Source organism: Rutidosis leptorrhynchoides, chromosome 10, assembly GCF_046630445.1.
Source record: "Rutidosis leptorrhynchoides isolate AG116_Rl617_1_P2 chromosome 10, CSIRO_AGI_Rlap_v1, whole genome shotgun sequence".
Lineage (NCBI taxonomy): Eukaryota > Viridiplantae > Streptophyta > Magnoliopsida > Asterales > Asteraceae > Rutidosis > Rutidosis leptorrhynchoides.
Window position 1 is genome coordinate 322,468,564 of NC_092342.1, and position 72,089 is coordinate 322,540,652.

Sequence of the window (72,089 nt, forward strand, 5' to 3'; positions counted from 1 at the left end):
ATTTATAAACAGTCACATGTATTCTCAGCCCAAAAATATATTGAGTAAAAGGGATCATATGAAACTCACTGTTTAATATTGATATACAATATTGTAGAAAAGCACGTAGACGCATCGGAGATGATAAATACGAGGTTTGATTCACAAAAATACCCTCGAACATTACCCATAATTTCCTTGGCAATAACCCATATTTTCCTTAGCTCTAGCTCGCTCGGAAACTTGTTTTGAAAATTACTTGGACAGCACTCCGTCGTAATATTTTATGTACATTATTATTTTTGTATCGCAAAAATAATAATACTAATAATAAAAATAATAAGATTAATAATAATCTTATTATTATTAATAATAATAATAATAATAATAATAATAATAATAATAAATAAATAAAATAAATACGGAGTAATGTGTATATTTGTGTATGTGTGTGTGATTAACTGGCCAAAACTCGAGAATTTATAGCACCTGACCCATTTTTACACCCCATGCGATCGCATGGGGTTTGTACTGGATAGCCATGCGATCGCATGGCTAAGATTTCCAGCTCAGAACCTTTTGTCAATTAGCTTGTCGACATGATTTTATATTAATATAATATATATAATATATTTAATTTAAATAATTAATTATATATTATATTAAATTCACATGCATAGTTGACTTGTAATTTTCGTTCCGATAAGTCGTACGTCGTCACTTGACTTATGTCCCGGTTCTGGTTTTTCGAATGTCCTTTCGTACATTTAGAAAACTTGCATTTTACGTTTCGTGTCACGTACCTTTGTCAAAATATAGCCTTAAATTATCCATAACTATACCACTCATAGTATATCTTAAACTTTTGAATGTTTTGGCCATTTACTTCTATAAATCATCGTCTCGTTATTTGTTAAAATACATTTTAAAATAGTGTTTACTGTAGCAAGTCAATTTCACTGTAGCAAATAGTGATTTTCGAAAACATTGTAGCATTTTGGGTACTGTAGCAATTTGAAAATACTGTAGCAAATTAGTGTTTTACTGGTTCATCTTAAACGCTTTAGTTAACTTATCTGAATATCAATTGAATCAATAAACGAATGTTACTATCGTTTACTAAATAACTTTAAATCATATATATTCAATTAGATATATAAACCAATAAGTTTAATGTACGGTATCATGCAATTAAAACATTGTTACCTTTTCAAGTTATAGTATATATGTATCTATTTACATATAATTGTTCGCGAATAGTCGAAAACAATCGAAGGGTTTTTAAATATATAAAAGTAGTTCAAAAATTTTGAGATTCAGTTTTACAGACTTTGCTTATCGTGTCTGAAATGTTAATCTTACAAAGATTAAGTTTAAATTTGGTCAGAAATTTTCGGGTCATCACATCGAGACTAATATTCAAAAGTCAACAAAAGTCAATTTGACTCAAAATAATTCCCAAAATTTATTCATGATTATTATATAGTTTAAATATCGTCGTTTTATATTTTTAAATATTTTTAAAAGATTTATTAGAGTAAATAATATTATTCATTTATTAATAAATAAAACTTTATATAAAAATATATTTTTATATATTTTAAGTAATAAAGTTCATTAATATCATAAAAAATATTATGATAGGTTTTATTAAGGTAAGTATATTATTTATATTACATATTTATTTGATAAAATAACATTGATAATAATAATAAGTAAAAGTTGTATTATTTTGTAATAATAATTATTATTATTCTATTAATAAAAATATCAATATTTATATTCACTAAAAAAATGATATTATGATAAAATGATAATTCTAATTATAATAACTTTAATATTTACGATACTTTTTAATATTAACTTTAAAATAATAATTTTATTTAAAATGATAATAATAATGATATTTTATAATAACAATGACATTTCATTTAACTTAGTCATAAAACGTCCCAATTTAAAATAATATATTTAATATATATATATATATATATATATATATATATATATATATATATATATATATATATATATATATATATATATATATATATTATTTAGAATTGTAAATTTGTACATAATATATATGTTTGAAATATTTATCTAATGATATAATATTTAGTCTTTCAAAACCAATTACATTTCAAAGTTCGTTTTATATAATTTAACTCGTTTTAAATAATAGTAGTTATTTTACCAAATAATGGTTTTAATATGAAAACTAAATAGTTGATTTATCAAGGGACACGAGTTTATCAAAGTAAAGTACACCTTTGAAATTTAAACGAAAATGATTACTAACTTTTGACTAACTCTTGTTAATGACACTATTGCAAATCACTTTTACCAAATATTTCGGATACCGTTAAAAGGAAAGATTTTCTAAATCAAAGTGGACCTCTCAATAGAGACTCGTAGCCATAATTCAATGTATCTGATAAATCAATCATTTGATATATCTTTTAATTCCATCGATAACTATTTGAATATATTATGAAACAAATACGTTTATGTAAAGTATTATACGTCTAATACTTTGTTAATGTTTTCAAGTTATAATATATACACATATACATATATAATCATATTCGTTCATATAATGGTTCGTGAATCATTGGAATTTGGTCGAGGTTAAATGAGTGTATGAACATAGTTTAAAATTCTTGAGATTCAACTTACAAACTTTACTTATCGTGTCGGGAATATATAAAGATTAAAGTTTCAATTTGGTCGAAAATTTACGGGTTGTCATAGTACCTACCCGTTAAAGAAATTTCGTCCCGAAATTTGATTGGGATGGTCATGGCTGACAATAAGTATGTTTTCATGACGCATATAAGCTGAAGATTAGGGTTTTATCATCATTGAGTAATATGGATAAAACCATTTGATTTTGTGAAGAGTGCGAGTGAAGCTATCACCAAAAGAGTTAAATGAGTAGGTACAGATTCGTCATATCTTTTGACGTAAATAGGATTGATTTCAAGTTCAAGAGATTTGGAGAAAATCTTCGTAATAAGATTTGGTTCTTCAAAAATCCAGGGCATTGGGATCCGCTTTAAATGCGATCATCTGTTTTGATTTCTCTGTCGGATATTTCATTATAAATTAACTTCTTCCGTTCCGTTACTTTTACCATTCCTATACCCAATTCCCATATTCAAAAGATTATGAAAATGCTTAATCCAGTTATGATCCTTGTCCTTACCCTTACTATCGCAACAATCATTCTCCTTTTTCATCTTCCACCAGAGGAATTTGCTTACTTCTACTTTGCCCTTGGGGTTATAGTACTTTTAATTCTCCCGTGTCTTTATGTTGCGATCAGCATTGATATACACGGTTTGTAATTTGTGTTGTTATCGGGTTTTATATTTTTCCTTATATTTCGATGTCCCTATTTCTGTCTTCTGTAATCATTGTCATCCATAGTTAATGCTCTCTCCTATTTGCTGTGATTTATACCCCAATTTCTATTTCGGAGTTTTGTCCTTTCGTTTCTTCTTCTTGCAATTAAGCACCGCTTGTAATGGTCCAGAATTTGCAGATATAAATTTCGGAATGAACACTGTTAATGTTCTAAGAAGGAAATGGTAATGGCACAATCTTGTTTTGTCAAATTATCAGAATACCCTGAAAAAGACCGAATCATCAAGAAAATATTTGTTGTTTGATATTTTAGAGGTTAAATAGAATACAAGAGTCGTGTAGCATGGCACATGATGACGTTATGATCTGTGAATCATCACGTTCCATTTAGAAACTCAGCATGAATTACTGTAATATAATCACGTTGATCAAGTGTCATTATATTATACTAACTCATGCTTCAGTTCCCAACACTACTTCAAAACATTCATAATTTAAACTCGATGGTTTCAGAATTTAGAAACTAAAATAATTTCTTTTATGATGTAATACAGATAGTGCGAAGAGGTAAATGATTTCAGATAAGAATAATTATGGAAATATCTTCAGAAATATGGAGGATATTTATAATGAAAGATATAATGATATCTTAGAATTTCTAATATCAGAGGATGATGAAGGGTATTGTTTGTAGGGGTTTAGAGTCAGGAGCAAGGTATTCGTTAATAACTTCAGCAGGCACTGAATCATTTGGATCCTTTGAAGTCAGGTTCAGTCTATGTGATTTGTCCACAGCCTCCTTCATACTTTGCTAAATCCGTTTTCCAATTCCAAAACTTCTCTTTTTCTGAGCTTTGCCAATACACTAATCTTTATCATCAAACTTTTTACTGCTAAGGTCGTTTACAGTTTTTGTTGCTTCATCAACATTTCGAGAACTAGTTCGTGGTTCAGAGTGTTTTTCAGAAACTTCACATTCGAAGTATGTAAGCCTTGGAAATAGACGTTATATGTATGACTGTTGGTGTCAACATGCTGTGAGATTTCAAAATACTGATTTCTAATTCCCAATGATTCATATGGCAATTCTCGTTACAAGAGGCAGATGAGTAAATGATGAGGTTTTGATAAATATAATGACTTTTCGGAAAATCTCAGATCATTACGGTTGCTGATAAGTTTACTGCTAATGTGGCGAGATATGAAAGGTTTCCCGGTAACAATGGCGAAAGGGCAACATATATATCAAGATTATGATAAGGCTACTCCGAATGAAAAATCGAAGCTGTCTTGCTGGAGCTGTGATAGAATTTGCTACTTTGAAAAGGAATTGCAAAGTTATTTTTGCTAATAAATGCCAAAGAATCTGACACAGATATGTGTGGAATTATGACTTTAGTTTCGAGTGCTTTTTAAGTACATAACTGTGGGTAATATGTGGTTGAATTATCATCTCGATTGCTCATTATTTGAAGTGTCTTCAAAAATTTTCGAAGGGTTTGAACACAGATTGTAATCGTTAATATACAGAGCTAAACCATTTACCCTAGTCTCTTAAAAATAATTTTTGAGGTTAAATCCAATCTATGTTTTATAATTATAAACTACTAAAAAGTTTTCAAGATACAGAGCTAAACTATTTTTTACAATAACGCGCGAGCTTTTATTGCTCGTTTAAACTATGTTCAAATTCGTGCTCAAACGCTTAATTTCGACTCAAATGAAACTGTTAAAGAGTCGAATTCGAATAATTTCTAAGTAGCTAAACTCGTTTACAATCAGGTTGTGCCCTCTCATTAGGGTCCCTATAAGATGTTTATTTGATTAAAAACATTTTTTTTTTTTTTTTACAATTATTACTAAGTTTTTAAATACTTTTAATATTCGATAAACTCAAAATAAGGCAATCAGCTACATTTTTTTGCATTGTAAAAAAAGTTACAATTAACCGGCGGCAGTAATCACTCAGGTCTACCAACTTCAACCTGACCGGCGCGACTTCATTTTCACGGTACGGTGGCGCTCTCTACAACTATTATATACTGTTTTGTTTAAAATCAACTTGATTATATACAATCTGTTAGAAAACTTTAATCAATTACACTAAACTTGTTTCATTGTATTTCACTAAACAGACCTAAAAAAATTTTAGTATCAACGCCTCATTTGCTTCATATTTTCATTTAAACCTAATTTCGTTACTTGAATCTACCTTATTTGTTACTCTTGCTTGTATCTGTGCGTGTTCCTGTTTTGGTAAAAGTAGCAAAAAGTATAGATATTATGTTGATCCTTATTGGTTTAAGAAATGGTGAGGCGTTTATTGTATGTTTGATCGTTCTAATGAGAATCAGTTTGTTCAACTGGTGTATACAGTGAATTCATCGGATTTAAAGCAACATGATAAAGGAACATACACACTAATTGTAGATGGAGAGGATAATCAGCTATGATATCTTGACAAACCCCTCCCGTGTTTTGGCTTTGGAATTGGGTGGTTTTGGTGAGTTCATTTCTGATCATGTTATTTGTCTGATATATTTGTGTGTCGACGTGCTATGCTAGCTTATGCGTGCAAAACATTAGAAATTGGAGCTTCGACCCTTTGATTGATGCATGGGTCGATATCTGGTTGCATTGTGAATTGAATGGGTCAAAGAAAGAAGCTACAAAGAAGGGGATGGGTGAACGGGTCAAGGAGGTTGAAAACTGCTGAAAGTGTACACCACCTCATAAATCACTTTATTCACAGATTTATGCTATTAAGGTGATAATATTGGTTTGGTTACATAATTAAACTATGGAAACTATTTGCAACAATTATTAATAAAAGAAGATAAAGAAAGTGTTTGCATGTCAACCAATCCTGCTATCTTTTGACCCATTTTGCACACGTACTGCCACCTCCTTAAAACATAAACATCTTATTGTGGGTATGTATGTTTTGCAGTTTGTTGTTTGGCTTCGTATTCCCTTTGTTATGATATTCTGCAACAATTTTGTACTTCAGAAATTACTATCAAAAGGATCCAAGGGAGCGAACAGGACTGGCTGCCAGTGCAATCGCTGTACGTATTTAAATTTCGGAAAACCAATCTGTGTAGGCCCGTTTTAAATGACTAACTCAAATAACAATATTCTTTAGCAGTATAAATCCCATCTTATTTTATTCTTTATTTAAATTTAAACTAGTGCTTGTCATAAGAAGTATATATAACTCTTATGATATGGTCAACGCTTATTGGTCACGATCCTGTTGATATGGTAGTTGGATATGTGGTTCAACTGTTTTATGCCACAAATCAAAACGAAAAGTTGATCAACAGGTTAAGGATGGATGATCTAATGGTGTGCATATATTTATTAACAAATGAATTTGTGATGTTTAATTTATATTATTTGGACCGAGCCTTACTAAGTTACGGCGGCAGTGGGCATGTGTTCTATTGTATATAGAGCAAATTAGTATGCATGAATTAATAGTCAACAATGTTCAGATCTTAGTTAACCTTATATTGAAATCCTCTTTTACGTACATTAGTCTGTTACCATGCTAAACAATTTGCTTTAGTTGTCAACTTTTCATATTCCAACTTCCATTTTTGTAATTGATCGGGTAGTATTATGTTCATGTCGAGCATAATTAAAATTCAATGCTGTAGCTGTGTATTCTTTTATTTAAGCCAAAAGTATTATCCCGGATTCACATATATTTCTTACTACATATTTAGGGTATGGTTATGACTAGTCATCTAACCCAAGTTTGGTTGCATTGCAGGCTCTAATATTCACAATTGCAGTACTTGTTGCGATACTGATTATCACCATTTGATTATTCGATGAAGAAAAGCTTGTATGTGAACGTGAATATGGTGTTGTAACTTGTAAATTTTGAAGGTTAGTCTTAAATCCTTAATGATGTTCCCATATTACCTAGCTGTAGAAACTGTAACTGAATGTCAACTGGTCAACTATGCAACTGATTTGTACTCAAATCTTTTAGCATCAGCAGTTTAGTTAAACTTGTGAATTTGATACTTTACCCACACTAATATTGCATTAGCAATGTCTGAAATCTAACATGAACATGGTGAGTTACATTAGAGTGACCCATTTTGTTTAGTTGATTATTATATTGGTCAATGTCAGACCGGATGTATAATTTAGAGTATAACTAGTTGTTGAACCCTCGCTTCGCGCCGGGGGTTCGGTTTTCAATGTATTTTATTGCGTTTAGTTTGTAAAATTATTTCGTGGCTAAAGAATGATGTCGTTGAAGCGCAACTCGAGTCGAACTAAAAGGCATAACCCGTGAAAGATTTAAATGTTATTTTAAATTAACAATATATGTCCATCTCCGCGTTTAGCTATGTAATTATCGACTTTTTAAAAATTTAACGCAAAATCAACGTGTATGAAAAGTACCCCAATTTTTTAGCGTTTTTTAAAAAGAGTCCGTTTTGCGTATAGTTAGTGACATTGTGTTCCAAAAATTATTTCGAGTTTAACGATGGTGTCGAAAAAATTTAACTCGTTGCGAGCGAGAAGATACGACCCGTTGAATATTTGGGTGGAGTTTATTTAAGATTTTTTTATGAAAATGGTTATTTGACACTTTACCCCCATGTTTGGGGGGTCGATTTGAATATTTAAAAACGTGTGGTGTCTTTATTGGTGTAGTGAAATTTAATTAGAATTTTAAAAAAAAAGTGAAATGACGAAAATGCCCCTAGTTACTATTCACCATTTTTGTTTGTTAGATAGTATAGTAATTAGATTATTATTATATTATACTTAATTAGGTCTTGCTCTACGGCATATATGAGTTCGGGCTAGGGGTGTGCATGGTACGGGAAGAACCGAAGACCGTACCGGACCGAACCGATTTCGAACCGAGCCGAACTTTTTCGGTCCGGTCCTTGGTCCATAATTTTACGGATTTTCGGTTTTCGGTATGGACAGAACCGGACCAAAAACGAAAAAACACTAAAAATACCTGAACCATACCGTACTGAACCTAACCGATAATATTTGGTCCGGTCTTTGGTCCATGTTTTTGCTTCAAATTGGGATTCGGGACGGAACCGAACCGAACCGAACCAGTTTGGTCCGAAACCGTTCCACGCACACCCCTAGTTCGGGCCCGTCAGGGTTTTAGAGTTTTTTTAATGTATTTGTACAATGACTAATATGATACGTAATACATACGGGGTATTCATTATTATAAATGGTATCAGAACGAGTCTGCGGGTTTTGTGGGTCTGATCCCGAGTTGGTCGGTAGTTTTTCCAGTTTTCATAATCCTGGTTTTGAGAAATTGGCAGCTGTTATCCAATTTGTTGAAAATGACACATAAATGAAATAAAAAGTGGAAAATGGAAAAGATCATATTCTACACTACTACACATACAGCCTTTGTTATTTTGTGAGTTTGGCTGTATATAGTTGTTGGTAAATAAATCAATTTTTTTTTTTTTTTTTGTGTACACCTTTTTTCCATTCTTTTTTGAGTGTTGAGTTCAACTCCATTTGTTAATGTTCTTAGATATTGCATGCTCTATACAAGGAAATTAAAATTGCAATATGTTATCTTTATCTTTTTTGTTTTGTCATTATAAACCTTTGATGACGAGGTTAAGTAATCTACTAGTAGTTGGAGCTGCTAAGGAGGAATTGACTTTTTCTTGTCAACGTATTGAATTTACTTCGAGACCGTATAATTTCAATTATATTGAGCTTGAATTTACACAATTTTTCTATAGCTTATTGTGAGTATGAACATCGAAGATTTTCAGGTCGTTAGCTAGTCTAGTTGAACTTTAGCTCGTTTTTGTTCTTACATGGCACCGATCAACTTGGGTGTTAAATTGTGTGTACGAAGCTTCAACCAAGTTGAAAATACGTAACCCGATGTTATTTATATACTAGTCATAATATTCCCCCAAAAGATTTCGGATTCAAAATTCAATAGAAGCATATTTTGAGGCGGTCATAGAAGGGTCTGAAAGTTTACGGAATAAGTCAATTAGAATGCGTACATATGAGTAATTATACTCGACCTATTAAGTAGTTTGAACAAATTAAATTTGTATTAGATGATGTTAACATTATACATCAAATGTATCTTAAATACATAGTTTGTTGTTTAATGAACGGTTCAACTAATGAAGTTTATGTGTGTAGTTAAACAATGAGTGTATGTAATTTATGATTTGTTGGTTTGTATATAAAATAAGGAGAATTTGAAGGAAAAATGGAATGTTTTGTGTTGCGGATATAATGGAAACGAGTGGTGTGAAAGAAACGGGTTGTTTGTTTTAATATATATGACTTAGACATCACGATACGCGGATTCGATCTGTCAATTGCAACAAACAAACATACATAATATGGTCAACAATTTAACTCTACACAACATGCATAAATTCTATTATATATTCTAGTACTATAAATTAATGCGAGTAATAATGTATTTTAATTGAATTATGATCATTATTATTTATTATTTATATTTTTTCTGTTAAACCGGTCACTAACTTGGTCGAAACGCAAAAGTTTTTAGCTTATATAAAATAATATCTATATCTATAGTTTCATATGGAAATGATGTGCACATTTTGATAAAAGAAGGGATGGATGATTAATGGAACTTTTACTAACAACCTTTACAAAAAGGTAAAACGTACACATACATTATACAATGCATATTTACAATGACGTAATATATATAAACATTATTTACCTCGATGCTTGAACACGTAATAGGTTAGAAGAGTTTTTTAGTTACCACTAGACCAAAAATTCTCTTATTATAAAAAACTACAAAAAAGGGAATACAAGTCCAAACCAAATACAAATCTAAAAATTCTTTAAGTAACATGATTGTTAGGTTGAATTAATAGGTTGATAATTTATTACTCTCATATCAGGATCGGGATATGTTAAATGTTCTTTGGTCATTGAACAATCTTTTTAAGTGTGAATGTAATCGAATGTCAAATTGAACAACTTTTTTTTAACTATGGATGTAGTAAACAATGATATTTTCATCATTATTATATGATAGATGTATCATAATTGTGAAGTTACATATTTTAAAAGACCAAATTAATTTTTATTTTTTATTTTTTTTTGCTAAAAATTGTTGTTAATGCGTGTTATATTATTGTACAATTTAACAACTGACAATTAAAAATGATAAAGACTCGAAAGTCTAAAGCTATTATTTATACTTGCTCACCGATTTTAGGACCAAGAACCATAAAAGATATCTATGACGTACTTTGGAAGTTTTATAAAACGTGACACTACTAATGTTTGTAAAAAATCGTTTCTAGAAATCATCACATCTTTAATGAGCGTATATATATTTACCAAACCTTTTACTAATATTTGGTGTCAAGTACTCCATAATATAATATAGAGTAGAAAAACCAAACACTTTACATAATTTATTACTTCATCAAAAGCTTTAAAACCCAAAACAACACACAAAAGCTTCCTCAAAATACTTTGTTCCTTTTCTTTCTTCCACCCAAAAACAACACTCACCGGAACCCATGGAAGAAGATGGAGAACAAACACCAAGAACTCCATTTTGGATACAAAGCACCACCAATGTCCGTCGTGTTGACCTCTACCGCCGCCGTGCCTCCTCCCTATTTTTCAACTCCGGCGTCCTCATCATTATCTTACTCTCTCTTGCTATTCTTTGTTTGGTGTTTATAATAATCCCATCACTTATTTCAAATAAATCCCACATTTTTAAACCAAATTCAATTAAAAAAAGTTGGAATTCGATTAATTTAGTCTTGGTTTTATTTGCTTTAGCATTTGGTTATCTTAGTAGAAACATTAATAAAGATAATGATATTGATATTAATACACCAAGATTTGAAAATGGGTTTAACCGGACTATATCCGATTCATCAACCGGAGCTCCGGTTACAAGTCCAGTGATATCAACCACAAAACAATTGTATGATTTCCCTGAGCAACCTATTTTTGGGTTAAGAAAGCATAGAAGCACTAGCTCTTACCCTGATCTCCGGGAACTTTCACCGCCGTGGAACCACCGGAGATTCTCTGATGATACCCATTTAAACTATGATCGATATTATTTCCGGCAAGATCAAGTTGATACTACAATGGATCTTCCTAAAGCAGAATCACATGCTCCGCCGCCACAGCCACCGTCTCCGACGCCTATTCCGCCGGAGTCTCCGGCGACAAGTACAAAAGAGAAGCCAATCCGAGCATATCACAGTGTTGCTGCAGACCCAAAAGAAAAAGTCAACAGCTTGGAGGTCAATAAAGTAATGCTGCCGGAAAAAGAAACAAAACTGCCGGAAAATCATTATTCCAGTATACCGGAAGAAACTGCGGTTAGAAAAAGAGACAAAGTAAAGCGAAGAAGGGCAAGAAGCTCGGAACCCAGAAAAATGTTGTCACCGGTGAATGATCCGGTTCCGGATCCGTCATCGTCGGAGCTTTTGAACTTGCCGGGAATTCAAGAATTTGACCTGAAACAAGTAAACATGGAACTGAAAAAATCAGGCAATGCAACTAAAGACTTCTTTACATCTTTCGTTAACAAAAAGAAGAAAAACAGAAGAAGGCAAAGAAGTGTTGACAATTTGGATGCTTTACTACACCATTCTCAACCGCCGGAAACAATACATCACCGACCACCGCCGCCTCCACCACCACCACCGCCACCGTCACTACTCAACAACTTATTCACATCAAAAAAAGAAAGACGAAAGAAAACTTCATCAACACCACCGCCTCCTCCTCCGCCGCTACCGCCGCCGTACACTGCGGCGCGTGCACCAAGACCTACTACCACGCGCGTGTCACCTTTCGTAACGGAAAAACCTACAGTCCCAATAAAGAAGAGTTTTTTTAGCAGCATTGATGATAGTTCAAGTGGCGGTGAATCTCCGATGAATCGAATACCGCCGCCACCGCCAATGCCGCCGTTTAAGATGCCGGATTGGAAGTTTCCTGTAGAAGGTGATTATGTTAGGGTACAGAGTACTCTGAACTATGATAGTGGATCACCCGACGGAGATGAATCACAATCGCCGTCTTCCGCCGTGGCGTCGCCGTTATTTTGTCCGAGCCCGGATGTGGATACAAAAGCGGATACTTTCATAGCAAGATTTCGGGCCGGGTTAAAACTTGAAAAGATGAACTCATTTAACGCAAATCATAGCAATAGGATGTCTATTCTTGGCCCAGACCCAGGCCCAAGTCATAGTAATCGGTTTTGAATGCATTTCAGTTTATTATTTATATTCGTTTTTATATTTTATATTAAATAATATTATTGTTTCTTTTTTCTTTTTGTTGTGATGTGGTGATTAGTTGATTTGAGAGGATTTATAATAACTAGTAAAATGGGCCCGCGCGATGCCGCGGGGCCTTTCGGGTTACGTGTTCATAGTTAACGGAGCGTTATGTATCTACATAAGTAAAAACGTTTTGCTACGGGTGATTTTTGATATCCGAGGTATTTAGCGTTTTTTTAGAAGTGTCCGTTTCGCGTATAGTTAGTCCCGTTGTGTTTGCAAGATTTTTTTGAGTTGAACGGTGGGTGCGAAAAAATTTAACGCGAGGCGAGCGGAAAGATATGTCCCGTTAAAAGTACGGGTGAAGTTTGAGTAAGATTTTTAATTAAAATAATAAGTTTCATTTTGTACCCCTAATACGGGTGATTTTTGATATACGAGGTATTTAGCGTTTTTTTAGAAGTGTCCGTTTCGCGTATAGTTAGTCCCGTTGTGTTTGCAAGATTTTTTTGAGTTGAACGGTGGGTGCGAAAAAATTTAACGCGAGGCGAGCGGAAAGATATGTCCCGTTAAAAGTACGGGTGAAGTTTGAGTAAGATTTTTAATTAAAATAATAAGTTTCATTTTGTACCCCTAATATGGGGGTCTAAGTTAAAAAGTTTGAAATAGTGTGGGGGGTGTTTGTTTTTTCCCCCTCTCCTTTCGACTGTTGTCGTTTTTGACCAATTTTTGGGGGGAATGGGGGCCAAACGACCAAAAACTTGGTCTCTGTTTGTTTTTTCCCCCTCTCCTTTCGACTGTTGTCGTTTTTGACCAATTTTTGGGGGGAATGGGGGCCAAACGACCAAAAACTTGGTCTCCATTAGTATATATTGAAATGAAATTGAAATGAAATGAAATGATGTTGCAGACCACAGCTCCAAATTTCAATAACCGCATTACCAAAGTCAAAATAAATTGCAATGTCCAAATCATTGATGTACACTAATGATAACATTAAATAAAACTGTAGTTAAAAAAAATTCTATTCTAAAAATAATAATAAGAGTAACAAAAATTAAATATAATTGTATTAACATATCCATAAATCATTGTATTAAATATAACTGTCGTTAAAAAAATTGCTTTTGTTCTACCAAACCAGAGACTAATTTTGATGATGTACATTGATTGACAATCTGTCACAATAAAATTATAATCTCACCAGACAAAAGTCTAGCTTGAATTTGGACTTTTACTAAAATATATATATGTAAAAAACCCAATTACTCGTCGATTAATCCTCGATTAATCATTTTTAAGAGCAATCCGTTCAGATTTTTCAAAATCCGTTTAATTAATCGGTCAACGTCAATTGACGGGTCAAAATCGAATTTGGTAATCAAAATCGGTCAAAGTCAAATTTGGTAACATTTTAATATGAATTTACACTAGAACTTTATATTTTTTAAACAAAATGAACAATTTTAGACAATTATGTTGAAGTTTATGTTTATGTTTATATTTATGGTTTTCTTCTATATTTTTACACATATATTATAAATTTAATATTTAAATGTATAAAGTAAAATCCGATTAATCCCTGATTAATCCCCAAATTGTCGATTACTCCTTCAAAAGTCCCGGCCGATTAATCCCGAATAGCGAATTTTGCAACCTTGCATATATGTATAGACTTTTTGGGAGATAAAAAAAAAAAAAAAAAAAAAAAAAAAAAAAAAAAAAAAAAAAAAAAAAGTAGACTAGTTGAATTGACAAGATGCAAGCATTCAAACATAATGATAATACTACTTGTATCACAGGAACCAAGTTATACACCAACTGAGATCAAATTTGCATATGCATACAATAAACAGGATTAACAAAAAGTCACATAAGTTTAACAAACCGGCTAACAGTTAACATGATATTGATCCCATCGTCATCATGGTCAAGCTTTCTTGTTGCTGCAAAGCGGACACTTGTATTGCTTAATGTTTGCAGCTTTCGCGGGTGTGATCTTCACACATTTGCCATGAAACCATGTCTCACAAATATCACAACATATCCAGAACTCATTTGACGCGTAATTTTCACCGCAAAACCCGCATAAAGTGTCACCATGCTCATCTTCATCATCTCCTTCATCATCATCCAAGCCTTCTTCCTCTTGTGGTGGCGGTGGTGGCTACATAAAAATGTTTTAGAATTGGATTTAAGTCACAAGTAGCAAAATACTTTCCAAAAAGTACCATTATGACCAACCAAATTTAATAGCATCATTTACCCATTAAACTCTTAAATTGTTCATACTAGTATTTTCAAAGATATTAATTGGTTTAGTACCTTTGAGTTTGATTTGGATTTGGTGCTACTGTGATTTGAAACTGTGGATTTCACTTTCTGGTAGTTCTTTGCAGTACCATTCACAACTTCAAATATTGTTGGCAGATCATTTATCATATTGAAGAGCCGTTTCCTGTAGCATGGAAAAAAAAGGCAATCAACATGAAATATAACAAAATTGTATCTAGCAGATATATTAAAAAACAAAATGCATAGGGTTAAATTAGGAATGTGGTTTTAAGTTTAAAATTTACATTTTATATATATGAAGATAAAGATGGTTCATAATAGTATCGCTACCCTACAGAAGTTAATGAATTATTTTAATGAAAAAATCAGGCATAACATTAAATAGAAATTGTAGTATTAGAGGTTTGCAAACAAAAGAAATCACAGTATTAGATGATTATTAAAAGTGAAGATTTTCAATAACTCCCAATAATAAGATATAAAAAGATGATTTATACCATGATATACTAATAAATATGAGGTCGGTCACTGGGAAAAAGTTGTTTGTTACTATAAACATGATGAGGATTTACCTGTCTGATTTGTCGAAACCAAATCTGGAACCAAAATAAAAGGAAACAGCAAGTAACCAAGCATCACTATGAACAGAAACTAAAGATAACCAGTCTTTTTCTAGCATTCCGTCTCTTGCGAAATTGATTCCAAGTGCTGGTTCGGGAAGTTCGGGAGGTACCTCTTCAGCAGGCAAATTCACTTCCCATTGCTCATTAGGAAACCCATAAAGACACAAATTCTCCTTTTCTGTACACACACAAGGCACAACTTGAAAAAGAAATTTGAATTCACAACAAATGCGACTATGGCGGAAAGAAAAGAAAACAAGACTAAAAAATGCATATATCTAGAGCTGGCAAATTGGGCGGGTCCAGTGGGTTGCCAGGTAATTCTTGGTGATCAAACTGGGATGGCTTGGGTAATAAAGATATGATTCTATATCTTTTTTTCAAGTTAGTGCCTGTGTTTTGGAGTCAAATGCGATTAAATAAATTATATGGAGTATCATTTGATGATTACAGAGGTATTAAGCATTAAAATATACTTTGGGGAACTTTCATGTGTTTTCTTATCGTCTATTTTTAAGATGTTCAGTTTTTATAACTTCATTGACAGTCATCAAGCTTATAGAACTTTGTTGCGTCGGAGACATCTTTATCTGAGAAGGAGGCTTCGTCGTCTGGCTCCTCATAAATGATGTAAATATAAGGAATACGATGTAAATATAAGGAACACGAGAGAAAATAGGAGGAATTAGTGAAGAGAGTATACATTAATTAAAAAATATAAAAAGACAGATCTACGATTAGAGGTAGGTTGACAACTAAAAGATAACGAAAGGTAAAACTTAGATCTAAAGGAAGCCCAAGTGTAGCATAGAGATGTCGCAATAGTAGGAATCTACCATTACGTCACCCAGATAAGTAACTAACATAACATCACCCCATACTGCCTACCATACGCCACTGATATAGACCGTAATGCCCAACGCAAACATGCAAGAATGAACTACTTGAACAAATATTCGATTCGTCTGAAAACAAAATCTAATGAAACAAAGTAGAATCATATTTACCGAATCATATCATCCAAAAGAATATATCTTATACCTACGGAAACTGTTAAAAACTCGCCAACTCAGTTAAACGATTTTAACAAATGATACAAAAATAAGGTATTAAATAGTGCTGGCATCCATTTTCTTTCCATATATGAAGTCAAATTCTAAAGCATATGCAAATCAATTACAGTACTAAATTAGTATATTTTAAATAATAATTAATAACTAGTATAATATAACTAAAAAAAAAGTTGCCACTTATATACTTAACTAGGTTTTTAGCCCGCGGCCGTTGAAAGTCACTTAAGAATTAAATTTGATAAATCGCATTCATTATATTATAAGCTCGTGCGATGCACGACCAATAAAAATGGTTAAACAATTAGTTATGATTTATTTTAAAATAATAGTGTTATTTAAGTTAAAGAGTGATGTAAATAAACTGAATAAATAGCAAAACAAACACACTAAAAGTGCCACATAAGCAGAAAAAACCTTGTTTTATATAATGTATAAATAAATAGAATAGATATATATAGATAGATGAGTTATATCCTTCATATATATTAATATATAGCCAAAGCTAAAACATTATACATATCTCTTTAAAACACATGTCTCTAACTGCAACTAATAAATAACTACATATCTATACAGAACTATACTCCGTGATAACTAATCTACTAAATCTAACTTCAATTGAACTAGTAATTAGTAATTAGTAATTAGTAATAATAATTAATAAGTAATAATTATAATAATAACATAAATCAAAAGGAACCTTAGGAGAATAATAACATATATAATGCATTAAAAACGACATGCAGAATTAACAAGTAGATAAATAAAACGAATATATAAAAACAGAATCCCTAACCAGGATCGCACTGCCGGTAAAATTCTGCAACATCTGCGAACAAAATTAACACAAATTTCAATATATATATTAAACAAATCAAATCAAACATGAGCAAATCACGTATATCAATTTTATTTACAGCATACCGGTGGTAAGCGCTTTGATTAAACCGGCACGGCGGCCTTTGAAATCCCTAAAAACTTCTTCAACGGTTCGAGGATTATAATTAGCTCCACCGCCATCCATTTCTTGTTTTAATGATTTGATCGGCAATTTTAATTGGTGAGAAATTGAAAAATGCAGATATTGAGTAGTAGACTAGTAGCTAGTAGTGGTAGTAGCAGTGAATGAGTTTAGAGAAGAAAAGGACACGTAGACGATGAAGGGGCGGATTTGAAGTAATCATATTTCAGGGGTTTCACTATATTTAATTCATGCCTCACGAGTCCGAAACCGAAAAACCAATATTAACCTGATTTTTGTCATGTAGTCAAATTTATTGGCTAGTTTTACATCAAAACGACGTTGTATTGTAAAATATATCGAGAAATAAGCAGTTTGTCGGTATTTTTGATATATTGTTTGAAATCTGAGCTGATATAGATATGTATCCATAAATGTTTTGAGTATATTCTTACTAAAAATAAAATTTAGAATATTATTTATTTCTAACCAATATAAGAAATACTTTTTCTATCTCATAAAAGTGTTATATTTGATTTTTCATTAAAAATAAAATATAACCCAACCAAGTTTGACTTCAATGGTATTCCAACACCTTGTTGTTTGTTGTAGCGATGGTTAAGTTATGGGTTCGAGCTTCGCTCGGACCATCTTATTAATCAATATGTCTGAAATATGGAGGTCCAGGTTGACTTGAAGGGGGTTTTCTACCAGATTCATTCAGGTCTCAAACTCGGTATGTCTGCCCCTCGGGATGTTTTAAGAATCGAGTTCCTACAATGCGATTCGGGTTTTCTTTCGAAAGCGTGTGCGTGCGTGGTAAAAGAGAGTATTCGATCCCGACGGTTGCCTTTCAAAAAAATATTAAAAATAAAATATATTAATGAATTTTTCCTATTTAATATTTTCATAAAGAATAAGTAATAAAATAATGTGATGAATTTCTAATAATAAAATAGTAATATTGAAATTTTAATGATTTTTTATTATTATTTAAAGTAAGATAATATTTGTGAGAAATAAAAATAATAAGGATGATTTTTGACATGGAAGGAGTAGAACATATAAAATATACGGAATAAGTAATAAGTTGCACATGAAATAATAAATGGGTGATGATATGTACACAATCATTTTTTACATATACACAATCAAACATGCTTTGTAGTGTTGTACAGTACAAGACTGTAAAGCATAATTGGTTGTGTATGTGTAAAAAATTGTTGTGTACATATCACTTCCCATAATAAATTTGAAGTCCTTTGTAGATATAAAATTATAAATCGTTAACTAGTACATTCTCTTACGTTTTCAATTGCAAATATTTTTCGGTCTGGAAGTTCAATGGGATTGTTTGTAACATGGTCCCGAAAGATAATAAATTTAAATTCCTCTTTCGACTTTGAGGAGCGTTTATATTTGACTTTCAATTAAAACATGAAGACACTCACTTATGACAACGTTAAAGTAAGACTATATACGTTAATGGTAAATAATTTATCAAACACTTTGTTACACCAAACATCATTGAGTGACAAGTTAATGGATGAACAACATTCAAGAAGTAACGATGAAAATTTGACATTTTACGAGGTTGATAATGATTCTTTCGAAGTCAAACTATAACCTACAGTAAATTGTTAAACCGATAGCTAGCTTATAAACTGGATCATCATAAAGAATGCTTGAGTATCAAATTTATAGTCACCTCTCCATATCAAAGATAGGCTTCCCAAATGTTTTGAAGAAGTCTTCTAAAGGTAAATTTTCATAAGAGTGTTGTTTATGGTGTGGGGGTCAAGAAAGAAATCAAATCTATGGCATCACGGATGGGTTGCAAGGCCGGATCAATACCTTTCTTATACCTCGGTCTCCCCGTTGGTTCAAATATGGATAAGGTATATGAGTGCAACCGGTCTTCAAAAAATTCCACAAACGGCTATCGGATTTGAAAGCAAGAACAATGGCATACGGTGTACGTTTAACTCTTGTAAAGTCGGTCCTACGGTGTACATTGTACGTCACCTGCCAAATACAGGCCTGGTGAAAATACAAAGCATCTTTTTTTTTTTTTTGGATAAAGACATACAGAGCATCTTGTGGCCAATAAAATGAGAAATACTAACATAGCCATGAACTTCACCCAAAATCGACTAAAAAGATAAATCAATACTAGATAGACAAGAATAATCGAAGGATGTAAAAGGTACCCTTTTTTCAATTGTGTGAGGTTCAAATAACACAATCTAAATAAAATAACGTCACCCGGAAACACAGGAAAGAAATCACGTTGAAGAGCATTCGACAAATGCCTGTTAGCGATGATACGACGCCATGTCACAAAGGTTATGGTTCTGTTGTTCCTTTTGTGCTAATCATGCTTCAAAAGCATGTCAAAATTTAATGGTCGGGGCCTCAAATCCTTTGTTAACCTAAAATTCTCTTCCTTTATATGGCATCTCCTGCGACAAGAACCCGAATGAGAAGTTGACCAAAGTACAAATGTTTCCTACTCTAAAATTCAAAAACTTATTATACTACAAGCGTTCAGTGAGTTAATATACATGGTTGGGTTAAATTATGTTTGACAATAATACAGAATTCTTCAATACATCACCATTATCTATCTAACAAAAGCATTCACATTCTCCTCCTCATTTTCAGAAGTCCAATCTTTAAACATGTAAACACGCGCGCGCGCGCATGCCACACGCGCACACGCGCACACACACATATACACACTCACACATAGTGAACGGATCCGGAGAGAAATAAACAATGTAGAGACCGAGAGAACCAAAGACCAACTAATTCACTGACTATCCACTAACGGAAAAGGACTAAAAACATTTTTTCTTCAGTAAAAATGCGAGGGGAAAATCTGTTTTTTTATGCAAACCGTATTTAAGGTTTAGCGTTTGAGGTTTTAGAAAAAAAGGGGTATCTTGGCATGGGCCCTCTGACCATATGTTGAGATTGTTGACAATGTCAAAGGGTACCCAAATGTGGAGGCACGGGATCGAACCTGCGTGGGAGCAATACACAAGTGGGTCCAAGGATCAAGGGTTTGAGGTTTAGCATTTATGATTTATAGGGCTTAGGGAGAGTAATTACTACAAAACAAAGAGCAACTGGAACGTAATTATAATTTGGTCGAACATAATCTACGGAGAGTAATTATTTCTGATTGATATAGTGAAGTTTGAAAGGCATAAATGAGCAGGTCAAGTCAAATTTCTTACCGAAGGATAATTTGGCATGTAGTAGACTTGTTGAGGTTGACCAAGAAGCATCTGCTGCCCATACTACAATACATTTAGCATTACGACCACATTATATTCAACTTCTATGAGTAAATGGAAAAGAGCAACTGGAACGATCAACATACCTGTGGCCCATTTGGGTGAAAATAATTATGAGGGGGTTGCAAAGGTGTTCCTTGTTGACCATATAGAACAGGCTGGTGGGTAGGAAATGAGGGTCCCATCTACGAAGACATTAGATTATACAAAACTTAAGTAAAAATGAAATTGAAAGATATATATGAATTAGGAGGATTGGGTGAATGAACGAATAATTGTAACAAAAAATAATAACTTACCCCAACGCCAACAGGCATACCATGCATATGTTGGACTGGAGCTACATTAGCCGGGTAGTAAAAGGAACCATCAGATACTGGAGAAGCAGTAGCCTTTGATTTTGTCGGTGATGGAACAAAACTCTTAGCATTTGGGTTCAATCTAAATTCCTGAAAACGTGAAAACCATTGCTAGAGGAGTCAACTTCAACTGATTTAAACTTATGATCAAGTTGATTCTGGTTATGTTTGACCTCTAAAAGGTCCAACAAGTAAACCAGAAAATGATAGCTTATAGAAAAGGGGTTGAGTCGCCCAAATTCTAATTATAGTGAACAGATCCAAACCATTTTATTCAGTAAACGCAGATTAAAAAATTATAAACATAGATCTTAATGTTTATTAAAAAAATAATAACTTAGGTCACTCGCCAAACTATTGTTCGTTCAAAATTACCATTATTTACCTGATACCCAACCCATCAACTTGCTAGTTTCTCCACCTCTAGTGTAAGTATAAGTGTCACCAGCATTGTAACTTTTAATTTAAAGGAATGGAGATGTGCGACAAAAACAGATTTCATAAAAACCTTTGCATGAGGATTCAAGGTTGACTTTTCTGAGGTAAAAGAGCCCATTGACGAGCTAGGTGATAATCCAGGGGCACTTGCACCAGCAGCAGTAGCAGATATAGGGGCAATATTTCCAGATTCTGAAGTGGCTGATGCAGAAGTAGCAGGACGCGAACGAGAGCCCGTAGGTGCATGAATCTTGGCATTGGCTGCTCCACCCTCAGATTGCTCACTAGAACTGGTCTTTTCTCGAGCTTTAGACACCACAGCGAGTGGTGCATATGCAGTACCAGTTGGTGAGAGTTCATTATCATCACTTTCTTTATTTGATAACTCTGCATAAAATTAAAAATACAATGGTGATATCAAACTCACTTATTAAATGCCACAAAAGCCACACATTCAAATCAGTAAATTACAACATAAAGCAACAGTGAACTTAAATGCGCAAAATGTATCTCTTCGATTGAACATATTGGCATCGAATCACAATAACACTAATCAACAAAGCCTCCAATTACATATATAAAGTTGAAAGGTGAAGTTCATCCAATTACACAATTCTCACATAAGTGACTTTAGTGGTCTTAGATTTTATAAAGAACCCAAAGCCTCCGGTTAACATGATTGTCATTTTCATATTATTTCCAGATACTATAATAATCTCCCTCCAAGCCACCAAAACTGTAAAATATACTATATAAAATTTCTCTCTGCCAATGAGAATTGCAATGTTTGAATTAGTATGCAATTTCAACAAAAAAACTAGACTTCAACAGTAGTCCAAAACACATTTTCCAACTCGAAATTAGAATCTTCAAGCCGGAAAGCAATCTACATGAAATATTTTACCAATGACCAAGTCATTATTGTTTGCAAAAGAGCAACCCTTGAGATTTCTATGACATTATAGCCCAGAAGTTCCATGACCTCGTCATATACCCCATAAGTTTTATAAGTCTCGGCAAGGCTAACCAAAGGAAGTTAGATGACACAAAAAAAAGAACATTATAAAATTTTAATACAAAGAAAATAAGGAAAAAACCATAACAAAAATTAAACATAATGTTTGCCTCAAACCATCCTCACTTAAAGAAGAAAATCATTTTCTTTCTTTTGTCTTTTATCGGTAAATATATACAATCGCGAATACAAAATTACTATGTAGCCTTGAACGCATATAAGTGATACGAATCATGTTGATTTATTATAAAACTCTAGCAGCTCGAAGATCACACCAACTGTCTTTTTGAATAGAGTGGTGATTCTTGTCAATATTGTATCACTAATGATATAACTTGTACATATAAACAAAAGGCATATTGTCATTAATATTTCATATACAATATAAATAGTCAAATTTAATAGAAATTTGGTTACCTCCATCTAGCTCGACAGTTAAAGCTTTTTTAAATATCTTCTCAACGAATGAATATAGAGTGCCGAGATTTCCATGCTATATGTTGAAGACATTATTTTAATGCATAGAAATCTCAGCATTGTATTTTCATTTGTTAAGAAGACATTCAAAAAGCTTTAAGTATCACCCTAAATGGAGGTAACTAAATTTTTAATAACTTTGACTATTTATATCGTATTTGAACCATTATTGACATTACGCTTTTTGTTTATATGTACTGGTAATATCACACGTGGCACAATGTTGACAAAGATCACTACTTCATTTACAAAGAAGGTTGGTGTGATTTTACAACATCTTCGAGCTGCCAGGGTATTACAAATAATCAACATGATTCGTACCATTTATATGTGTTCAAGGTTGCATCGTATTTTTGTGTTCACAAAAAGACAAAACAAAGGAAATGATCTTTCACCTAGGATGGCTAGAAGGTAAACCTTACATTTAATTTTATTAGATTCCATTATTACTTTTACCTACATTAAAATTTTATGATGTTTTTTTTTTGTGTCATCTAACTTCTTTTGGTTGACCTTGCTGAGACACGTAAAACTTATGGGGTAGATGACGATGTCATGAAACTTCTGAGTTACACGACACATTTCAATGAAATAATCATCTTTTATGGGATGGAGGGTGTTTTGAAAACAAAAAATCTTAGCAAACCAAAGTAGACATTACACCTTATCTTATCACCTAACATTCATTAAACATAATAACATATGGAGTTAATGATAGCCTAAAGATATAATGCATTCTGCATTCATAGGTCATAACACAAGTGTATAAAAACTAACCCTTAAGTTTTGAAGACCGGCTTTGATCATACACCTGCATAACTCAAACAAGAAAGAAACAGTCGGTAAATAGTACAAGAGAGAGAGAGAGAGAGAGAGAGAGAGAGAGAGAGAGAGAGAGAGAGAGATATGATAGCACACTCCATATATGTACATTAAGGCCATGTTTGTTTTTAACGTAATCGACTTAATAGTCTGGAACTTAATATGAAAAGATATTGAGAGGTCTTTGTTTGTGATGTGTCTTAATAGAAAAAATTCAAATGATTGTGCATTTAAGTCCTTAGTTTTAAAATTTTATTATTAACTGTTTCTAAACTATCTCACATGAAGGGTTATTTTGTGAATTCAACAACTCGGACAATTATTCAACACATAAAACAAACACTAACTATTTATCCATCATTTATTACCCATAAACGTCATATATTCATTCAGAAAAAAAGGACTTAATAATAAGAAGAAAAACGGGCCCGAAGAAATTTAATTAAGTGACCAGAAGTGACAACATATAATCTACCGTTTGCTTCTCCTTATCCTCTTTGTTGTAATTACTTCCTGCATATTGTTGATTAGTCTGATGGTCCTGAACACTACAATTATTGAAAGACTTAGAAAGCAGATCTTAACAGTAAATTGCAAAACAAATAACACAATTGTGTTAAATATGAGGGTCAATAAACATACCTGCTCTGACCATCCATAGAACCAGATAGATTGAAGTCGTTGCTAGTACTCAAATGAGAGCGTTTAATATCAACCTGCACAATATGAAATGTTGACAAATCATATACAACAAACATTAAGGTCACTAATCTTTAAGCTCTACAACAGTAAGATTATTACCAAAAAAAATGACTTTATAATCATATATACTTAATCCATTTCAGCCCATGATAAAATATAACCCATTTCAAGCTGGAACCATTTTACCCATTCCCCATCCTACCCATTTTGCCTTCTCTAGTTACTGTAACTACAATTAATTCAGTACAACTAACAACAAACTCAACTACAAACAAATAAATACAAAATCATAAGCCCCTTCTGTTATAGACAAAGGACTAGTTGGCGCATTAAGACTACCATGTCATAATAACTATCAACCATTGTTACTATTCCCACTTGTTACCTCATTAAATGACCATTGTTACTATTCGCACATGTACTAATCTTTAAAATTATGATAATAACTAGGAACCATTGTTAATATTCCCACTTGTTACCTCACTAAATGACCTGCTCATGACGGAGTCAGAAACATCTCCAAAGGTTTCATTATTCTGAGAATCCAAAATGTCCTCATCTTCATCATAACCACTATCATCAACTCCACGGAAAACGGATGAGTATTTAGTTTCCTCATCAAGATCAAACTTTTCATGGAAGTTAATGCCTCTTTCCTAATTACAAGACAAAATTTAAGGTTGTAATATTAGTAGAAGCAACTACTATACAAACAATAATAACAAGAAAACCGTTACCTCTGCTAAATGAAGATCTTGAGTGTCCTCACCCTCGATTTCCCTAGCTATTCTCAACGCCTCCTTTTCTCTTTCTATCATTTGAGGACCTCTAACCAGTTTTGTTGTGTAGAGCTCCTCGTTGAATGTACTTTGTACTCCAAATAATGTTGCATTAGCTTCAAACTGATCCCAGCCTCTAGTTTATTGCAAAACATATAGGGAAAAAAATGTTAAAGGTCTTCAAAATTCATAAGTCAATCTCATAATTTGGTCATGAAAGAGCACTAGATTGTTATGTTTGAAAATTATAGGCATTATCTTTATGACATAGATGTTTATGTAATCTTGAGTTTTAACTCAATGATTATAAGAGATGGGTCCACAGGAGTTATTAATGCACTCGTGTGTGATCATGGTAATTAATAATCGAGATTAATCCGTGGTTATTCGGTTTTAGAAGCCTGACGCCCCGATTTGATCAAAATAAGTCAAAATTAATTAAACAACGCCCGTCAACGAGTAAAAATCGGTCAAATGTCGGATTTAGTTGGATTTATTCGCTGAAAGTCGGATTAGTCGGTTAAAATGGCTAAAGTCAAAGCTGATTATCATATGAACAAGTTTTTATTTTGCAAAACATATCAGCAACTTCAAGGTAAAGTTTTTAGTAAAAAAAACTACACATAAAACAGTATCTGTAATATTGGGTAACGTTTTCCAATTATTAGATTAATTCCATCCAAATCACTTTTTAGCAACCCCTACAAGGATTTCTCTACATATATCTTGGTACTACTTGCCTATTAAGACAAATCTGTCAAATGATTAGTGATACTTTTGATAATTACTAGATACCAAATGCTGGCATTAACAATTTAAATCCCAAATATAATAAGAACCTGTTCCAATGACGATCAAAAGTATTGTCTAACTCAGGACATTCTGCATTATCATCATCCGGAACCCACGGTTCCAACTCTCGTTCCAAGTCAACATGCCGGGATTGGGAAATAGAAGAGTCTATCATAATGTCATGCAGTTGATCGTGCTGGAATTCATTCATCAGCCCATCCCTAGTTACAGATACACTCTGGCCATTCAAAAACACTTTCATCATTACATAGAAAAACAAGCCTAAAACATCATCTTAACACCTACCAAGTTTCTAAACACTATGTGATGCATGCTACTAACAATCTCAAAAAATATACAAACAATCTTGAAAAAAAAACTTTTAAAGTTATCACTTTTAACAACCTTAAAGCTTTACAGGTTGATAAATTCCAAATTAAATTAAGTATATAGCGCAAATAGTCTACCACATGATAAAAGTTGGACTTTAAACCACAAAAGCTCAAGAAGTCAAGCCAAATTCCCCATGTTAGACATTCAAACTTGGTTAACATTCATTTCATATGAGCATCATTATACAAGTTTAAGCTCGGCCCGAGGAACATTCAAGCTCGGATGGAGAGCGCAAATAGCTCAGATGAAGAGCTAGATATAATTCACAACTTGAAACGATCTCAAACTAAGTCCAAATTCAAAAAAACTTAATAAAAGCTCAGTTGATTTGCATTCCATACATATATGTAGCTTACATATATAATTGCAAGCACATATTACATAGGGACATAATATACATACGAGTCGAGTTCATATGAAGTCAAATTTAAAAGGTCAACAGATGTTCAGCTTGAACAATATAAGATTTGACTCTGACAAGCTCTCATAACTTGGAAAAAGCATAGATTTTTGCATCATTATATATGAACAGAACAAGAGATTGATGAACAATTTATATAAGATCAAGAAGAGTGTATTCAAACATAAACATATAAATACCTTAGCTACAATCTGCACCAGGTCTTTCGCGGGTATTATCAACATTTTGGAAGGGGGTTTTTGAACAGAATCTGAAATGTTCTTCTGTCCACGAGATGAACCAGCCTTTATCACACGAGCCATTTTCAAGATTATTCCTGCAAACGGCAACGGGCAACCAAGTATATCTTTAAAAGGTATATACGCTCAAGTAGACTAATGTCAGAAACATCAACTACCACAGTATTTCTACAAGACTACAATTCAATAGAAGATACCAAAATCTTTCTCAGCATCAGTCGCGTGAAATATTCCAGAGTACACTGATCCATCGATGACCTGGACTTCCACTTGGTGCCCAATGAGGCATGCTGTTGTGTAAATTAGTCGCTCACGTGATGGGCTATCAACTCCACCTTTATTTCCAGCTTGTAAGCCTGAGCAATCCAAAAATGAGATAAAAGAAGATGAAAGTTACAATATACAGATCAATAGGCCAAAAAAAGAACTCAACCTGTACTGGAACTTTTGTTATAATTTGCTTTTCCAAGTAGAGATTTATTTCCGGGTCTAGTCCCAATTTCTTTTTCGCCTCTTCCTCGATTAAATCCATTCGCAGAAGATCTGGGTTGTGCAACCTGTTGCGGGTTCATTCTTGAGCAGAACCTCTAATCAGCCAAAAAGTGCTGCAGGAGTAAAACAGTCAAGTAACTAACCAAATATCGCACGAAATTTCAACTACATGTATCATACAGCATTGACTATTGTAGCATCAGAACCTAGTAATTCGGGGTCGTCTATGTTTTTGAGATCTTATAACAAAAATTAGGCCATGAAAATGGAAAAAATATAGAGGCCTTAATAAAGTTCACAAATTCATTTAGTTGCAGTCAGATAACACTTCCACACATCAGTCACTATGACAACTATAGGAATCTTCAACAAGTCTGCACCCAGCTGAATTAAAAAAAAAAAAAAAAAAAAAAAAAGAATTTCTTACAGCTGGATCTTAATATACGTAATTGAGGTGAATGTGAGCCCATACATCAACCCTCTTTAATAGTTTTCCTATACTCTATCTTCTCCAAATATCAGCCCAACCTCAAATTCCAGTTGTCGAGGCTATTATGTCACTTGGATTGTTCGAATGATGCTTAAAAGGATTATACCTAGTTCATTACTACACACCTCTATATAATATATTGAAATTATCCTTTATACAAGATACACATTTGACCATATTTACATGAACACCAACATTCCATATTAAAGGATTAAGGATAGAACCCCAGTCTTAGGATAACCTGTAAATGATTAAACATCAAGATAGCCGATGATATAATCCAGATTGTACGAGAGTTTCAAATATAGTTGCTTAGTGTCTTAGACTGCTTATATGACCACCGAGTTAAGCATGTCCCACCGCTATGCTATGTTTAACGTTCTTCAAAAAAATCAATGTACATACACACAAACACACACACACATACACGCATATGTATACTCGTGGCATTTCAAGTAAACCACTAAAGCCTGAAGGCATGAAATCGTTGCATGCTATGTTCATGAGTAAATAGTCCATCTATATAGCTAATTATAGGGTATTTAATGTTCAGTGTGTAACATTGATTTAAAGCTCTCCACTACGCAAAAAGCCAAAAACATATTAACTAAATTCACTCATTCATATGAGCCACACCTAAATTAATTTCTAAAAGAAAAATATAACTCAACCTTTAATTTTCTATCAACGAAAATATATCAATATTAGCGAAGCATTGCTTTTAGCTTCTTAATTCCACAATAATTACATAAGAACAAACAATACTTACTGACTTACTGTACACAACCAGATATTAACTAATCGCAATAACGTATAGTTATAACTTTGAGCACAATAACTTACTCTGACCTCCCTCATTGAAAACCCTAGAACAAATCTTACAAATCCATACTAAGTATATTACAGTAACAAACCCTAATTCACTAATTATAACATGAAAAATATCAGTGTACGTTGTAATTTCAGTTGCCTGTAAAAGATCCACACGGTTTTAATAGTATACATATATGCCTATATAATGAGAGACGGTATACATAGAAAACTTACCAGGATGATCTAATAGCAGAGAATAATCGAAGTAGATCAGAAGAAGAAAGGGCGTTGAATTAGTCGTCGAATTGGTCGATCGACGAACGAATCGTCTGACTGATTTCGAGGTCGAAATTTAAAATTAAATTGAGACAAAGTTTGGAACCCTAAAAACAGCGAATATCAGCAAAGAGTAGCAGTAGCGTGTGATCAAAATAATTTCCCCCAAATTTGTATTTACCCACCAAAATGGGTTAAAAAATTAGGTTTTTGTTTAGGGTCTCACACACCACTTTTAATTTAATTCATTCACACTTAATTACCTATTATATCCTTAATTATAATTATACTAGTGCAGAGACTCGTGAATTCACGGAATTTTAAAGAAAAAATTATTAAATGATATGTTAGTTTCATGAAATGCACAACAAAAAATAGTTGAAGGTCTCGTTGCCAAGAGTTTATATTTATATATGTGTTATAGTATAAGTCTTAGTACTATTCCTAAAACTATGAGTAACTATACCACCATTGAAGAGAGTCCTAAATAAACTGTGGTCAATTAAAAGATCTCTAACCCATTGAGTAACTAAATGCCATTAAAAATCATACCCATCAATTAAAAAGTTAAAAAAATGACTGTGGTCATCAAAGAGAGTCCTCCATGTCATAACACATGAAACTAAATTTTATCACCATGCTCATATTTTCACACCCACATTGCCTTTGCCTTTTCACAATTTTCTCTAAACTCACCCGTACCATGAAATTTCTGTAACAACATACACAAACACCCAAATCAAATCAAAATCAACTTAGTAACATGAATAAGTCAACAAAATAACATGAACAAAATTACTTGGAAACGTGATAGGCATCAGTTTCTGAGACAACTACCTATCTCACAGTACCAACATAGGCAAATCCATAAATGAGTTATTTTGTATTAATACGAAATCTCACATGTCAAGTTCAACCTCTTGTAAAGAGACATATTTTCTTAACAATAAAAAATTCAAAACAGGAGAACCATGCATTGAAAATCAATTTTTATAACTAACACTTATCATAAACACAGTCAACATACACGACCTCATCAATTGAAAAAACACACGGATACACAAACCTTCCATTGAAGAAACCACTGAAGCAATCTCACCTATTTGGTTACTAAACAGTTTCTTAAATACAAAACAAAGAAAACAATTATCAAAACATGAAGATCAAGATGAAGATTAAAATTGAAAAAGGCCCAATATTTATGACAAGTAATCAAATTGAAAATTAATCAACCATTAAATATTAATCAAAACCTTAAGGTAGAGCTTTATTCAAAAAAAACCTAAGAACCTAAATATTGATCAAAAACTTACATGGGAGAAGAAGTAAACAGAGAAGGTAAATGATAATAAAAAACCTAATTAAAGGAATATTATTCCAGTTTTGTTAAACTTTAAAAAGTGATGATAAATTTGAAAGCAGAGACTTACGTTGAACAATTGTATAGCTTCCTTGTATGCTAAGATGACGTAAAGTATTTGTTCAGATGAAATCTACAAACCTTGTATGAAGTTCTGCATGTCAGCCTTGCTTAGTATTATATCTTCTAAATATAATATAATACAAACATGAAACTAACCACATTACTTTGGTGTCAACATCTTTATGCATGAAATATCCAACTATATTATTCATATGGGTCTTTACAAAAAGAAAAAAAAAACTTATGAGTCATAATATTTGACTCAAGATTTGAAGGCAGTGATAATTGAACTAATCTACAGTTATTAGTCCAAAGATCACAAACACCATTTAAATGTAAAACTTGAAATGGGTCAACATTATTACTAAAGATATAGTGTATTCAAGTTCAAATGGGTCATGCCATATTTAACAACTGAAGTTCAAATGGGTCTTTAACAAATGAAAGTAAAGATATATAGTGTGTAAACATCATATATCCATCCATCAAAATAATCAAAATACCTCATAAGGAGACCTTTACTTTTACAGCTTATTTAACCCAAATGGGTTTAAAACAGAGTAATAGTTTCAGTTTTACCTTAGATCTAGAGAGCACAATAATGGCAAACACTATGTACGTCATACTTTGACCCATTTGATATATGTACGTCATACATACACACACACATCTACAACTTAAATACCATCATCAAGGGTGTCTAATTTTTTTTTTTTCCTTTCACATGATGTTTTATTAAATGTAATTAATTTCCTTAATGAAATCATCAAGGGTGTCTAAAAAAATTTCTTTTTATTTTAGAATTTTTTAAGCTTGTGAAAGGTTGTCTAATGACATCATTAAGATAGACAATTTAAAAATAGGAATAGATTGTTCATCTAAAACATCAATTCTGAATATTTCAACACCCAAATCATGACACCATTTGAAGCAATCAAATTACCTGAGCATTAGCTTTCACACCATTTGAAGTCACTGATGAAGCTTGAGCTTGAAAATGGCCTGAGCTAAAAATTGAAGAAACATGAATGTAAGTTAAATGGTTCAAAAATATATGTGCAGCAAGATATTTGGTAAAAGAGACTGTAAAAACTTTATAACGTTTACCTTAACTATGTATTGAATAGGTGTTAAATATAAACAAAAGCAGTTCCAACTTACATTTTTTAACTACAATAATGGATAGACAACTCTTCACTCAGCTTAATTGATAACTTCTTCTCCATGCTCTTATCGGTTGTGTCTTTGTCAACACCTTCAAGTAAGTACAATCAACATAAAAACAATTCAAAAAAGTTGCATAACTACATAACATAACAATAACAACCTATTTTGAAAGCAACTATATATTTAAGCAATTAGTAAGGTCATGATATTGTGAATGAACATTATAAATAAGTAAATGCAGCTAATAGTGTATATTACTTCTTTACTTTTCCACAGATCGAAAATTGCAACCTATAACTGTCAAGATGGTTCAAATATAGCCATAACACTTGGATTAATCATATTTTTTGGATAAAGCATTTCATCAATCACTTAAGGTGCAGACTCATGATTAGGAACAACACATACAAATTATCAAGAGATAAACAAATAAAGACTTGGATGAGTACGGTTCAAACAATATCCAACAGAAAGCCATAATAATAATAAGAATTTAACTACTTGCAGAAAAATTAAAAAATTAGACATTATAATTAAATTCAATTGTTCATTATAAAAGCATATAAATTCTACTACTATTTTGCAAGTACCAGATTCAATTGTTCATCAGAGAATACCAAGTCTACCACACTAATCCATCACCATAACCAAAATATAATAGATTCATATATGGGAATACTTACAAAAATATAAGTGGTTTCACATCTTCGTCAGAGATGTAGTCTTCACCGAAAAACGCATTAGAAGTTCAGAACGCCGCCAGATTCATTCGATTGACGCTTAAGAAAATCAAAAATTTGTCAATTAATCCATCAATTGATGCTAGTTGTAACAGTGATGACGTAGAATAGCAGTGGAGGAGGTGTCAAATAGCAGTGGCGGCGGTCGTTGGTGAATGCTATCGGCGGTGATGATGAACTAAAACGATGCAACCTCAGCCCTCACGATGCAACAAAAATGAATTTGTTTGAAAGATATTTGATGGGTTAAAGATATAGAAGATGAGTGAGATGAGAATTTGAATGAAAATAAACTGGGTAAAAGATTTGAATTCTTGATAATTGAAAAATTGGTACAGAGGCGTGCAGTTGATGTTAGAAAAAGGATGCTGTAATTGGAGGATGAAATACGCGTGGGTTTAGTTTCCCTAAATATTTTAATAAATAATTAATTTAATTATTTATTGTAAAAAACGTTTTTTTAAATTTTTAATTAAATATAATTTGATTAATTAATTTTTTAAGATTTTATTTATTATATAAATATTAGGGATTAATGATGTCATCACATGGTGCTTAGAAAGTGACATGTGTCCACTTAATTTTTTTAAGGTATAGTTTTAATTACACAATGATGTCATTGCAATGGCATTTTCATAGTATGTAGTAGACTTATTATACTTACCTCCAACTCCGTAAATTAATTCAAGGGTATAACTGTAAATTTATGAAACAAAAATGTATATGGATCAAAAAGTAGTGTGTGAGAATCACTTCCTTTGTTTACCTTGAATTTTCATTAATTGCTCACCACGCTTAGCGGTTAGTGTGTACTTATCTAAAATTTAAGGGAAAAATACACTATTGTTTGACAATAAGCTTTTTAAATATTTTAAAAGCTTTTAGTTTTTAATTTTTATGAAAAAAACTTTATTTGCCAAGAAGTTTTTATCAAATAAAAAGTATCGTTTGGTTGCGATAGATTAAAACTTTTTAAGAGAGGAAAAAACCTAAAAGCTAAATTTTACTATAACTAGCGTTTAACTTTTAACTTCTAAGTTTTTGTCAATTTACTCTTTATTTTAACAATGTCAGCTAATCTGCCAAAACACTAAATACATATAAAAAACTAACATGTACCAGTTATAAGCTACCAGCTACCAGTTGAAAGTTATCACCTACTAGTTAATAGTTAAAAGCTACAAGCTAGTTTTGTCAATAATACTCTATGTTTTACTTTAAAACATGTTTAATGGTGTATTGATAAAAATTAGTTATGTACAAATTATTATTTACTTAAAAATATCAGTTTATTTCTATATATTTTACAATAAATGTGACTAAATTCTTTAGATAATAATATAAAATAAATAATAATAGCAGTTTTATTTTTATATTATACATATTTACGATAAATATGACTAAATTCTCTAGAAATAATAAAAAATAAATTATAAATGATTAATATTAAATTAAGTTAAATTAAAGTTTTATTTTTTTTGAAAAGCATAATTTTTATTCTCAAAAAATCACAACAAAAACATTAATGGATCGCAAGATACTAAACGCAAAGATACCGAGCTAGAATTCTACGCTAGTATCAAAATTACACGAAATATATCACGAAGCCAAATTACAATAGATACAGTTGTGGATTATGTAGCCAATCGTGTCATTCGATAAAAATTAAAGTATCTAATAACATTGAGTAATTATATTTTTTGTAAATGGATAATTATTAATAATAAATTTGGGTAAATTATTAAAGAATTCAAAAATTATTTTTTGCAAATGAATAATTATTTTAAATCTATATGAATACTAAGTGAATTTTTTAGACGTATCAATATATATTTAGAGCATAAGGAGTGGCTCTCGTTTCTGGGCCCGTTTCGCTCCTCTAACATCGTCCCCCACCCCGCGTCACCGTTACTAGCGACCGTTGAATGTGCGTTGCTGGGTTTCGTCGCTCAGATGACGAGATGTTTTCTTCTTCTCTTTTTTTCTTCTTATTTGGTTTTCTTCTTATTTTGCCTTTTATCTTTTAGGGTTTTGATTTTGAATGGTAGGGTATCAAAAGAAGATAGAATGAATCCTTGTGTTATTAGTCCAGTGGTAATGGCACATACCGCTTTGTTAGAGGTTGGAGTTCAATTTCCTGTGGAACATTGCACACAGAGATATCCCCTTGAACTTGGGATCCACCAGAGGTCGTCTTTCGCACATCCTGTTGCATGGACAGCGGGGAGGGGAGCTTTGAGACGACCCGTCCTAATCCATAAGGACGAATAAAATAACATATGATTACATTGCGAGGTATTTGACCTCTATATGATACATTTTACAAACACTGCATTCGTTTTAAAAGGCAAACTTTCATTTCATCGAAAGTTGACATGCAAGCATACCATTTCATAATATCCAACTATAAATGAACTAATCTTTCATTTACTTGATCATAATCTTTATTGAACTCAACGACTTGAATGCAACATCTTTTGAAATATGCCATGAATGACTCCAAGTAATATCTTTAAAATGAGCAAATGCACAGCGGAAGATTTCTTTCGATCCTGAGAATAAACATGCTTTAAAGTGTCAACCAAAAGGTTGGTGAGTTCATTAGTTTATCAACAATATTCATTTTCATCATTTTGAATAGACCACAATATTTTCATTTCCATTTCTCATCAATATGCATCCCATACATAGAGATAAAAATCATTCATATGATGAACACCTGGTAATCGATATTAACAAAAGGCATTAAAAATATCCCAAAGGATAAACAGAACCACTCGTCTGTAGAGAATATATCGACAGAACCACTCGTCTGTAGAGGATAGATCAACAGAACCACTCTTCTGTAGAGAACAGAACCACTCGTCTGTTAGAGAATTTATCTATCATTCGCTTCAATTAGTGGCAATTATAATAAACACTAATTCTTATTTTACCAAGCTAATAGAGGTGATATCCGGTATAATAATCCAACCATAGAATGTAGTTTTAAGTACTTGTGTCTATTTCGTCAAACTTCTATAAAAGCAGCGCATGTATTCTCAGTCCCAAAAATATATATTGCAAAAGCATTTAAAAGGGGAGCAAATGAAACTCACAATACTGTATTTCGTAGTAAAAATACATATGACAGCATTGAACAAGTGCAAGGTTGGCCTCGGATTCACGAACCTATATTAATTTATATATATTAAAACATATAATTGTAATCGATCAATTTATATATATTTTGTTATGTATTGAGATCAGTATTTATATATAATCTTATTAATAATTATAATATATTATAATGCTTATTTGATATATAATTTAGTTAACGTTATATCAATATCAATAATATTATATCATAATATTAAGTGATATCATTATACTTATGTAACAAATATATTTTTGTATAAATTTCTTTCGTTTGCAAAAATAATAGTTATAATAATAATAATACTAGAATAAGGATAATAATAATAATTATAATAAATAATGATAGTAATAATAATAATTTTAATAAAAAGATAATAATGATAAGATAAAAATGATAGTTTTCATAAAAATCATATTTTTAATAATAATGGTGATTTTAAATAGTTTTAATAAAATGATAATTTTGATAATTTTTAATTATAATGATACTTTGCTTTAATAATATAATAATAATAACAGTGTTAATAATAATGCTCAGATTTATCAAAAACTTTGTGTTTAATTTCTATACCTATATATATATATAGTTCCTATAACTTAAAGTTATAACCATATTCATAATTTTGTCATATAAATTTTTGTTATAAATTTTATAATATAAATGTTATTAACATTTTTATAATCATGTTAATAATAATAACAATAACAATAATACTAATAATAATAATGTTAGTAATGATAATACTAATAATTTTTAAATGATAATACTAGTACTAATGTTAATACTAATAACAATAACAATAATCTTATTAATCACATTAATACCAATTAAATAATATTAATAATAATAATAATAACAATGATATTAATATTTATATGATGATATTAATAATATTATTAATGATAATAATAATTTGTATTTATGATAGTAATAATAATTATCATAACAATAATAATAACAACTAATAATAATAACAATAATAACAATAACAATAACAATAATAATAAAGTAATAATAATAATATTGATTTTGATAATGAAATCTACCTTCCAAAGCTTTTATAAAAAAATGCCCCGAACCGGGCTCGAACCCGAGACCTATTTGCTAAACCGACACCCACACTAACTGTCCCTCTATCCTTGCTTTTCTGTTTTATTTCCTGATTGAGTTTTATTTAACCCGTTTTTCTTATGTTTCCTTATTTTTCCTAAAGCAAAACCCACTTATTCAAATGGTCCAAAAAGGAAATCCATAAAAGCAATAGTTCGGCCCAACTTCTAAAATAAGGTCCCGACCCAGTTTATAAACCTTGTAACAATCGACGTTTCACTGTATCATCATCAAAGCATTCCATTATCATCGTCATCTATCATAATCACTATCATCCGTCAACATCAAAGCTTTCGCTGAACAGAAACAGTAGAAAGACGCATTAGTAACAACAACAAAAGTGACGAGAGAGAAGAAGAACAATAGTGGTGATAATTGTTTTGGTGCTCGCCACAGAAAAAGAGAAACGTAAAGTGGTCCTAAGTTGGTGATTGTAGTAGAAGGGTGGTGGGTTTGTCTCGATTTATTGACAGGAACCTAAACATAATAAAAGCTTCCAATACTTGAATTAAAGCGGGTGTGATCGGTGGTGGTTTGTATTTGTAAAAAAATAATAATAGACGAAAACAGTAATATCGAATGAGAGTGGTTAAGTGGTGGTTTGTATTGATATTGGGTGGTAACCGAATAGAAGACAGGAACAAGAATGAAGCGAGTAACAGTTATCAAGAACTGTTCATCTTCTTCCTTAGTGGGTTTCATTTAAATAGTGAACAAGGTTCTTCAAATAGCAGCAGTAGTAATCCTTTTAAATCGTTTATTAATGCAGCAACAAGCAATTAGCAAGTAAGTTCGTTGTAGTTGTTGTAAACAGAAAATGCTAAGCTGAAATAGAAAGTTACGATTGAGAGAGAAAAGAGGAGAGAGAGGTTTAAGGTGATGGTTGTTCATGGTGGCGTCTATGGTTGTTATGGTGGCGGGTTGTTGTGGGTTCATAACGAAGAAAGCATACAATGGTGGTTCGAATAATAAAAACAGAAAACAAAGTGGCGGTGGTGATTTGGGTTGTATGATTGTGGTGGCCGAAGGTGATCGTATGGTGGCTTGTGGTAAAGAGAAAAGAGATGGCAGTTTAGTGATCAAGGAAAATAGTGTGATGATTATATCCTAATATGAATGTATGTGTAAGCTTATATATAATACTCCGTATAACTTAGTTAGATAAAGGATAAAGAAACACAAACAGTATATATGATTGATTAATTTTAATTGCACGGACTTAATTAACTATTAGCCTGTCGACACTTTTATTAGGAATAGTATTTCGTACCCCGTTGTTAATTAGTGGCGAATAAAAGTTTTCGGAAAAATTCTAAATTTTTGTAGTAATTATATTTATTTATTTTAGTCATTATGGTATAAAATTTGGTTATTAACTACTAAATAAAAATTACATCACTGTCCGCGCTCAATTCAAGGTAAAATATGAAAAGTGTTCAAATTTAACAATTAGCTCCTAATTACATTTTTAATAAGCCTATAAATTATATAACTCATTTTCGAATCATAGTTTATTTTTAGAATCACATAAGTCCGTTTAACTTGTTTATTATCAATTGAATGACAAATGAGTGCTACTGTCGTTTTCGAAATCAGATATATATATATATATATATATATATATATATATATATATATATATATATATATATATATTCAATATGCTTTATTTATATATAGATACATTTAAGTTATAATATCATATATTACTTTATTAATTCAAATAACTAAATTTTGTAATATTACAAATTACCATTTAATATATTTATATATATATATACATTTTTATTTACAAATAAACGTTCGTGAATCCTCGGGAATGGTCGAAGGTCAATTGAATACATGAACACAGTTCAAAGTTTTTGAGATTTCAACATTACAGACTTTGTTTATCGTGTCGGAAACATTAAATCATATAAAGATTAAGTTTAAATTTGGTCGGAAATTTTCGGGTTGTCACAAGCTTTACCGGTCATGCCCTCGAATTGGTCCGGGTTTCCTTCAAATTAGTAGCTGGGAGCGGGTTATGCAACTACGGGAGATGATCGCGTGAGTAGTTTAATCCCTAAAGAGAAGATGTAATGAAAATGCAGAAGATACAATAAATGAATTTTTGGTTTTGATTTTCTTATTATGTTAGAAGTTGCAGTTTAACAGCGTATGAATCAAAATCTACCCGTAGATACAATTTTGATTAATAAACGTTTTTCACGTTTTTATTATGTTATTAAACACATTGGCCAATTTGAGTAACATTCATATATAAAGTGGTTAATTTAATTAACTGTTTTTCGATAAATAAATTTTTTACAATAGAGTTGTGTAATTTTGTTCGATGTCAAAGAATAACATTCATTTATAGTTTCTTCTTCTTCCTGAATTAGAGTTTACAGTCTCAAGATAACACACTTAGTGCAATTTTGCAATCATAAAATATCATATTTATACACACTTAGTGCAATTTTGCAATCAGAAAATAGCATATTTATGATATATAAATACTTTATTGAAACTATAATATATTGAAATGAAAAAAATGATAATTTTAAGGTGGATATGTATAAAGAAACAATGCGGTTAAAACTTATTCTCAATTATACTAATGGTGAAAACATTTTATACTTTTTTTCTTTCGAAAAGCAAATATGTTAAACACGAACGGACCAAATAAGGGAACCCAACCCGATACACGAACAGGGTCAAGCCCAAAACACGAAAAGGGTCGAGCCCATTCTACAAAGTTACATGTAACTAACACAAACTACTCTAGAGGGCCAAGCCCAAAATAAATATAAATAAATACACGAATGATGTTGTATAAAAGTAGAATAGTTGCAACAGAATGAGGAAACTTAGCAGCTTCTGTAGACGTTTAGGAACTAGTAGCAAACCTGTGAAAAACTCGAGCAAAACAGCAGATACACGGATAGCAGCATCACAAACATAAGCAGCCATAGCAGAACTAAGTATGCAACAAAATAAGAGTGCGGGTAGTTGCAGAGGGAGCAACTAGCGCCACCTGAAACAAAAGGTTAAACCAGATAGGAGTACGGATCCGAGAGCCAAGACAACCATTCGATCTTCCGATATTTGATGCGAGTTGAGATCCAATCAAACGACTTTATTTGTAATTCCATAACAACCATAAATGTAGTGCAACACGAATTGGAAAAACTTTTTGATTTCGATTTCGCCAAATTAGATATTCGCAAGTCCATTCAAGAGCTTGCCAAACCAAAGTTCTCGAAGGAGTTAGAGTTTGGTTATATGAACCACATAACGCTTCATTTAAGCTTAGGTTTGTGGCTGGACCTAACCCCCACCACTTATAAATTCTTTCCCAAATATCCATCGAGTGTCGGCAAAAAATCATAGAATGTTATGTAGTTTCAACATCCTCAACACACAAAGGGCATAAAACGAAGTCTAGGTCAATACCTCGTTTATCAAGTTCGGTACGAACTGGGATCCACTGTTTTAAAACCCTCCATATGAAAAGTTCCACTTTTTCTGGCATCAGGTAATTTTTGAGCGTCTCTTCATGTATTCTAGAGTTGTCTCCCACAATCTTCTCGTCAATCATGTATGCAAGTCTCTTTGTTGTGATGTTACCGTTAGATGATAGGTTTCAAGACCACGAGTCCATATTCCTATCCGAATTAATGAACGCGTTTAACAAATTAATCCAATTCAGCTTGTGCACGACCTGTAAGTGTTCTGTTCCAATTCCAAGTAAAAACCGTATTCTGTTCAGCCCATTCGACTTTGTTCCGAACCATTATATCTTGCTCAGCTTCAAAGTAAAATAAGCTGGAATTGATTAGCCAAGGATCGAGCCAAAATATAGTGTTTGCACCGCTGCCAATTATCTTAGAGAATGAAACAGTAAAGTTAAAGCCGAAAGTCTCAATGTAATGTCTTGCACGTAAGGTGTTCACCCATATACTACTCTTACCTCGCGGACTACAAGAGCCCGAATGTATGAGTAGCCAATTAGTACCATAAATGATTCTAATAATGGAAACCCAAAGTGAGTTATTTCGGTTTTGGCCCACCAAAACCATTTCTCCAATAAAGCAAGGTTTTTTCCCGAAGAGACCCGATGTTAAGACCACCCTCATCATATGACAAGAGTGAATCTTCCCATTTAACCCATATCAATTTTGAACCCTCACCCGTCCCGCCTAAAAAAAATTACGTCTAATACTCTCGAGTATTTTAATAACATTCAATGGGACACTAAAGAGCGAGAAATAATATAACGGTAACTATTAAGGATCGACTTAACTAGCGTTAACCTTCCACCATTTGAAACCGTTCTTGCTTTCCAATCCGCGAGTCTCAAATTAGGATTCCAATTCTCTACTTTATTCATGTATCGCCCAATTGGGAGACCAAGATAAGTTAAAGGGAATTCACCGATTTTACAACCCACACGAGAAGCCAATACTTCTCTCTCATCTTTTGTCACCCCTAGCCCGAATAATAGACTTTTGTGGAAATTTATTTTAAGACCCGATGCTTTCTCAAAACATTTGAGCAACTTCATTAAATTACAAAAGTTTTGTCTATTCCAATTGCCAAAGAAAATGGTGTCGCCCGCGTATTGAAGATGTGAAATATTTACTTTATCGGACCCGATCTCAACCCCCTGTAAAGACCACTATTAATTGCCTTTTTGGTAAGATAATTTAAATCTTCAGCTGCGATAATGAAAAGAAATGGGGATAGCGGGTTACCTTGCCTAACTCCTCTTTCAATACAAAATTTAGTAGTAGGTGTGACTACCCGTCCAAATCCATTTGAACGAATACATCATTCATCGATTTCACAGTGAGGTACTGACCTCTACATGATACATTTTGTAAACATTGCATTCTTTTGAAAAGGCACACCATAAATGAATATCAAATTCTAAGGTTTTTGACAATTGATGATTTCTACATATAGACAATCACCGTAAATAATAGTTTACAATACTACATCCGTTAACAATGCAGTCAAAATAAGATACATGGTGATGATTTTGTGAATGCAACGTTTTCTCGAATAAAGCATGTATGACTCCATGCACATAGCTTGTATAACATATAAGCAAACAACAGAAAACTTCTAGGAACCTGAGAATAAACATGCTTAAAAGTGTCAACACAAAGGTTGGTGAGTTCATAGTTTTAATGTTGCGCATAATCTGTATATAAAGGTGGATCACAAGATTTCAGTTGTTTCATCCAGAAATGTTTATCAAATTATTCTACAAGATTGAGCACCCTGGTAACTAAACTTTAATGTTATAATAAGTACCCCTGTTTTAACATACATGCAACCAACATGTACAATACACGCAATCCAACGTGTACTAAACTCAAATAGCATACGTCTGTTTTATAGTTCAGGCTAGGGTTTCTATACCTGGAACAGACGGGGATGTCAAGCCCTATGGATCCATATATAACTACTCGCGCCCACCAGTTCTTATAACCGGCAGTTACTAGTTACCAAAGCTAAGAGATTTTCGGTTCAAACTCGGTGTAGAATTTAGTATGTACTTGTATCCATTGCGTTTAAAATAAAGTGCATGTATTCTCAACCCAAAAATATAGATTGCAAAAGCAATTAAAAAGGGAGCAAATGAAACTCACCTTAGCAGCACATAAGGTCATTCACCGAAATGTGACCGAAACTCGGAATGCAAAGTAACCATAGATCTCAACCTAAAGAACATATGTTAGTCAATAAATGTCTAACAAGCTAGGTCAGGTCATAGTGTATCACAATCCTAATGCTCGAGACTGACATGTAAAAGTTAACAAAAGTCATCTCAAAAGTCAATCTGACCCAGTATGATCTTTAAATCTATACATGTTTATTAACATTGTCACTTGACTTATGTCCCGGTTCCGGATTTTTGAACGTTACTTCGTATGTTTTAATAACTTGTACTTTACGTTTCGCGACGTATACCTTTGTCAAAATGTAGACTTACATTACCAATAACTATATTACCCGAAGTGTATCTTGTACGTTCGAGTGTTTTGGTTATTTGCGTCTATAAATTAACCTCTTAATATATAATAATATTATTTTAAATCAAAATGTTTTATATCTAAGTTAATATTATATTTTATAATATTTTTAAAATATACATACATTTTCATTTTGAAATAGTGTTTTACTGTAGCAAAATGATTTTTACTGTAGAAAATAGTGGTTTTCGAAAGCACTGTAGCTTTTCGGGTACTTGATAACGCCAAAATTATACATATTTGTTGTCGTTATATCGATCCGATTTTGTATTATTTTGTATGTAATTGATGTACTTGTGTATTGTAATAAGTTAAAATGTGTGTATAATCCATTACGAGTGTTGAAGCGAAGATTTATGGAAAATATTGCTGATTTTAGAAGATTATGCGCACCTGCACCGTTTTGGCCATAACTCGGTCATACGAACTCGAAAAAGGGTGAATCTGGAGCCCAGACGTCCGTAACTCAGAGCTCTACAACATCATATTGAAAAATTACCAATAAACAGTACCAGATGCAGTGCATATACAATAGATGCGGTGCATTTGAGGCCAAAATAGTCCCGACAGCTTTAAATGCGGCGCATCTGTGACAGATGCGGCGCATCTGAGCCAGATGAGGTGCATCTAACTCAGATGCGGTGCATCTGAGGTCCTGCCGATAGTTCTGGGCCCTAAAACGTGCTGGAAACCACTAAAAATAAAGGGATGCGGCGCATCACCTTTAGATGCGGCGCATCTGATGCATTTTTGGCCATTTTACCTAACTTTTGAGCCTATTTAAGAAGAGCTTTGGTTACACATTTGAGACACCACAATATAGATCAGTTCTAGTTCGAGAAGGGGGCTTCCCCCAGCCATTCTAAAGGGTTCTTCAGCCTTTTGAGCATCAAGATTGAATAATAGATCATACGCTACGATAGGTACTCTCGGTTTCATTTATTTTAGTGATAAGATTATGAATTCCTATTGTTTTGATTGTATCGTTGTAACCTTCATTATTATGATTGGCTAAAGCCTTGTGTGTTTACTTTAATGTAAGATTTATGGTTTGGAATTGTTCTATCTTTTAATGTTATTTAAGTTACTATGATGTTTGATTGATTAAATTACCATGTCCAACCAAAAGAACCATAGTTATGCTAGTTTGGTACTTTCCTTCAATTACATAGATTGTTAACTACATGTGACACTAGGAACACAATCTATGCTTCAATACTTTTAGTAATCTAGACGGGTAAACATATACTTAATTGACGACTTTGCTATATGTTTAGATCGGTAATTGAATAAGTACTAGAACTACATAGTCATGAATTTACCTCAAGTGATTGTTGTAATTTAGGTTTTACGTGAGTTTAACCGGGTTGGGTCTAATTAATCTAATCAATCTAGATCAATTATGTTTTTCCATAGATCCATTGTTGTAAGTATCCATTTACTCTAGTTCAATTATACAAGTTATGAATTGGTTTATGTGAGTTTATCAATGTTCATGGCTTGTACTTCAACACTTAGTGATTTAGACATCTACATGTGAGTGTAGGATGGTAATTGAATGGTAACAAGATTTCACAATAGTGTAGTTTATTTAGAGTGATCTTAATAAACTAGGTTTTATGTGAATTTAACCAAGGAAGAGTCTTATTGATTAAACATAGGTAAAGAAGAACTAATGACAAGGTTTATGTGAATTTACTAAGTTTATAGTTCTCGGTTTATAGATATTGTGATATTGATATGAATCATTTACTTGTAACTACAAAATAACGGGTTTAATTATAAAAGAACAATCCCTATCATTTATCAAGCATTGAAGTAAACACCGCCTTCTCATCCTTGTTATTTATCTCATATTATTTTCCGTTTGTTACTTAACAATTCTACATTTAAAACTCCCTCTTTAGAATAATTAACCGTTTAAAGTCCTTAAAACAAACTTCTCCCTGTGGATCGAACTGGTCAATTTACTTGCTAGTTACTACATGATCGGGTTTTAGTTGCCTGTATTATGTGTTAATTATTAAGCGTATTGTCTGAAATGTCCCGTTCTTATTGATTAAAAACGTTCCATATTAATTGATTTCGTTGCGAGGTTTTGACCTCTATATGAGACGTTTTTCAAAGACTGCATTCATTTTTAAAACAAACCATAACCTTTATTTCATAAATAAAGGTTTAAAAAGCTTTACGTAGATTATCAAATAATGATAATCTAAAATATCCTGTTTACACACGACCATTACATAATGGTTTACAATACAAATATGTTACATCGAAATCAGTTTCTTGAATGCAGTTTTTACACAATATCATACAAACATGGACTCCAAATATTGTCCTTATTTTAGTATGCAACAGCGGAAGCTCTTAGTATTCACCTGAGAATAAACATGCTTTAAACGTCAACAAAAATGTTGGTGAGTTATAGGTTTAACCTATATATATCAAATCGTAACAATAGACCACAAGATTTCATATTTCAATACACATCCCATACATAGAGATAAAAATCATTCATATGGTGAACACCTGGTAACCGACATTCACAATATGCATATAAGAATATCCCCATCATTCCGAGATCCTCCTTCGGACATGATATAAATTTCGAAGTACTAAAGCATCTGGTACTTTGGATGGGGTTTGTTAGGCCCAATAGATCTATCTTTAGAGTTCGCGTCAATTAGGGTGTCTGTTCCCTAATTCTTAGATTACCAGACTTAATAAAAAGGGCATATTCGATTTCGATAATTCAACCATAGAATGTAGTTTCCATTACTTGTGTCTATTTCGTCAAACATTTATAAAAGCGCATGTATTCTCAGTCTCAAAAATATATATTGCAAAAGCATTTAAAAAGGGATTAATGAAACTCACTTTCACAGATTTTTACTTCGTCGGGAAGTAATACTTGGCCACTGGTTGATTCACGAACCTATAACAATATATACATATATATCAAAGTATGTTCAAAATATATTTACAACACTTTTAATATATTTTGATGTTTTAAGTTTATTAAGTCAGCTGTCCTCGTTAGTAACCTACAACTAGTTGTCCACAGTTAGATGTACAGAAATAAATCGATAAATATTATCCTGAATCAATCCACGACCCAGTGTATACGTATCTCAGTATTGATCACAACTCAAACTATATATATTTTGGAATCAACCTCAACCCTGTATAGCTAACTCCAACTTCACATATAGAGTGTCTATGGTTATTCCGAAATATATATAGATGTGTCGACATGATAGGTCAAAACATTGTATACGTGTCTATGGTATCTCAAGATTACATAATATACAATACAAGTTGATTAAGTTATGGTTGTAATAGATTTGTTACTAATTTTCACGTAGCTAAAATGAGAAAAATTATCCAATCTTGTTTTACCCATAACTTCTTCATTTTAAATCCGTTTTGAGTGAATCAAATTGCTATGGTTTCATATTGAATTCTATTTTATGAATCTAAACAGAAAAAGTATAGGTTTATAGTTGGAAAAATAAGTTACAAGTCATTTTTGTAAAGGTAGTCATTTCAGTCGAAAGAACGACGTCTAGATGACCATTTCAGAAAACCTACTTCCACTTTGAGTTTAACCATAATTTTTGGATATAGTTTCATGTTCATAATAACAATAATTTTCTTAGAATAACAAATTTTAAATCAAAGTTTATCTTAGTTTTTAATTAACTAACCCAAAACAGCCCGCGGTGTTACTACGACGGCGTAAATCCGGTTTTACGGTGTTTTTCGTGTTTCCAGGTTTTAAATCATTAAGTTAGCATATCATATAGATATAGAACATGTGTTTAGTTGATTTTAAAAGTCAAGTTAGAAGGATTAACTTTTGTTTGCGAACAAGTTTAGAATTAACTAAACTATGTTATAGTGATTACAAGTTTAAACCTTCGAATAAGATAGCTTTATATGTATGAATCGAATGATATTATGAACATCATTACTACCTTAAGTTCCTTGGATAAACCTACTGGAAAAGAGAAAAATAGATCTAGCTTCAACGGATCCTTGGATGGCTCGAAGTTCTTGAAGCAGAATCATGACACGAAAACAAGTTCAAGTAAGATCATCACTTGAAATAAGATTGTTATAGTTATAGAAATTGAACCAAAGTTTGAATATGATTATTACCTTGTATTAGAATGATAACCTACTGTAAGAAACAAAGATTTCTTGAGGTTGGATGATTACCTTACAAGATTGGAAGTGAGCTAGCAAACTTGAAAGTATTCTTGATTTTATGTAACTAGAACTTGTAGAATATATGAAGAACACTTGGAACTTGAAGATAGAACTTGAGAGAGATCAATTAGATGAAGAAAATTGAAGAATGAAAGTGTTTGTAGGTGTTTTTGGTCGTTGGTGTATGGATTAGATATAAAGGATATGTAATTTTGTTTTCATGTAAATAAGTCATGAATGATTACTCATATTTTTGTAATTTTATGAGATATTTCATGCTAGTTGCCAAATGATGGTTCCCACATGTGTTAGGTGACTCACATGGGCTGCTAAGAGCTGATCATTGGAGTATATATACCAATAGTACATACATCTAAAAGCTGTGTATTGTACAAGTACGAATACGGGTCATACGAGTAGAATTGTTGATGAAACTGAACGGGGATGTAATTGTAAGCATTTTTGTTAAGTAGAAGTATTTTGATAAGTGTATTGAAGTCTTTCAAAAGTGTATAAATACATATTAAAACACTACATGTATATACATTTTAACTGAGTCGTTAAGTCATCGTTAGTCGTTACATGTAAATGTTGTTTTGAAACCTTTAGGTTAACGATCTTGTTGAATGTTGTTAACCCATTGTTTATTATAACAAATGAGATGTTAAATTGTTATATTATCATGATATTATGATATATAATATATCTTAGTATGATATATATACAGTTAAATGTCGTTACAACGATAATCGTTACATATATGTCTCGTTTCGAAATCATTAAGTTAGTAGTCTTATTTTTACATATGTATTTCATTGTTAATACACTTAATAATATATTTACTTATAATTTAACATAATTAACCAAGTGTATCAATATCTTAATATGATTCATATGTACCTAGTAAGACGTTGTTATAACGATAATCGTTATATATATATCGTTTTCGAGTTTCTTAAAATAATAGTCTCATTTTTATGTATATAACTCATTGTTAAAATACCTAATGAGGTACATACTTATAATAAAATCATGTTAACTATATATATAACCATATATATGTCATCGTATAGTTTTTACAAGTTTTAACGTTCGTGAATCACCGGTCAACTTGGGTGGTAAATTGTCTATATGAAACATATTTTAATTAATCAAGTCTTAACAAGTTTGATTGCTTAACATGTTGGAAACATTTAATCATGTAAATAACAATTTCATTTAATATATATATAAACATGGAAAAGTTCGGGTCACTACATTGTCTACATTTTAAAGGTTACATCTTAACACATCAACTTTTTGGCGCCGCTGCCGGGGAGCGGTTTGTTTAAAAGATTTTAATAGACTTTTAGTTATTCGATCCTTTCGTGGGAAGTTATTTTCATGAAAGTTACCTGCTTTATTTTTGTTTTTTGTTTGTTTTGTTTTTCTTTTGTGGTGTGATTGCAGCTAGGTTACAGGTATAATTTGGCTGGGTATGATTATATGATTTCGAAAGCCATGTATGATGTCCAACAATCGAGTGAATCATCAGTTTTCATGGGTATGAATGAAGATTGGTATATGGGTTCTTGGGAAGCTAGGGTGGAACCAAGAGGTGTTTGTGAGACTTATGGAGGTTACTATATGCCCGAGGAGTGTGATGATAGTAACTTATCCTGGGATTCATCTCAACAACACTTTCAAATTTGTAACACCCCGTTTTTCTCCGTACATGATTTATAAGTGTATTGTGTATGTACGATAGGCGTATGAAGGGTTCGGGACATTTTCTAGTGTTAAAGTCTTGTACGCGGAAGAAGGGCTCAGGTCGAGCTTTGGGTCGCGGCGCGACAAACGAGGCCGCGGCGCGGCATTCTACTGAAAAAAAGATCAGAAGTTAGGTTTAAAATGATCCCAGACTTAGTCAAATGTCGCGGCGCGACATTTATGGCCGCGGCGCGGCATACTGCACGAACTGGCACCAGATTCTTGTAATTTTAAATAAGGTTCAAGGGCAATTTAGTCATTTCACGTTTGAGTCAGATTTGAGGCTTTAACCTCATCCATTCATTTCATTTCCTAATTTCATTTTCCTTTTCATTTCATTTTCCTCTCAAAAACTCAAACACCCATTTGATTTCAAAGGGATTTTTGGAAAGGAATAAGCGAGATTTGATCTTTGGCGTAGTTGACTAGGTTGTTCTCCTCGTTCTTAGCTACACGGTGATACTAGTGGTAAGCTCTAACTTCGAAATTCGTTTTTGTGTTCTTCATTCAATTTTGGGGCTTTTGATTGTATGATTCACAGGTGAAAACCATTTAGTTGTTAATTGGAGATTAACACCAATATTCGGGTTTATTGTTGTTAAAGGCGGGTTTTAGGTTGGTTAATGATTAAACCATGTTTAAGACTTGTAAATGGTGTACAATCACTAGCATTAGTGATTATTGGTATTTTGGAGACTTTTAGGGTTTTCGTGGTTGACTAATTTTGACTAGAGTCAAAATTAGGGTTTGTTGAGGATTATGACCCGAATGTCGATTCGATGAGGTTTGTAAACTTAAAATGGATTAAGTTGAAGTATAAAACCGAGTTAAACATGTTTTGGTGTCAAAACTTGTAAATGGTGAGATGTTGACCTTTTGGGTCAAAATTAGGGTTTATGGGCGATTTTGAGAACGATAAGTGTTTAACACTTGTGTTCGGGTTTAATTGGCATATTAGGACCATTTTCACTTGTGTTAGTGATTATTGGTTAGTTTGGGCGCGGTTTGTACTTGGAGGTGCATTTGGGTCGAATTTGCACTAAGTGTCAAATTGGGTTGGTTTGTAAATCCAATCTAAGTGTGTTGTTGAATTTGTGATAATGGGATAGGTACCTTCCATTGACGAGTTGCGGATTACTTGAAAGCATTCTTCATGGCGACAAGGTGAGTGTTAATATCCTATATGCATATGTATGTGTAGGATGGGTGCGGGTCGGGTGAAGTGGTTCTCGGTCATAGAGCTCACTTCACATATAGGTGGATTTGATGGACTTTTGTATGAGTCCAATTGGCACGGTTGTGCATTTTGGTTGACCACCATTGGCGAGGTATACGTTTGTGTGTACGTTATCACACGTGGTTGTGATGTGAATGTTATAACCCCAATGGCGAAGGGTTGATATTGTCGTGATGTGGATAACCCCGATGTGGTGGATTTTATAATCCCGTGACCGTGGGTTGAGTTGGAGAAGTGAATCGCGTGTAGTTCGGATTCACGATGACGCGTGTAGTTCGGTCATCTTATCTAAAATGAATCTCGTGTAGTTCGGATTCATGGTGACTCGTGTAGTTCGGTCATCTTATTGAGGTAGTAATCTCGTGTAGTTTCGAATTACTAAGGCTCGTGTAGTTCGGCCAATCTCGATGTTGTGAAGATAGTAATCTCGTGTGGATTCGGATTACTAAGGCTCGTGTAGTTTGGCCAATCTTCATTGTGGTGTTTGGTATTCGGTAATGGGTTAAGGGGTTAACCTTATTCGTTTTATATTGTTATTTATATTAATGTAATGTTGTGTTGTAGCTAACCCTCCGGGTGTAGCTTATTGGCGTTGTTCACATCATCGTTGGTGAACTTATACTTTGTTGATATCTTTAGCTTGTTGCTTAGAGATCGTACGGTATGCTTAGTGTAGTTGCCTTATACATGGATGCTTCGGTATGCAGTATTTGATATTTGTGTGGCGTGTCCATTTTATACATATATATGTATGTAGTATATTATCATTCACTAAGCGTTAGCTTACCCTCTCGTTGTTGATATTTTTATAGGATCGCATGCTTGGCGGCTCGGGTAAGCTTGGGGATTAGAGATCTTGTCTAGGTTGCTTAGAAGATCTTGCTTTTGTATTCGATTAGGATTTGGGTAGCGTAGTCCCAAATCACAATGCTCTGTTTTGGTTGGAAACTAAACTAGTCGGGTCGTGTATGTCCGTTTGGACAACTAATCAATGTATTAAATGTTTTAGGGTTTATTAAACCTTCTATTGTATTAAAGATGTTTATGGAAACACAATTGGGACCTAAAGTGTTATTTAAAGCGTATTAAAAGGAAAAAAAATTATGGGTCGGTTTTAATACGGGTTGGGTTGTTACAAGTGGTATCAGAGCATGGTCTAAGGGATTTAGGCGACTTGAGATAGGTGCCTAGACTTAGACTTTTGAGTGTGCTTATTTGTTGCGGGACTTGTAGGATTATGGGTCGGAATAGGTTATAGTTAGTGCCTTGTTGTAGGTGGACTAACGTCGATATTGGTAATGCGGATATTATTAATATATTAATTGTGTTGTGATACTAATTCTCGCGTATGTGTATATCGCGTAGAATTTTGTTTGTGTTTGGTTATATCATCGAGCGAGGCAGTCGGTGTACTAACGAGTTGAGACAACGTGTGTGCGTAATAAGGACTTGCAAACCTTATTACGGGTGCAAATCGTGTCAAACAAGTGATGTACGACGAGTGTTTAGCAAGATGGACCGGTGTGGAGTGTGTGTTTAATACGTTCGTGATCTAATCGCTTTGCATTCCTTAGAATGGCGACGGGAAGTGGGATCGAGACGAACGATTTGGAGTTTAACGCTAGAGTTGCGGCCGCCGTTGCGGAGCAAATGAGTGCGTTTCGAGAAGAAATGGATAGGAAGTATTCCGAATCTCGGAGTAGTGGTGAAATGGAGCATTGTCTTAAGAGCTTCATGAGGACTAAACCCCCGATGTACGACGGAAAACAGGATCCTTTGATAAGCACAACTTGGATCTCGGATGTCGAAGGGTGTTTTCGTACTATTGAATGCCCTCCTGAGAAGAAGACGAGACTCGCTACTAGTTTGTTGCGGGGTAGGGCAAAGGATTGGTTGGATGGTAAGATTGATCTTGTCGGTGGTGAACTGTTTATGGCGTTATCGTGGGACGGGTTTAAGAAAGAATTCTTCGAGGAGTTTCGGACTTCAGCCGATTTGTCGGAAATGCGTAATGAGTTGCGAAATTTGCAACAGGGTTCTATGGATTTGAATACTTGATGATGTAGCGTGAGGGTACGAAATAGTATTATTTTTAATACAAAATACTACAAAATATGACACAAGTTTTATTAATTTACGGATGGGATATACCTAAATCTTGCTACAACACTATAGGCAGTGTACCTAATCGTAGAGTAGTGTAGTTTTTAGTAAGTCCGGTTCGTTCCACAGGGAGCTGGTGATACTTACTATATTTTTAACTAAATTTATACAAAATATATATAATTATATAAGTAGTAATATTATTATAAAAGGGGGGTTTTACCGTTTAATGACCGGTTTGTCGATTCTATATTTTAAGCGTAAAGATAAATGACGATAATTAAAGTGCGTAAAATAATGACAATAAATAAAATGACAGTAAATAAAATTGCGAGTAATAAAATGACAGTAAATAAAAATACGATGAGAAATATAATAAAAGAATTATGCTTATTTAAACTTCCGTAATCATGATGTTTGACGTGTTGATTTTAATTTATTACCATGGGTTAATTGTCCTTTGTCCTGGTTTATTTGATACGTCTATCTGGTTTTTGTCCATAATAGTCCATCGGTCATAAAAATAAAGTGCGAGTATCCTCGTCAAATTACCCTTATACCCGAAGTCAAATATTCCAACTGATTAAGGATTTAAACTGTGACGCAGTTATCACTTCTGTCAACAATTACACCAGTTATCACTGTATGTAATCCACCCCTGTTTTAATTAGTTTATGAATATTAATTCATCCACTTGATCAGAATGAATAATCAATTACCCAACCCAATTGATTAATTAAATGATTATAACAGATTCCATATGAACATCACTAAATAGGACAACCATAATCATTATTAATTATTAGGTTAATTAATTTGAAGATAGGTTTGACAGACTCCAATGAGTTGTCACTCAATTAGACAATACCCCCCATCTATTAATAGTCAATAGTTCAATTTCCACAAGTGTCGGTCTTTTGCCCAAACCTTAATTATGGTCCAAAGTTCAATAACCCCTTCTTAATATTTTAGCCCAACATCACGATTACTTCGGCTCAAATAAGAATAATAATAACTTAGTTACGATACATTAATGTAAAAAGGTTGAACATAACTTACAATGATTAAAAATAGCGTAGCGTTACACGGACAGAATTTCGACTTACACACTCAAACGATCTCTATCATAAATCTTATTATTATCATAATTTAAAATTAAAATTAAGATTATTGTTATATCTTATTAAGTTAACATTATGATAGAGATATAGAATATAGATATTGATAATTGATATTGATAAATAAGAAAAAGATAGAAAAAGGTGTGTTTTTACATTACGATTACAAAGCCTTTTATAGGCGAATTTAGAAATTGAATTTTCACTTATGACCCCTGAACTATGCTCAATTAACAACTTTTTATTATTTAATATTATTCTTATTATGAATTATTTAAATATTATATTTTATTCTTGTGCATAGTTGACTCGTAATTTTTACATCGTTGCGTTGAGCGTTGAGAGTTGACTCTGGTCCCGGTTCCGGATTTTCGAACGTCCTTGCGTACAATTTTATATTTTGTACTTTGCGTTTTGTAACTTGTACTCTTGTCATTTTTAGACGTTCCTCATCAATAATTTGAACCTTTTTGATTGTATCTTGTACTTTTGAGCTTTTTGGACCTTTTTGTCTTCAATTTGTCGAATCTGCCTTTTGTCTTCGCACTTATTTAATATAAACGAATATCACTTGAAAATGGAACAATTGCAACTAAAATCTTGTCTTTCTTGGGGGATAATGCTATGAAATATATGTTCCTTTTTAGCCTTATCAATATCCCCACACTTGAGCGTTGCTTGTCCTCAAGCAATATAGTCTTGAAATACTAGAATCACTTCTTTATTCTTCACACTTTGTACATCAGTGATTTTGATATGGCGGTATAAACAATGGTAGTAACGATATGGTTTACAGTCCCACATGACTATAAAAATTTAGATCCATTAAGGAAATTGGATCTTTATGAAAACATTTGATCTTTTGAAAATTCATTCTAGCTTTTACCCTAGATAAGTTTTCTGATTTGATCCATCATCGGTGTTGCAAAATATATTTGTGGATCAATATTTTGGCTAAAACTTTTAGGTTCGTGTAATCCACTGCTATCCCGGTATCGGAAAGCACACATCCAGTTTACTTGTTCCGTATATTACCTTTCGGTAAACTACCGTCCGGTTGTAAAGGAAAGCGATGAACAAGAAACTGTTAAGGCAATGTCCCGTGACATGCAGATGATTATGGTCTTATTAATGTGTCGGATGCTAGAACTATCCTTGGTAGGAGCGATAGTAAAGATCATCCTATAATTTTTCGGCCTGGCACAAGGTCCTGTCTCCGACCATGCTATGCAACCACCGTTCTTACGGTTGACACCCGATTTGGTTCAGGTGACCTAATGAATTCCAGGTGAATTTCTTAGGATTTTACGTTCAATGGTAATGAACGCATTGAAAATGGTTTTTCAGAAAACAAATCGGTTTGTATTTTTGATCAAAATATTTTCTCGTTCATGCTCGAGTTTAGATATCATCGAATTCCATGAGTTTGAATTCTCAATCTTTAAGGTCAATCTCTAGGATTGAGTAATATCAGTCTTAAAAGCTGATTTTTAATCTTTAAGGAGATTATCCTTTTCTGGGGATCTGATTCATTAGTCTTATCAAGCTAATTTGCACGGTGCCTCCCCATTGTACGAGATAAATCCTTCTCATGGTTAGGATAAATCTGACCACTTGGCGACCCTGTTTGATGCTGAGGTCCGTGGATTTCCTGCTGATTTTAGAGATGACTTTTCTAGATTTTTCGTCAACCTACAGCTGGTCTGGACGACAACTTCTTGACCTAAATCAAGAAGCGCGTGTCTTTTTCGGAAGACTTTACTTCCTTTTAATGATGGAATTGATTCATCGTGTAGATCCATCTTTCTTTCAAATATATTACAGTAAACCGGGTAAAACTGATTAGTATCATCCAAAACAAAAGTACCTGCAATAATCTTGTACAAAGATATGTGATAGATAATTTTTAATTGAATAACTTGGTACATTCTCCCCACACTTAGTTTCTTTCTTTGCCTTTTTATTCTCCTTTATTCCATTTTAAATGAATTCAAGCATTTTAGGTTGTTTCTCAATTTATGTCCTTTCCGAGGTAACGATAATTTCGGTATTATCACCTAGTTTTCACCGTTCATAAATATGTATAAACATGATTTTCACTTCATTTAATTGAAAATTTTTCAAATTTTCACAAAATTTGGCAAATAAACCAAGTATAAACCTGAGAGAATTTATAACCCTTCCCCACACTTAAGATCATGCAATGCCCTCATTTGCATGAAATCAGACTATAATTTAAATTCATGAGGGTGATTAGCGTAGAAAAGTGATTAAAAATACCGAGTTTGTAATTACAAAGCTCGTCGAATGATAGATGGCGCCTCATCGTTCATTCCTTCATTTGTTATATCATATTTGTTGTTTTGCGTCTTGTCGTCAAAATTAGTACCTTTTGCTGAACTTTAATGACAGTCTTTGAAAGTGCATTGTTTTACCATGTTTTGTACATAAGATAAAATACAAACATATATATATATATATATATTTTTGAAGTTTGGTTTATAACCCCACTTTTCAAAAATTTATAAAGTATAATATTTTTGGCATACTTTAAATCAATAAAATTAAAAATAATGATAACAAAATTTGTCGCCCCGCCCTCGGGTAAAGTAATTTCGGCTTAATGACCTAGTCTTCAACTCACGACGAATTTTAGAAATCATTTTTTCAACTTAATGAATTAAAGTAAATTTTGTTTTTTAAAAACTTAAATTAAAATGCATATTAATTTCATAAAAAAAACCTACAAAACAAAAATTCAGAATGGAGGGAGAAAACTAGTTCTTTAGTGTCTGCTAGCGGAAAAGACCAATCGGATTCCATTCTCGGAACTACACGAGAACAGAACAACTAACTCTAGATAACATTTTCTTAGAACATTTGAATCTCCCCACACTTAGGTAGCTGTGGTGTCGAAATTGTGATTAACTTCATCGTCAATATCTTTTGGTCCATAATCAACTTGCCTATCTGTGACTTTTTCTTTAAGCCAGTGCCCGGCTTCTTCCGTAATATCCCAAAATTCAACTAGTTTCGCCTTTTCTTTAAGCGACAGATTGGATACTAACCGGTTACATAACTTAAAGTTCCCCTTACTTCTAGCATCGATAGCCCGTTTAAAAAGTTTCTTCATTGAACTGTTAATAACGGGGTCATTTAATTTCGTATCAACAACGGGGTTCTTTGTTATCATGTCATCATTAGGTGTTACTTCATTTTCCCCACACTTAGGTGTTTCATTATTGCTAAGTATTACCGTTGGAGTTGGTAAAACAACATGGTTCTTACCAATCGTTTTTGCTGGTTCAACGGTTTTGGTTGGTGGAGATTTAGTCTTTCGAATCATAAAGGTGATTGATTTGTCACTACTACTAAGTGTCATTCTACCATTTCCTACATCAAATAACGCCTTGGTGGACGCTAAGAATGGTCGACCTAAAATTAGAGGAATGTTTGGGTCCTCTTATATGTTAATGACAATGAATTCGACTAGAAAGGTTAAATTGCCTACTTGAACGGGTAGGTTGTCAACAATTCCAACTGGGTGTTTAATGGTTTGATCAAAGAGTCGAACACTCATATCCGTTGGACTTAACTTACCTACTCCTAATCTCTTATATAATGAAAGAGGCATAACACTTACACTTGCACCTAAATCTGCTAGTGCATCATACATGACACAATCACTAAGTAGACAAGGAACAATAAATTCACCCGGATCACCTATCCTAGGAGGAGGTTTTGGTGGAACTGTCTTCACCGGGTTTACTTCTACGGCTTTTGTTTCTTGTACTTTCTTATTCTTTTTCTTCTTCTTCTTTCCAGAGGTATCACAATCTTTATTACCTATCACTTGCTCATACTCAACTCCTTTTCTTGGAAACGGGATGGGTGGTTTGTATGGTGCCACCACTGGCTTTACATACTCGGGTGGTGGTGGTGTAACTTCTTCATTGTTACTCTCATCTAAAACCTTCCCATCTTCTGATGCAGGTTTTTCAGAATTTGTTGAAACCATATTAACATTTTCATTCCGAGGATTTACTTCAGTATTACTCGGTAGCTTTCCTTGTTTCCTTTCACTCATCAATCTAACAAGAGTACCTACTTGTTTTTCTAGATTCAAAATAGAAGCTTGTTGAGTTCTAAATGACTGATCAAACCTCTCATTCGTTTGAGTTTGAGTTTCAATAAATTGTGTTTGAGATTCAACTAGCTTAAATACCACTTCTTCCAGATTTGACTTTTTCTCTTCGGTTTGTTGTGGTGGTTTATACAAGTCAGGTCTTTGTTGATTGACAGTGTTGTTTTGAGTTGGTTGGTTATTCGGATCTTGTTGGTTATACGAGTTATTGTCGGGTCCTTTTGGATTGTAAAGAATGTTTTGATTTCGATTGAAGTTTGGCCTTGGCGGTTGATAATTATTCTGATAACTATTTTCCAGCCTTTGGTTCATGTAGACAACATTCTCACGTTGTTCCATCGTTTGTTCAATGTGACAGTCTTTCATTAAGTGTGGTCCACCGCATTGCTCACAACTGATTCGTATTGCGTGAATATCTTTATTCATCTTTTCCATTCGTCTCTCGAAAGCATCTATTTTTGCGGAAACGGAATCAAAGTTATGGCTAGAATCGGCTCTAGCCGCTTTAGATGAACGATATATATCTTTCTCTTGGTGCCACTCATGAGAGTGGGAGGCTGTGTTATCAATAATTTTGTAAGCTTCAGTTGCGGTTTTCTTCATAATGGAACCACCAGCTGTTATGTCGATGTCTTTTCGTGTAGCAACATTGACACCTTGGTAGAATATTTGTACTATTTGGTAAGTGTCTAAACCGTGTTGAGGACATCCTCTCAACATCCTTCCGAATCTTGTCCACGCCTCATATAATGTTTCATTTGGCTTTTGCGCGAACTTAACAATTTCTCCATGAAGTCTCACGGCTTTAGATGCCGGAAAGAATTGTTTAAGAAATTTTTCAACTAAAACATCTGTAACGACCCGCACTTTTTCGATCATACTATACTTATAAGATTAATATTTACATAAATTAAACCTTGCCAACATGATAAGCAATCCAAATTGTCGAGACTTATATTTCCGAAAAGAGTTTTACACAACGTTTGACCGTCTAGTTTGACCGATGATATCACGAACTATACAATATATGATAATTATACGTTTGTGTATATATATGTATATATACATATTTAACATGATTAATGAATGTTTTAATATCTCATTTTGTATTAATAACAACAAGTTATAAGTATATTTTGAAACTACTAACTTAAGTTTTCAAAACGATAACTATACGTAACGTTATTTGACATAAATACTTAAGACTTATAATGTTATACATATATCGTATAAGTAATGTATTTAATCACTTTTAAGAACTTAAATACATAAAACCATATAAGTGTATTCACAAAAGATAGCTATATTTGAATCCTCATTTCATTTTTCACAAAATTTCCATACGTATACCTAGAGTATTTGTACTCGTATCATACCAAGCTTCTATACGTATTTACTAATAGTAAATACACATCAAAATCACCACCTAACCAGCCATTATTCATGCCCTTAGAGCTAGGTAATTACTTTTGAATCATTGCAAGACTAATTACAAAAATACAAACTAGAATTTTGTCATGTTATCCTTAAAGATCACATTTTTAGGAGTATATATGTATCATCATTTTTGATTCATTTTTACTTCAATCTCTTAACTAAAAACACACACTCTTTATTACTCTCTAAACTCCATAACAATCCAGCAAAGTTCCATAAAGATCTAGCTTCAAAAACCATACTAAAACACCATAAGAAAACCATACAAAAACACTTCAAGAAAACCTTCCAAGAACACCAACTTACTTCCAATCTTTCATCCACTTCCATCACCCTTTTGATTCTAGCTTCTTACTTCTCTTTTACAGCAAACTTATCCAAGGAACTTGAGGTAGAATCTATGTTCATAACCTTATTCGATTCATATATATATAGCTATCTTATTTTGTGGTACAAAAGTTTAACAACAAGAACATAGTTTGAATGTTTTCAAACTTGTTTGCAAACTAAATAGATCCTTCTAACTTAACTTTTAAAATACTTCAAGACATGTAACATAACTTATTTATATGTTAATTTAACAAGGTAAAACTTGGTTTTTCAAAGTATAAGTATTTTTGGAAAAATGGTCATTAAATGATTTTGTTGTAACAAAATGTTTAACTTCATATGTTTCACTAATGTTTCACTTATGCCGTATGATTTTGAATACAAACCAAGGTATTTACAGTTCATAGTCTTAAAGAAGAACTCGATCCAAGAAGATGGCAATTTGAATCAACGAAAACGGATTTGTAACGAAGAAACTATGACCGAAACAAAATTGGTTATCCTAGATCATTTCAACTACGGGATCAATTGGAAAAAAATGATATAAATCACATATTTCTAAGATAACATGATATTTTATATATATGTACTTATAATTCAATTTTATATGGTTCAGGATCACCCGTAAACAACACGAGAAGATTAATCATAAGATCCCATGATTGTACGCAACATGTCATTTGACAACACCGGTACTTTATGTACGCAACACGTCATTTGACAACACCGGTACCATGGGTCAAGATTAATCTCGACCAATACATATACGATGGGGTTTTATTTATTTCGTTGGGGGTTTTATTTATTTCATTGCGGGTATATTAAACATCTAAAAATGAACCATTAAAATTGAATTACTAACAACGAACTGCTAACTACGGACTAAGGAATTATTCAAAGTATTAAAAGTATAACAAGTATATATTTATAATGTTTGTTTAAAAAAATGAAAACATATTGATATATTATATATGGATAGGTTCGTGATATCAACCGGAAGACCGAGTCAAAATATATATATCATCAAGACAAGGGTGAGTATATAGTCCCACTTTTAAACTCTAAATATTTCGGGATGAGAATACATGTATTTTATGTTTTACATTATGGACACAAGTAACTGAAAAATATATTCTACGTTGAGTTGTACCACTGGCATACTTCCCTGTAGCTTGGTAACTAATATTTACAGCAGTATTGTAAACGCGAATCCTGTTGATAGATCTATCGGGCCTGACAACCCCAACCGGACTGGACGACCAGTATTCAACGGTTGCACAGTACTTCGTTTTTGTGACTACACTTGGTACGGTGTAGTAAGATTTCATATTAAAGGGAATATGCGACGTGAAAATGTTAAGTATGGTTACCAAGTGCTCAACCACTTAGAATATTTTTATTGAAATGTTTATATACGAAATCTTGTGGTCTATATATATATATATATTGCTGCGCACTAAACCTATATCTCACCAACTTTATGTTGACGTTTTTAAACATGTTTATTCTCAGGTGATAATTAAAGCTTCCGCTGCATTATGTTGAATCTAAGCAGGATCATGCGTACTCATATTTGTGTCAAAAATAAAACTGCATATCCGAGGACGTGTGTTGTAAAATATGCTAGAAATCGTGTTGTTATTATCATTTGTAAAGTTTGTAAGTCGAAGATTATCGTTAAACGATAATCATCTTTTTATTGTCTAAAGCTTGTAACAAAAATAATGGTTTGGTTTGTAATGTATAATATATGCAGTTTTCCTTTTTAAAAATGTCGCATATAGAGGTCAATACCTCGCAATGAAATCATACGTTATCTAACACGTTCTTATGGTTAAGGACGGGTTATGACATGTGGTATCAGAGCGTTGGTCTTAGCGAACCAGGTCTGCATTAGTGTGTCTAACCGAGAAGCCGTTAGGATACATTAGTAAGTCTGGACTTTGACCGGGTCTGATTTAAAAAAAAAAAAAAAAAACCATTGCTTATCACTGTTGGTTAAAATTTATATGTAAATATTATATAAGTACTAATGGGTTAGTTGTTGTGTGATAGATGTCGAGCTCAAAAATTGTTATCACAATCAACGACTCCGAATCAGAATCTTCAGATGGCGTTCCAGTCATTAACCTGTCCGATGACGAAAATGATATCCTTGGGGAAGACTCACAAATTCCGGATGAACCAACTATAGAGAACTCGGAAAGTGAACCCGAGGAGGAAAGTGAACCCGAGGAGGAAAGTGAACCCGAGGAGGAAAGTGAACCCGAGGAAGAAATACAGGAAATTACAAAAGACGAGTTCGAACTAGGAAAGAAACGAAAGGCTAATGAATTAGAAAATCCAAATCCCGAGTTTAATGAGAATGATGTGGCACCAATTCCACTCAACACTACCACCCCTATCCCCGCTATTCCTATTCGTTCTGTCCCGGCATCCAGTTCTTCAGTCCCACAGCCAAAATATAGGCAGACAGTTAGGATAAGCGTTAAGCAAATCTTTGTGTCTAAACGTCCTAGAAAATAGATCAAACGATGCGCTGCTGTGTCAAACCATGGAACCGAATAATGTTTTGTATAATATTAATAGTGTGGTTTGCTTAATGTTCGATGTAAGATAAGCATATGTAAAATATTGAAGTATGAAATGCAATAATTTTCCATGGTTAAGTATTATTTAGATTGTAGTAATTGATTCTGTACTAAGCTATTAAGTATGAACATTAACGGGTAGGTACTACCCAAGATATAATTATAAAACGCTAATAAGAAGAAAAGACTTTTATAATAATACCTAGTTCATATTATTAATAAGCTGTAATGTACTATAAATACACACTACATCTATAATAATCCATGTGAATAATTATTTTCTTTCATTAGGAAATGGCGCGATTGAATCGAATGACGGAACAAGAAGTCAAGGACTTCATCAACCAGCGAGTGAACGACAGAATGTTATGGGTTGAGGCTGCAAGAGCTGCTGCAGTTAATCCAAATCCTCGTGTAGGATGCTCCTACAAGACGTTCCAAGCTTGCAAGCCATCATCATTCAGTGGAACGGAAGGACCTATCGGTTTAACCCGATGGATAGAAAAGATGGAGACGGTGTTTAAAATCAGTGGTTGTGATGAAAAAGACATGACCAAGTTTGCATCGTGCACTTTACAAGATAGTGCACTCACATGGTGGAAGAATTATGTGAAGGCGGTAGGAGGAGATGTAGCTTATGATACTCCATGGAAAGAATTCAAAGCAATGATAATCACCGAGTATTGTCCAAGGAATGAGGTTATTAAGTTAGAAGATGAGTTACGAAGTTTGAAGGTGGTTGGTACTGAAATCACCAACTACAACCAGCGATTCATGGAATTGGTTTTACTATGTCCTGAATTGGTTCCAACCGAAGCACGGAAGATTGAAATGTACAAAGGTGGTTTGCCCAAGAAGGTCAAGGCAAATGTTACGGCGTCGAAACCTAAGACAATTCATGAAGCTATAACCATGGCGAACGAGTTAATGGATCAGGTCATTCTGGATAAGAAAGCATTCACTACTGAGGTGAAGGTATCGAGTAACAAAAGGAAGTGGAACGGAAATTATGATCGAGGTTACCAACAGCAATCTTTTAAGAAACCAGAAACCCCGAAAGGTGCGGGTAGCGGTTCAGGCTTTGGTTACAAAGGACAAAGTCCTTTATGCAACCGTTGTCACAAACATCACTTTGGTTACTGTAGTGTGTTGTGCACCAAATGCAATCGACAGGGACATCTTGCTGAAGATTGTAAGGCTCTCGTTACAAATGCAAATGGTAACAAGACTCCTGCCACCAACGCAAATAGAACTGCTTTGGCTACCATTACTTGTTTTGGTTGTGGAAAACAAGGTCACTATAAGAGTCAGTGCCCGAATCAGAATGGCGGACCTGCACGTGGAAGAGCGTTTGTTATTAATGCTAGAGAGGCACGAGAAGACCCGGAACTTGTTACGGGTACGTTTACCATTAATAACTTATCAGCATCTATTTTATTTGATACTGGTGCCGATAGAAGTTACGTGTGTATAAATTTTTACACTAAATTGAATTGTTCATCATTACCTCTAGATGCTAAGTACTTGATTGAGTTAGCTAATGGTAAGCTAATTAAAGCCGATAAAATTTGTCGTGATTGTGAAATAAATCTAGCTGGAGAAACGTTTAAAATCGACTTAATACCCGTAGAATTAGGAGGTTTTGATGTAATAGTTGGCATGGACTGGATGTCCAAAGTAGGAGCGGAAGTTGTTTGTGCCAAGAAGGCAATTCGTATTCCTGGTAAGGATAAAATGCCGGTGATGATTTACGGAGAGAAGGGTGATTCAAAGCTAAAACTCATTAGCTGTTTGAAAGCCAAGAAGTGTTTAGAAAAGGGATGTTACGCTATTTTAGCACATGTTAATAAAGTCGAAAAGAAAGAAAAGTGCATCAACGACGTGCCTGTGGCAAGAGATTTTCCTGAAGTTTTTCCGGAAGAATTGCCGGGATTACCTCCATTTAGATCGGTAGAATTTCAAATAGATTTAGTACCAGGAGCTGCACCAGTGGCTCGTGCGCCATATAGACTTGCACCGTCCGAATTAAAAGAACTTCAAAGTCAGTTAAAAGAATTACTGGACCGTGGATTCATACGACCGAGTACTTCACCGTGGGGAGCTCCAATTTTGTTTGTTAAGAAGAAAGATGGATCTTTTAGGATGTGTATAGACTATCGTGAATTAAATAAGTTAACTATCAAGAATCGGTATCCACTACCGAGAATTGATGACTTATTTGATCAATTGCAAGGATCATGTGTTTATTCGAAAATCGACTTAAGATCGGGCTATCATCAACTACGCGTCAAAGAAGAGGACATTCCGAAAACTGCTTTTCGGACACGTTATGGACATTACGAATTTTTGGTTATGCCGTTTGGATTGACGAATGCGCCAGCTGTATTCATGGACCTCATGAATCGAGTTTGTAGTCCGTATTTAGATAAGTTTGTTATCGTTTTCATTGATGATATTCTTATCTATTCCAAGAGTGAGCAAGAGCATGAAGAGCATTTAAGGTTGATATTGGAGTTGTTAAGAAAAGAACAGCTATATGCTAAATTTTCTAAGTGTGCTTTTTGGTTGAAAGAAGTGCAATTTCTTGGCCACGTTGTTAGTAGCAAAGGAATTCAGGTTGATCCAGCAAAAATTGAAGCCATTGAAAAATGGGAGACTCCTAAGACACCAATGCAGATACGCCAATTTTTGGGTTTAGCCGGTTATTATAGAAGGTTTATTCAAGATTTTTCTCGAATAGCTAAGCCGTTGACAGCATTAACGCAAAAAGGGAAGAAATACGAATGGACCTCGGAGCAGGAGAACGCATTTCAATTATTGAAGAAGAAGTTAACTACGGCGCCTATTTTATCGTTACCTGAAGGGAACGATGATTTTGAAATATATTGTGACGCTTCGCGACAAGGTTTTGGTTGTGTTCTTATGCAACGGAAGAAAGTTATTGCATTCGCATCCCGACAATTGAAGATTCACGAGCGAAATTATACGACGCATGATCTAGAATTGGGAGCAGTCGTGTTTGCATTGAAGATGTGGAGACACTACTTGTATGGGGTTAAATTCACTGTGTTTACTGATCATAAAAGCCTTCAACATATTTTTGATCAGAAACAATTGAACATGAGGCAACGTAGGTGGGTCGAGTTAATAAACGACTATGATTGTGAAATTCGTTATCATCCCGGAAAGGCGAACGTGGTGGCCGATGCTTTAAGCAGAAAGGAACGAGAACCAATTCGAGTTCGAGCAATGAATATAAAAATTCGCATGAATCTCAACTCACAAATCAAAGAAGTTCAACAAGAAGCACTCAATAAAGAAAACATAAAGAATGAAATAATGAAGAAGTATGCGAAGCAACTCGTTATACGGGAAGACGGAATTAGATATTTTGCAAATCGTATTTGGGTACCGAAGTTGGGTGGATTAAGGAAGTTGATATTGAACGAGGCACATAAGACAAGATATTCGATACATCCTGGAGTTGGAAAGATGTACCAAGATCTTAAGACGCATTATTGGTGGCCTAATTTGAAGACAGACGTTGCAACATATGTTGGGGAATGTTTAACTTGTTCCAAAGTCAAAGCAGAACACCAGAAGCCGTCAGGGTTACTTCAACAACCAGAAATCCCAGAATGGAAATGGGACGGTATTACCATGGATTTCATCACGAAGTTACCAAAGACTGCCTGGGGATACGACACCATTTGGGTGATTGTTGATCGTCTCACCAAGTCTGCACATTTCTTGCCTATAAAGGAAACAGATAGAATGGAGAAACTATTACGATTGTATATAAAGGAAGTTGTTTCAAGGCATGGAATACCTATTTCCATTATATCCGATCGTGATAGTAGATTTACCTCAAAGTTTTGGCAATCACTACAGGAGGCACTAGGAACTCGTTTGGATATGAGTACCGCATATCATCCGCAGACCGACGGGCAGAGTGAAAGAACGATTCAGACTCTCGAAGACATGCTCAGGGCATGTGTGATCGATTTTGGAAACGGATGGGATAAATATCTACCGTTAGCAGAATTCTCGTATAATAATAGTTATCATGCGAGCATTGGAGCTGCGCCATTCGAAGCATTGTACGGAAGGAAGTGTAGATCTCCTATCTGTTGGAATGAAGTAGGAGATCGACATTTAACTGGTCCCGAGATCATACATGAAACGACTGAGAAGATAGTGCAAATCAAGGAGAGATTGAAAACAGCCCGTAGTCGCCAAAAGAGCTACGCCGATGTTCGAAGGAAACCATTAGAGTTTCAGGTCGGGGACATGGTTATGCTAAAGGTGTCACCTTGGAAAGGTGTAATACGTTTCGGCAAAAGGGGTAAACTGAACCCAAGGTACGTAGGCCCGTTCAAGATCATCGAACGCATTGGACCTGTAGCTTATCGACTCGAGTTACCGCAACAACTCGCCGGAGTACATAATACCTTTCACATCTCGAACCTTAAGAAGTGTCTTGCAAAGGAAGACCTTACCATTCCTCTTGAAGAAATCCATGTCGACGAGAAACTACAATTCGTCGAAGAACCAATTGAAATCATGGACCGTGAAGTTAAACAGCTCAAACAGAGCAATATACCGATTGTTAAGGTTCGTTGGAATGCTAGAAGAGGTCCCGAGTTTACTTGGGAACGAGAGGATCAGATGAAGCAAAAGTATCCACACTTGTTTCTCGATGACGCAAAATAGGTACAATTTTAAAATTTCGGGACGAAATTTATTTAACGGGGAGGTAATGTAACGACCCGCACTTTTTCGATCATACTATACTTATAAGATTAATATTTACATAAATTAAACCTTGCCAACATGATAAGCAATCCAAATTGTCGAGACTTATATTTCCGAAAAGAGTTTTACACAACGTTTGACCGTCTAGTTTGACCGATGATATCACGAACTATACAATATATGATAATTATACGTTTGTGTATATATATGTATATATACATATTTAACATGATTAATGAATGTTTTAATATCTCATTTTGTATTAATAACAACAAGTTATAAGTATATTTTGAAACTACTAACTTAAGTTTTCAAAACGATAACTATACGTAACGTTATTTGACATAAATACTTAAGACTTATAATGTTATACATATATCGTATAAGTAATGTATTTAATCACTTTTAAGAACTTAAATACATAAAACCATATAAGTGTATTCACAAAAGATAGCTATATTTGAATCCTCATTTCATTTTTCACAAAATTTCCATACGTATACCTAGAGTATTTGTACTCGTATCATACCAAGCTTCTATACGTATTTACTAATAGTAAATACACATCAAAATCACCACCTAACCAGCCATTATTCATGCCCTTAGAGCTAGGTAATTACTTTTGAATCATTGCAAGACTAATTACAAAAATACAAACTAGAATTTTGTCATGTTATCCTTAAAGATCACATTTTTAGGAGTATATATGTATCATCATTTTTGATTCATTTTTACTTCAATCTCTTAACTAAAAACACACACTCTTTATTACTCTCTAAACTCCATAACAATCCAGCAAAGTTCCATAAAGATCTAGCTTCAAAAACCATACTAAAACACCATAAGAAAACCATACAAAAACACTTCAAGAAAACCTTCCAAGAACACCAACTTACTTCCAATCTTTCATCCACTTCCATCACCCTTTTGATTCTAGCTTCTTACTTCTCTTTTACAGCAAACTTATCCAAGGAACTTGAGGTAGAATCTATGTTCATAACCTTATTCGATTCATATATATATAGCTATCTTATTTTGTGGTACAAAAGTTTAACAACAAGAACATAGTTTGAATGTTTTCAAACTTGTTTGCAAACTAAATAGATCCTTCTAACTTAACTTTTAAAATACTTCAAGACATGTAACATAACTTATTTATATGTTAATTTAACAAGGTAAAACTTGGTTTTTCAAAGTATAAGTATTTTTGGAAAAATGGTCATTAAATGATTTTGTTGTAACAAAATGTTTAACTTCATATGTTTCACTAATGTTTCACTTATGCCGTATGATTTTGAATACAAACCAAGGTATTTACAGTTCATAGTCTTAAAGAAGAACTCGATCCAAGAAGATGGCAATTTGAATCAACGAAAACGGATTTGTAACGAAGAAACTATGACCGAAACAAAATTGGTTATCCTAGATCATTTCAACTACGGGATCAATTGGAAAAAAATGATATAAATCACATATTTCTAAGATAACATGATATTTTATATATATGTACTTATAATTCAATTTTATATGGTTCAGGATCACCCGTAAACAACACGAGAAGATTAATCATAAGATCCCATGATTGTACGCAACATGTCATTTGACAACACCGGTACTTTATGTACGCAACACGTCATTTGACAACACCGGTACCATGGGTCAAGATTAATCTCGACCAATACATATACGATGGGGTTTTATTTATTTCGTTGGGGGTTTTATTTATTTCATTGCGGGTATATTAAACATCTAAAAATGAACCATTAAAATTGAATTACTAACAACGAACTGCTAACTACGGACTAAGGAATTATTCAAAGTATTAAAAGTATAACAAGTATATATTTATAATGTTTGTTTAAAAAAATGAAAACATATTGATATATTATATATGGATAGGTTCGTGATATCAACCGGAAGACCGAGTCAAAATATATATATCATCAAGACAAGGGTGAGTATATAGTCCCACTTTTAAACTCTAAATATTTCGGGATGAGAATACATGTATTTTATGTTTTACATTATGGACACAAGTAACTGAAAAATATATTCTACGTTGAGTTGTACCACTGGCATACTTCCCTGTAGCTTGGTAACTAATATTTACAGCGGTATTGTAAACGCGAATCCTGTTGATAGATCTATCGGGCCTGACAACCCCAACCGGACTGGACGACCAGTATTCAACGGTTGCACAGTACTTCGTTTTTGTGACTACACTTGGTACGGTGTAGTAAGATTTCATATTAAAGGGAATATGCGACGTGAAAATGTTAAGTATGGTTACCAAGTGCTCAACCACTTAGAATATTTTTATTGAAATGTTTATATACGAAATCTTGTGGTCTATATATATATATATTGCTGCGCACTAAACCTATATCTCACCAACTTTATGTTGACGTTTTTAAACATGTTTATTCTCAGGTGATAATTAAAGCTTCCGCTGCATTATGTTGAATCTAAGCAGGATCATGCGTACTCATATTTGTGTCAAAAATAAAACTGCATATCCGAGGACGTGTGTTGTAAAATATGCTAGAAATCGTGTTGTTATTATCATTTGTAAAGTTTGTAAGTCGAAGATTATCGTTAAACGATAATCATCTTTTTATTGTCTAAAGCTTGTAACAAAAATAATGGTTTGGTTTGTAATGTATAATATATGCAGTTTTCCTTTTTAAAAATGTCGCATATAGAGGTCAATACCTCGCAATGAAATCATACGTTATCTAACACGTTCTTATGGTTAAGGACGGGTTATGACAACATCCCATGTGTCAATCGCCCCTTCAGGTAACGATTCTAACCAATCTTTGGCTTCTCCCTTTAAAGTCCAGGGAAACAACATGAGATAGATCTGCTCATCTTCCACTTCTCGGATTTTGAATAGTGTACAAATTCTTTTAAACGTACGAAGGTGTTCGTTAGGATCTTCATTCAGTGCACCACTGAATTGGCATTGGTTAGTTACCATGTGTAGAATTTGTCCTTTGATTTCATAATCTGGCGCATTAACTTCTGGCTTAATAATGGCGTGACCTTGGCCCGTGCGTGTGGCTCTCATTCGATCTTCCATACTTAGAGGTTCCAGATTTTCCATAATTGAATTTGTTGAATACGAATCACTAGAAGATTCTGATTTAATGGTTTGTGGTTCAGGAGGAATGATTATCGGAAATTTGAGTTGGAGTTCTTGGTCGACTGGATGATGATTCTAAAGAAAAATCAACGGCGACAATATTGGCTAGATGTCTTGATCGAGTTATAGGTGGTGAACTTATGAAAGGTGGTGAACGTTTTACTCGGTGCATTCACTGAATATCCTATTAGTTTTTAAAAGGAAAGAAAAATTATATAAGTTATCCAATTAATAGACTTTTCTGATTTTGCCCACGTTTCGAATAGCCAAAAGATGCAGCAGAGGGGCAGGATTCGTTTGGTCTCAATATAATTGAGTACTGTTTGGCTCCAATAACCCGGTCCACGTACAAATCCAACTATTACTACGAACCAGAAAATTTTGATGTCTATTAATTTAACCACTTAAAATAAATTTTCGTAATTTTAAGAAATTTAGATAAGAAGTAGAATAAAAATCTATGTCCTAAAACTAGAATAGCGATAAATAAGAAAGAAAAAGAGTTCGTCGAAAAAGGTCGAAAAATAAAAGGTCGAAAAATAGGCGTCGAAAAATAAAAATAAGAAAGTAGCGCGAAAAATGGCGTCGCAAAATTCTAAAGCACATAAATCTTAGTCTAAGGAATAAGCACTTAAGGGATTTTACGGCAAACCTAAAAATTCTAGAAATAAAAATAACTATGGCAAAACTAAACTTAATACTAAAAATTGTAACTAGAGTCTAAAAATCTAAAGGTAATAAAACTAAAAAAAACATTTTTTTTTTATAGACAAAATCTTAAAAAAATATATATTTTTTTTTTAATAAATTTTTTTTTTTTTACGTTTTTTTTTTACGTTTTTTTTTACGTTTTTTTTTTACGTTTTTTTTTTTTTTTTTTAAAAAACGATTTTTTTTACAAATTAATAATTTTTTTATAATTATTATTTTTTTTTCAAAACTTTTTTTTTAATTCATTTACTATTCATGAATAGTAAATGAAAAGAAATTAATTAATTTACTATTCACCTGAAAGCGATATGATAGAAATTATTAATTACAAGTTACATAATATACCCCTGAAGTATTTAATAAATACGACTTTTTAAAACTTTACGTATCAAATTTTGATTCTAAAATATTATTATATTATTATATTCTATTTCAATATTATTATATTATTATATTCTATTTCAATATTATTATATTATTATATTTTATTTCAATATTATTATAATTAAAAATATAGCGTTTTAGCGCTCCCCGGCAGCGGCGCCAAAAACTTGATGATGTAGCGTGAGGGTACGAAATAGTATTATTTTTAATACAAAATACTACAAAATATGACACAAGTTTTATTAATTTACGGATGGGATATACCTAAACCTTGCTACAACACTATAGGCAGTGTACCTAATCGTAGAGTAGTGTAGTTTTTAGTAAGTCCGGTTCGTTCCACAGGGAGCTGGTGATACTTACTATATTTTTAACTATATTTATACAAAATATATATAATTATATAAGTAGTAATATTATTATAAAAGGGGGGTTTTACCGTTTAATGACCGGTTTGTCGATTCTATATTTTAAGCGTAAAGATAAATGACGATAATTAAAGTGCGTAAAATAATGACAATAAATAAAATGACAGTAAATAAAATTGCGAGTAATAAAATGACAGTAAATAAAGATACGATGAGAAATATAATAAAAGAATTATGCTTATTTAAACTTCCGTAATCATGATGTTTGACGTGTTGATTTTAATTTATTACCATGGGTTAATTGTCCTTTGTCCTGGTTTATTTGATACGTCTATCTGATTTTTGTCCATAATAGTCCATCGGTCATAAAAATAAAGTGCGAGTATCCTCGTCAAATTACCCTTATACCCGAAGTCAAATATTCCAACTGATTAAGGATTTAAACTGTGACGCAGTTATCACTTCTGTCAACAATTACACCAGTTATCACTGTATGTAATCCACCCCTGTTTTAATTAGTTTATGAATATTAATTCATCCACTTGATCAGAATGAATAATCAATTACCCAACCCAATTGATTAATTAAATGATTATAACAGATTCCATATGAACATCACTAAATAGGACAACCATAATCATTATTAATTATTAGGTTAATTAATTTGAAGATAGGTTCGACAGACTCCAATGAGTTGTCACTCAATTAGACAATACCCCCCATCTATTAATAGTCAATAGTTCAATTTCCACAAGTGTCGGTCTTTTGCCCAAACCTTAATTATGGTCCAAAGT

At 33.0% G+C, this 72,089-nt stretch overlaps 3 protein-coding genes and 1 pseudogene across 3 annotated transcripts; 2 read left to right on the forward strand and 2 right to left on the reverse strand.

The window, feature by feature from the left end:
• The first annotated feature begins 5,675 nt into the window (after positions 1-5,675).
• On the forward strand, positions 5,676-7,387 carry LOC139871289 (uncharacterized; annotated as a pseudogene).
• Positions 7,388-10,907: 3,520 nt separating this feature from the next.
• Positions 10,908-12,623, forward strand: LOC139871290 (uncharacterized). Its single transcript, XM_071859018.1, has one exon. It carries the CDS (start codon positions 10,908-10,910, stop codon positions 12,621-12,623), a length of 1,716 nt encoding a protein of 571 aa, XP_071715119.1.
• Positions 12,624-14,409: 1,786 nt separating this feature from the next.
• On the reverse strand, positions 14,410-17,834 carry LOC139873531 (PHD finger protein ALFIN-LIKE 4-like). Its single transcript, XM_071861456.1, has 5 exons — positions 17,557-17,834; positions 17,429-17,461; positions 15,509-15,737; positions 14,967-15,099; positions 14,410-14,808 (listed from the first exon to the last, which is right to left on the reverse strand). Exons 1-5 carry the CDS (start codon positions 17,654-17,656, stop codon positions 14,572-14,574), a joined length of 732 nt encoding a protein of 243 aa, XP_071717557.1. The 5' UTR covers positions 17,657-17,834; the 3' UTR covers positions 14,410-14,571.
• Positions 17,835-19,726: 1,892 nt separating this feature from the next.
• On the reverse strand, positions 19,727-29,562 carry LOC139871989 (polyadenylate-binding protein-interacting protein 3-like). Its single transcript, XM_071859760.1, has 15 exons — positions 29,362-29,562; positions 27,766-27,937; positions 27,530-27,688; positions 27,273-27,409; positions 26,327-26,517; positions 25,446-25,623; positions 25,188-25,364; positions 24,649-24,722; positions 24,482-24,554; positions 23,962-23,995; positions 21,763-22,079; positions 21,195-21,344; positions 20,982-21,080; positions 20,836-20,898; positions 19,727-20,055 (listed from the first exon to the last, which is right to left on the reverse strand). Exons 2-15 carry the CDS (start codon positions 27,902-27,904, stop codon positions 20,026-20,028), a joined length of 1,821 nt encoding a protein of 606 aa, XP_071715861.1. The 5' UTR covers positions 27,905-27,937; positions 29,362-29,562; the 3' UTR covers positions 19,727-20,025.
• Positions 29,563-72,089: the final 42,527 nt, after the last annotated feature.

What these genes read in the sequence shown, in the direction of transcription:
- LOC139871290 (XM_071859018.1), top strand. Translation starts at nt 10,908, where the DNA reads ATGGAAGAAGATGGAGAACAAACACCAAGAACTCCATTTTGGATACAA.
- LOC139873531 (XM_071861456.1), bottom strand. Translation starts at nt 17,656, where the DNA reads ATGGATGGCGGTGGAGCTAATTATAATCCTCGAACCGTTGAAGAAGTT. An exon ending in TTACCGGCAGTGCGATCCTG is followed by an intron (nt 15,738 to 17,428) that starts GTTAGGGATTCT and finishes GTGTGTGTACAG; the next exon opens with AAAAGGAGAATTTGTGTCTT. An exon ending in GGTTTCGACAAATCAGACAG is followed by an intron (nt 15,100 to 15,508) that starts GTAAATCCTCAT and finishes TCCATGCTACAG; the next exon opens with GAAACGGCTCTTCAATATGA.
- LOC139871989 (XM_071859760.1), bottom strand. Translation starts at nt 27,904, where the DNA reads ATGAACCCGCAACAGGTTGCACAACCCAGATCTTCTGCGAATGGATTT. An exon ending in TTTGATCGTCATTGGAACAG is followed by an intron (nt 25,624 to 26,326) that starts GTTCTTATTATA and finishes GCAATAAACTAG; the next exon opens with AGGCTGGGATCAGTTTGAAG. An exon ending in AGGATAAGGAGAAGCAAACG is followed by an intron (nt 23,996 to 24,481) that starts GTAGATTATATG and finishes TGAGTTATGCAG; the next exon opens with GTGTATGATCAAAGCCGGTC.